Raw genomic sequence first — 64,128 nt, 5'->3', positions numbered from 1 at the left:
TGAGTGAGGCCACGGCTCCCATGAGCGCTAATGGAGTGCTCACCATCAGATTCCCAAGAAGCAATTACAGTCAACAAGCGAGGTTGGGAGACTATGAGGCTATTACCGTGAACAAGGCTGAGAGACGTGAGACGATTAGGGCTGTCAAAGTCTGAAAGAGGCATGGTGAGAGAAAACAGGGAAAAAGGAGAGAAATGAATGCATGAGAAATAAATAAATAAATAAATAGATCGATCCGATCCGGTTCCTCCCTAGGAAGTAGGGATTGGACTCAAAATCACCGGTACCGGGAACCAGACTGACACCTTCAGGAATTACCCAAAACCAGTGGTCTAATTTGATTAGAGCGATTCCTAATTTAATTGGTCCATATTGCTTCCCCTACTTTGAATTCCAATCCCAATAGCATCATGAAGGGAACTTCTTAATATGGCGCGTGCATATTACTCAATGTTCCTGGATTTAAGCCCTCGAGCGACCCACCAATTCCTTCCTCTCCAACATCGCATTGAAAGCGTTCCCGATCTTGCACTTTTTCCACGTCTCTTTTCTTCACGATCACTTCGTTCTCATTTGCAAGTTGACACTTTTTAATCATAAATTAGATATTGTATTTTTTTTTTTTTTGTCGGTAGATGTTGTTTATTTATAAGTTAGGATGGATTTGGCATGCATTTATGGCATGCCAGTCAAGATCTGGTCGATACGTGCCATGCGCTATTTATCCCCAATCCGACAAGCTCGTTGACTTACACACTGGCATGAAGATCACGTACTTGTTGATATCCAACTTCAGTTTTCTTGTTTAATAAATCATGTATTAAAAAGAAGGTCAAACCCTAAGCTAGCTTCATCATCCCATGGTTGCCAGCAACGTTTCTTGTGAAGACGGCATACCCCCATTCCATCGCAGACTTGTTCAAGCAAAAGCGAACGATTTCGGACGTGATCAGCACGTCTCCAAGATTCTTGCCCTAAAATGGAAGAGTTGACATCACTTAATTTACAGTAGATAAGACCTCGCAATTAAAAACAAAACTTGGAAAGTAAAAAGGACCCACAAGATGTTATATGATACTGCACTACACGATAAGGAGAAGTTTATTTATGCTAATGAAGAAAATAATGCAAGACTTTCCTTTTCCATTACAATTTGCACAATGACAATGCTCTCGGCTAATAAACCCAAACATTGATATAAAGACATCACAAGTATTATAACTTTTGTATAATGCTAAGTTGAATACCATTTTTTTTTACCTCTTAAAAGCCACAACTTTGAAAAAGATGATGACTTAAGTGCCATAAATTCAACTGATCACTTGAGTGCTGAAACTTTTTAAAAACATGCATCGAGTGTTGGAAATCCAATGCGATATAGCACTTGTGATGAATTTTTTAAAAAATTATAACACTTAAACGATTGATTGAAAAGTTTAATAGCATTTAAATAAGCCCAAAAAAAATTATGACGCTAAAATGAACGCCCTAGATAAATTATTGCATTCAAATCATTGTATACTTATACAACATTTATCATATCTTTTTTCCCTAAACTTTGAAGTTTGAACAAATTCAACCTCTTGGTCTAAAGAATTGAAGGGCATTGAGAACGTAGTAATCATTATGCCCTAATTATCCTCACATTATTTATATGAACAACACTTTCAAAGTTACGGTAGAACCCGTGATAGTCTGTTCATTACATTTTGTGGGGTCTTCTCAATAACACGGGCGGTGAAATGAATATTTTGAAAAGTTCATATTATGATTGTGGAGTCAGTTGCTTGAAAAAGATCTTGGTCTTATAACGTAAAACATAGAAATATCTTAATTGCATGGGTTAAGGTTCTAAACTTAATTGGTTCATAAGATTTAATAGAATAGTTTAATTTGTCTGATACTTGCACCAAAGCTGTTGCTTTATCAAAAAGAAAAATATCTTGCTTAGCCCAAACGTCACTTTCGTGCAAAACCTAAAAGGTAAGTACCTCACGTGCCGAACCTCTCCAATGCTACGGCTTTAATTGCGTGGGCAAACAAAGGGAATATATCACATCTATAAAGTCATGACTCCACTATGTTCTCAAGAATAAGCCAAATTGCGACGTTTTTGACCTAGGTAAACAAGATTATTCGACATTTTCTTTTCTTTCAATGACAATGGTTAATTTCTTAGAATGCCATGCGCGTAATCAGTGCATATCCACTTTGTGCTACAAGTTACAAATATAAGTGAGGAGATATGATGATTTGGAGTTTCATGCATCATTGACTATAAGAAAGTGTTGAGATTCATATTTGGTATCCTCTTTAATTTGTATTGTACCATGTGGCGTGTGCAATTACTTTATTGGAAATTTAAGTTGTTAACTTCAAAAAAGAAGAAAATAACCACATTGCTCTTGATTTAATTTATTTCTTTTTTAAAAAGCATATATTTCGCGTCCTTCCACGTTTGTAGAAACCAAAGTCCCAAATTACGATAGCCAATAGTCATTAAATAATGTAAAATACATCAGAACCAAGGTTAATATGTTAAAGTTTACTCACCAAGAGATACGACAAGATCATATTGAGTGCTTCAATCGGTAGACTGGGTAATAAAAAATATCTCACTTTTCTCGCATACACTCATATTTTGTTTGTGTAGTAAAAAATAAATAATTTAAAAAATACTTTTGAAAAAAAAATCACTCATATCACTTAAAAGATTAAAAATATTTTCTAAATGTGGACGATGAATATATTTTCGTTCGTTCACTATTTATAGGAGAATATCTTACAAATCACTTATTTTCTACGAAATAAATGGAGTCATGCATCCCCTAACGAATAATTCGATTAGTTAGAAATCTCAACGTTCTTAGCATTAAATTTTGGTGCTTGTTTTCTCATATGCAGCCCTTTAGAATGATGAAAATAGACAAGACAATGCAAATAGATAGAGAAAGAGAAAATACATGAAAATAGAAAATGAATAGCACTCGATCATGTGAATTAGATATGTCATTATCCTCGGATATGATGCCGTGCCTTAATCGAGTCGGCTCCTAGAATACGTTCTTCTCCTCCTTCTCCTCCTTCTCCTCTTTTCGAGGAACGGTACAAATGATGATATTGACATTTGAGATCTTATGTCATGTTGAAAGCGAAATTAATGTCGGTCCAGTCCCCTCACCAACCCAAAAGGAGCAGGAGTTAAAAACTCTAGGACCACCACTTCCCCCCAAATTCCAGGTGGCATGTAACATACCCTTCATTTTCATTTTGCCATAGATTCGCATGATTTCCTTTTCTCCTGCCCCGGCGCCCCACGTCGCTGCTCGCAAGCATCGAAATATTTCCGGGTCGAATCTAATTAAGAGAGGGAAACGTCCTAATTAAATCGACATCAGGCCCCCGTAAATTCAACATCGAATCCGTTACAAATTTTCAAATCGGACGCCGAATGCCGAATTTGGGAATACCCCCGATGCCCAAAAAAATGGACACGTGAGTGAACAGTGAGTATGTTCCTAGAGCAGCATATTACGTACGTACGCTCAGTCGAAATTACGGTTCTACCCCTCCATAAAAATAAGCTTTGGGAAGGAACGGAGTTTTTCCCCCGCTGCCCCTCCTTCGGGCGGTTGCACTTCAAAACTCCGTTCCGCGATAACCGGAGGAAACGCAGTTTTCACCGTCGTCATCGTCGTCGTCGTCGTCGTCGTGTTTCTCACTCCGACGAATCGGAGTCTGTAATGCGCAGACTTCTCCAAATTCTGTCGCTTTTCCCAGATCCCAATGCCGTAATCAGCAGCAAAGAAGCAGCATTTCCTCGTTAATCCTCTCTCTCTCTTCCTTTCTCTCTCCACACCGATTCCACTGTTCAGCTTTAACAGGACAATCATCTCTCTCTCTCTCTCTCTCTAAAGCTCCCACAGTTCCCCTCGCATTCAAATTCCCGCACCGCAAACTGATCTCCAAAACCCTAGCCTCTGCCACATTCAATTTCCCCACCTCAATTCACCTCCCACCATTAACTCCCTCCCCCCCTCTCTCTCTCTATCTCTTTCTCTCTCTGTCTTTTCCGCTGCGCTCTCGTGGTCCGTTCGGTTGCTTGAGCACGAGGGCCGCTCCTCTCGGTGCCGGGGGGAAAAGGGCAGCTCCGGGTCACCCCAATGTCGCTTGGGTCGTTGCTATCCTGAGGGCCAGCGATGGGCTCGGCGAAGCCGTGCTGGAAGTTGAGCCCCTGGTCCTTGTTACTGCAGCAACAGAGCAACGGCGTCGGCGGCGGCGGGAACGGCGGCGGGGGGAACGGCGGGAAGTGCGGCGATCCGAAGCAGGTGTTCTGGAAATCGGCGGCGAAGAGGAGGAGGGTGTCGTGGTCGATCGTGTGCGGGGTGATGCTCTTCGGGCTGGGGTTGATTTCGCTGTTCACGGGTCACGTGGCCTCTGATCTCGAGTGGTGGAACTCCCAGCGGCTGGGCAAGAGGAGCTTGTACTCCAAGCTGGTAATTGTTCCTTCTTTCTTTCTTGCTTTCTTTCTCTCTTCTTCCTGCTCTTATCTTTTGGAATCCCATTTGTTTGAAGCTTGAGCTTCTGCGTTTGTCACGCTTCTGGGGATTCTGGGAAAACTTCCCAAATTGACTGCTTCTATTTTCTCCTTTTGAATAAGCAAATTTCAGTCTTGCTGATAATGATGCCGGTGTGTTAGACGAATGCATGATATTGTTAGTGTTCATACGATGAAAGAGTCCACCTTTGTAATGTGCACATTTTACCAAAGCAAGATCGAGACACCCTTTTATATTCGTGTGCTTGCAACTGCATCATCTCTGTAGTTTGATAGCCTGATGCTGCGTATTTTCGACCTGCTTTGATCCAACAAGTGATCGCGTGAATGCACAGGACGGGGGTCACCGTGCCCCGATTGATATATGGAAGTCGAAAGATGCAAAGTTCTTCCGTGGATGCAGTCAGAGGGGTTCTCATTTCTCAGGTAAGTGGATGTGTTTACATGTTGTTCCTTTTAAAAGATGCTTTTTTCCTCCATTTTCGAATTCTGCAGTTTTCTCTCTGTTACTTCCTATCTGATTTTGTTGACATACAAAATTGATACTATCAATTACTTTGCTGAAGACTAGATGTCCATGGAATGTAGTTGCTCATTCTAAAATGTCGTCATTATCTATGCTTGATCATTTTTCTCACGTTCCTTTTAGTTCAGGGATATATAAAATTGGCCTTCTTATGGTCCTTACTTTCCTTTTAGGTCTTGCTTAAGCTTAAAGTTTTGGCATTTCTAGTTTAATGCTGCCTGCATTTGAAGTTAAGTCTCTCTTTGATGATTAATTGTCAGCCATAGTGATGCCCTTTGTCTCATAGGTACACTTTGGACATATTCTGGTAGATCAGCTGGTCCCTGAGTAGTTTTCGAGTTTTTTACATTTTTTTACATTGTGTCCATCATGCAAGATATATGGAATCACTAGAGAAATTGTGCCTTGTATAAAGAAGAAAACGATTAACAATTAGATGTCTTGCTCATTTTGGGTTGTCTCAATGTTTTGCCACTGTATAAGTTGGCAGTATTCTCAGCAGGTTGCCGATATCTAAGCTCCTTACGTCTGTCTTCTCCTTGATAAATTTGCATTGTCCCACATATCATTTTTCATGAATCTGGAGCAGTAGCTGGATACTATTTTGCCGATGAAAAATTGAAAATCATTTGGAGGGGCTGATAATCTCAACCACGCCCCTTAAAATATGAAATTATCATTTGGCAAAATGGACAATCCTTAACCTGACCCATTTGATGGGCTTGCCTTCTGCTTCAAGGATGCCATCTTTTATTCTGTCTAAGAAATCATAGAGAAAGTGTGAGGGGGTCTGAGCGATTATAACCTCCTAATATGCAATACCAAAGAGTAGTTACAGTGGTCATTTATCCCATTTTTACAATACATCCTAGAAGTTATGCAACTGTTGTGCAACTTTTACTCTCTAGCACTGATGATTGGTGATTGCAGCTGCTGTCCGTGAGCGACAATCAAATGGTTATCTGCTAATTGCAACTAGTGGGGGGCTTAATCAGCAGAGAACAGGAGTAAGTGCATGAAGAAAATTTCTCTGGCTATACTGTTCCATTTTTTGCACGATGCATTCAGTGTTTTTTTTTTCTTGTATATGTCTCAATGGTATTATAAATCTCAAAATATGACATCTCTCTCTCTCTCTCTCTCTCTCTCTCTCTCTCTCTCTGCGTTTTGGCGTCATCTGCTTAGCCATTTCTTTGTTGAGTTCTGTTGAGTGCTGTATATCTTGTTGTATGAGGGAACTTCCTTAGTGTGAAAAATGACAACTGTCTCCTAAAATAGCTACTTTCCTTCCTCAGATAACAGATGCTGTAGTTGTTGCACGAATTCTTAACGCAACGCTGGTAGTTCCTGAGCTGGATCATCATTCGTATTGGAAAGATGATAGGTCTGTTACTTAAACCTCTGTATTAGCTCTTTAAGAAATAATTTAGACCAGTTTTACTTTAAATCTCACTGAGTTCTAAAAGCTCCTCACTTTGCATGCAGTGATTTTGTCAACATCTTTGATGTAGATTGGTTTATCTCCTCCCTCTCGAAAGATGTTACTATTGTCAAAAGAGTACCTGATAAGTTTATGCGAACAATGGAGAAACCACCATATACCATGCGTGTTCCGAGGAAATCTGCCCCTGAATATTATTTAGATCAAGTTCTTCCCATTCTCTTGAGGAGACGAGTAAGGAAACTTTTTTCTGTTACAATCGTACTTTATTAAAGACTATATGGTAGAAATCTTTGGCTTTAATTTATTAGTCACAGAGCATGCACATTGAAGCCAACAGCCTCAGATTTTTTCCATTTAGATTCAACAGCTCTTATTGTGTATCAAATTGGAATGGAGTCCTTAACCTAAGTTTCTGTCTTGACTTTGAATACCTGCAGGTTGTGCAATTGACAAAATTTGATTACAGACTTGCAAGTAACCTTGACGATGAGCTGCAAAAACTGCGTTGCCGAGTGAACTATCATGCACTGAGATTTACAAATCCGATTATAGGACTTGGTCAGAGACTTGTAACAACAATGAGAAAGATGGCTAAACGTTACATTGCAATTCACCTGAGGTTCGGCCCTATTACTAAATTGTGCCATTCCATCGGTCCTTTCCTGCATATTATTTGTTTTGCATATTGCATTTGGATCCAGACCATGTGCATGGAAAGCATTGTGAGTAAAAATTGTTGGGCCTGCATTAGATGTTGCTGAAGATATGCTGCTCCCATCAAGAAATAGAACTAACTAATCCTAAGATAGCAATGACAATCTAATGAAACCACTTATCCTCTTACATCTCCTTTATAGTAAATAGTCGCCTTGCCTTCACGGCTTCCTTGACTTCAGATGCCACTGTTGTGATTGTTTATGGAGCAGAGGATGTGCACAGTGTCTAAGCTGTTGACTTTTTCAAAGTGAATTTATCCTTATTATATTGTACCAAAGATATTGAACCCCTTTGGTACAATATTATTATTCGGAAATTTTTTATATGAATTGTGGGTTCTTTCTATAGTGGAGATAGTTGCATGTAATGACTGTGGTACCTCAAAGTGACGTGAGCGTGAAAGGGATACAAGTCTCGAGCTACCTCGGAGTTTGACTCACGGAGCTCCTGATACTTCTGGTGTAGTGCAACCATACTATCGCATCCTCTTAATAACCGAGAGATAATCACTTTGTTTTCTCCCCATGTTTCTGTCCACGAGCCATTTGCTGTTTAGAAACACATCTGGATCTCCAACAACCACTGTCAGTCCCTAAATATGGAATATACAGTCATATCTTAAAGTTCTCTCTCAAATATATAAAATAAAAAATAAAGTAAAAGGAGAGGACAAAAAATGATTTGCAGAACTTAACTTTTCAAGTGTTGGGAAGTGGTGTCTTGAATTTTTTTAATGTTCTTTGGAGATCTATGCTTTACTTTCTCGGTAGCCTGCCTTATTGCGCCTTTATGCTTGTTTTAATACTAATGCCTTCTCAGAGGTCAGTGTTTTTAGTATGTCTGCCTCATTCACTTGCCGTTGGTTGTGGTGTCCACTTTGATACTTATTTATAGGATGTATCATGGCGGTGTTGCATCACACAATGGAAGGTCATAAGAAAGCTAGACTAACATTATTGTATGCTTTGAGTGTATGCAGTTTGAAGCAAAGCATTCTTACTTTGCCTGAAATTATTTCCATCACAGGTTTGAACCTGATATGCTAGCATTTTCTGGGTGCTACTATGGTGGTGGAGATAAGGAGAGATATGAGCTTGGTGAAATAAGGAAACGATGGACAACTTTACCTGTGAGACTTCAGTCGCTTAAAATTAGAAATTTTCATGTTTAGTTTGTATCTCAACTAAAAAAGCAATTCATTACTTTATTCCACATCTTATGTCATTTACTCCACATGCTGGCACAATATCCATATATTAGCTGTCCTATTTCTTATTCTCGATATTTATCTATCCCATTTTACAATTCGACATCTTTTGCATTTTTCCTGTGCAGGATTTGAGCCCTGAGGGAGAAAGAAAGCGGGGAAAGTGTCCACTTACTCCTCATGAGGTGGGATTGATGCTGCGAGCTCTTGGTTTTTCAAATGATACATACATCTATGTTGCATCTGGAGAAATATATGGCGGCGAAAAGACTCTGCAGCCTCTCAGAGAACTCTTTCCAAATTTTTATACAAAGGAGATGCTTGCAAATGATGATCTGAAACCCTTCCTACCATTTTCTTCCCGATTGGCCGCAATTGACTACATTGTCTGTGATGAGAGTGACGTCTTTGTCACAAATAATAATGGCAATATGGCCAAAATTCTTGCGGGTAGAAGGTGAGCAGTTATTGCCCAACTTTAGTAAGATGTTACTAAACTACTCTTTTTGGGGGTTTAAAGAACTAGTGACTTTGATTTAACGTCTTATGCAGCATATGAAATGTTGTATGTGAGAGTCCAATGATAGAAAAGGATAAGACAGGTGCAGAAACTTCTCTGATATGGGAACTGATGTCAAGTAATTCATTTTTTCTTACCAAATCTCCAGATGGAAGCTATTTAGGATATAGTCTCGTGTCCTTAGTCTATGTAGTCAAAGTGAAAGAAGCCTACGATATACACCCCAGTAGTGTTAGCAGCCTTTAAATGGAAGCTGTCTGCTAATACCTTTATGGCTTTATTGCCATCTTCTTTAGTCTTGTCATTAGAAACATGAGTTGGAGCTAAAATTCTTTTTGGAAGTCAGTCAGATGTTAAGTTCCCAAAAACATGAGTTTGAGTGAAGTTCTGGAAAGTCAATTAGATATTAGATAGCCAAAAAAACAGAGGATAATGAGATCATGCTAATACAAATTTGAATAGGTGAATATAATGCTTCTGCAGTAAACCACTATGAACATCCTGAAGATTCATAGTATTATGTAGTTTCTTATGGTCTCTCTTTTCCTATTCCTCTTTATCACTTTTTTGGACGCTTATTGATTTCTCAGTCTGAATTTCAGTAATATTCAAAGAAGTGGAATTTTTGTCTAGGAATATGGGCTGAAAAACTAGTCAAACTTATCAATAGCTCAAGTACTTGTTCTGGTTTTTATTTAGGCTTATCATTCCTCAGCTTACCAAATTTCTTCATAGAACTACAGGCTATGAAATCTCTCAAACTTTGTTCTTATTGGTTCATAGGAGGTACATGGGACACAAGAGGACTATCCGACCAAATGCAAAGAAGCTCAGTCCATTGTTCTTGGCAAGGAATCAGATGGATTGGGATACATTTTCAAAAAAGGTGAAGTCATATCAGAGAGGGTTCATGGGTGAGCCCGATGAACTGAGACTAGGGCGAGCTGAATTTCATGAGTACCCAACCTCTTGTATCTGTGAGAAACGGTCCAGTGAGGATGACTTTGGAAAAGATGGAGATCATAGTTCAAAGCAACAGATCTTAGAAAAGGAGCCAAATGTTCTAGCTCAGTATGCGCAAGAATCATGATGAGGTGAATTTGTGAACCAAAAGGAGTAGCAAGGCTGAATCATGGCTGTCATCTGGGATGATGAGTTCTTGCTTGACCAAATTTAAGACGGCAGCGCTTGAGGAAGCTCGAAATATGGCGCCTGCTTCGCGTTTGCTGCCTCCTGCAAGACTCGACAGAGCTGAATTATATCTGTGAATAGAGGTGAGGCAAGTTTGATGGTCAAAGTGTTCATAGTTTGGTGGTCATGGCTGGTATATACACTGCAGATTTCAGGATAGCTTCACACAGGAGTTATGGTTTGGTTGTCAGTTACATTTTCCATTTAACATGTATGAAGGCGATCTGTCGCTGCTCAGTTTATGAAGTGGAGGCAATTAAGGCAAAGTCATTCCACTTCACGGCATTCTAATGTCTGATTATGGCACTGTACCAAACCATCAACTTTAACAGTATTTTGCAGTGTGGTTTTGCCTCAGTTGTTATGCCCGATCATCGGATACATGCGATGATTTTGAGGTAGAAAGAAATGAAGTGGAAAAGTTGGCGATGTTGATTTGCATCTCATGGCATGGTCAGACATGGCACTTCATTTGTGTGTAAAATTTGCATGGCCAGGTTTGGTTTTTAACGTTTTTGGGTTTGACATGGGCGCTTGGTCATTTTATGGGGACTGTAAATCATCTAAGCTATATTCCTTACCCCCTCAAAAATGAAACATATTCCTACTTTACATGATCTAATTGTCCCATTTTGCGCAAAGAGCGTTAGAAACTAAAGTTACTTTGAGTTGCGTTTGATAACGTCTCTGTTTAAAAATTGTTTATGAGAATGGAAATAGAAAAAGTATTTACATTTCGAAATAATTTTTGAACAAAAAAATGCGTTTTGGTAAATCTTCCAAATATGGAACAGAAATATAAAAAGAATGGAAACATGTTTGATAAATTTATAATTTTTTTATTTCTTTTAATTTTTCAATATTTTTATTTTATTTTTCTATTTTCTTTCTTATTTTTCTTTTTTTTTTTTTTTTTTTTTTTTTCTTTTGGCCGGTCGCCGGCCTCGGCCATGACCGACGACCGGTCGATGAGGGCCAGCGGCCTCGCCTAGCCACAGCGAGGCCGAGCCTCGCCACGGGCCGGCGATGCTCTGGCGAGATCACCAACCCTCGATGGCCGGTCACCGACTATGGCTGAGGCCGACGACCGGCCAAAGAAAAAAGAAAGAAAAAAGAAGAAGAAAAAGAGAAAAGAAAATGGAAGAGAGAGAAAAAGTGTTCCTAAATTTTGCTTGAAAACAAAAAATAAAATTTTGTTTTTGTTTCCGTTCGATGTGTTTTTGGAAACAAAAAAATAATTTTAGAACAAAAACGCAAACAAATCCGTTTATGTTCATTTTTTGTTTCCAGGAACAAAAAAAAACAAAAATTTATATTCCTGGGAACAAAAACACATTTAAACAAACGCGTCCTTTGTGTCTCTTCTTCTCCGAGCATAATCGTAAGTTTGCAAATTACTACTTGTAATTTTACTGCTAAGAAAACATTGTCATTTTTCACATTACCATTTAAATTAGAGAGTGATTTTATTTTCCAGGAAAGATGATCGTTCGCACGTGGCGATTTGATGAGGTACTGGCAGTGGAATCTTTACCAAGACACCTAATTATGCGATATTTGCTGGTTTCTGAAGGATTTCATTGGCTTTTTTAGACGGACCATGTCATTTGCGGATAGATTATCAGCAAAAATAAAGTTAGAAGGCTGTTCTTTGGGAAAATAGTCGCCCTTACTGTATTCTGGTTATATGACAGATTTTTCCATGACAATGTACCGAATTAACAATGTGTGTTCACAGAGAGGCATGCTTGGCCAGCATCCTGAAGTTATCTCATCGAAAGGGCAGTCCGAGCAGAAGGTCTGAAAATCAGAACATAATCTATGATCTGTTGTCCAAGGTGCCCTTCTTTGTTTGCGATACAATGTTAATGTAAGTCACCTTTGTTAGAAATGGTGGTCAAAGAAAGTCACCTCGCGTTACAACATGAACTCATTTTGACATGGGCATTAAACGTACACTAGTTGCGTCTAGCATCATTGGAAAGCACGATGTGGATTCATTTCTTGCGTGAGACCGTTACAATAATGTCCCAGTCAATCACCCGAAGGGTAACTCAGAACTACTTCGAGCACAGACATTGTCCACGTGATCAGAAAAGATATACTGAGCCAAATGAAGAAAGCTAGTGCTACGAGTAATACTTGAGAAAGCCAGATGATAATGGATTTACAATGAAGAATCAGACACAAATAATGTGCATGAACTCCTCGCCAGGGGCTAATTCTGAGGAAACAATAAAAACCCACTCATTGCTTGTTCTGTCACCACGGTTTTTCAGTCAAATCCTTTGAGAATATGTACTGAAATCTTGAGCTGTAGGGTACCCACTCTATGATCTGAGATGCCTTCCTGTTGGCTTTATGATCGATGGACTTTTGTATCATGTCCTGCAGTTTCTTATCCACATTTTCGATAACCCAGCTTAGAAGATCATCCGTGCTAATAGAAGCTTCCCTCGCGAATTTCTCAAGCACCTTAGGCAGAAACGCCTTCGACTTTTTCACGCATACGTTTGCTTGAAGAAATTCTCTTCTTGCTGCTTCCAGCTCTGCCTTAAGGTTTGATCCCGTGTAGACTTTTAGCTAGATAAGATCAAATTTTTGGTTAATTGTGGTAATGCAAAGAGGCATGCTTCATTAGGAACATAAGGAGGGAAAAGCTTCAACATTCAAATTGAAATCTTCTTAGACCAAAAAAAAAATAATTTGAAATCTTAAAGATTACAGACTATCTTACACACTGAAGACAATCCCAAATAGGCAGCCAAGACCATAATTATTTGCAAGCACTAAAAGTAAAGTTAACACAGCCCAACAGACTAGGAAGTACGGACTAGATAAGTAATCAGCAAAAATTGTTGTTCCAAGGCTCCACGAAATGAAATATTTTTAGATGAAATGATTAAATTTGCAATCACACGCAAACAAAGCAGCAAGAGGCTTGATCTCAGAAGTTACCACAGGATCAGAAGCAGCTCCATTGCAGAGGGCAAAGCAGATAAGGGGTTGGGAGCTCGTGTAACCATATTTTGAGCTGATCATTTGCCTTTCCTCTCCAGATCTTTTCCTCAAGGCAGCAGACACCATGGTCTCCAGCCACTATAGTTGATACAACAGAAGATAAAACACTTATTCAGTATGTTCCCTTGATATGTATAAGTCCTCCAACATGACATGTTGATGTGATTGTGTCCTTCAGGTGTGTTTTCAAAAGAGTACATAATTTACCCGTCCTATCCTAGGAGTGCGAAAGCAAAATATTGATTGCTCCATGGCACTTGCACTTACGATAGTACCACCAATGTTGTACGCAGCCTGCTCTACAGAAAGATCCAATAAAGAATTCCTGGAATAAGTTAGATCAGAAGAATTTATGACAGCATAACATCAAAAAGACCATTTACTAGGTGCTTCAGATCCAGTTTATAGATTTTGCCTTAGCTGAAGTTTCAGGTTCTGCTTTACTTGCCTATAGAGTTTTAGATCTTGGTATGGATCTCAGTGCCCCAATTCCTACTTGTTCTGCTTCAGTACTTAATTATTCTATCTGCCATATTCTCTGCAGTTTTAGGGGTGCTTTTCATTTGTAGAGTCCACTTGCATTTATGGCTACACAAATTCACGAGATATGATTAACCTGCTAGATGATGAATTTCAATCCTTAAATTTTGGCCATCATTGATGAAAGCCACAGATGATACCAAAATGAAAGATGACATCCAACTGACATCTTATGTGAAGATTTTCCTTCCCAAATGATATCAAACTGTGCAGTAAAAAGCCAGCTTGTTGTCTGGAGACCAAAAAAGTTAGAATGCCCAATATTCCTACTTGTGAAATATACATATACCATCTCCATAGAGCTCTCCGGTGAATTTTCCCAGACTGAGGAACTTATGGAATTCATATATCTAGGCATAGGTCAGTGGAGACAAAAGAATTACCTTGTGAAACAAAGCTAATCTCCTCAGAGAGCTGCGTGGGATTCCATAGGCTAAGTAGGCCTGCAAAAGTGATTTTTATTAGAAAATGCAATCTGATTTCAAGCTTTTAAGATACAGATGGAAAGAGACATGATTTTACATGCATGACAAGAGAGTTGTACACGTTGATCCAAAATGCAGTTTGTGCATTATCCTCCATCTGGCCAACATTCACTTTTTCAAGCTGTTCAACTAAGATCCTAAAATTCAAAAGACAAACAAGAGGCATCCTGCATGAGATCAAGCATCCTATCACATATGTTACTGCACATGCACATTTATGTCAAATAATGTCTCACTCAAGTGAGTTCTCATCTACAAAGCACATTGAAAAGGATGTAATTTAAACTTAAGCACATGAAGCAAATGAAAATGCTTTTGAATTCCACATTAACTGTCAGTCAGAAGATGCGAAGCAATTATCTGCTTACATGACCAGAGTTGTGCAACCCTAATATATTTCATATATAGTTTGCACAGCTCATGATTGAACAAGGACTAGCAGGGCACCTGTTGATGGATGAATAAGGAATTTAGCATCAAGTCACGAAAATGTTGTTCAGCATGCCTCTTAGTCTAGTTTGGGAGTAGAGTGAGGTGCAAAAGAAAAAATAATTAGAATTATAAGATGATACACGCAGAGATTTACATTCACATATGAAATAAAGGTAACTCCAATATCATTGCTTGAAGAACGCCCTCTAATGCGAGTGAAAATATAATTCATTGGTTCCCTTTTCTATTCATTTTTCTGTGCTGCCAATTTATGCATGGGCATGGGCATAAGCAACCGACCGATAGTTGTTTATAGTGTAAGCTGCACGGGACAACTCCCGCTTATCAGTTGTTAGACAAGAAATCTCCACTGTGGACTTGGAAGAACAGAATTGCTGCTCTTTGCTGCCACATCGAGGAAGAGTAACGCTGGTAGATGACCCTGACAACATTGTTGATCGGATTTTCTTAGGATCCATAGACGTATTTCTGTGAAGCCAGCAGTATATGGCAGCCATGCACCTGACCATCTCTTCCGACAACTTGCTTGGGCACTCGTATAGATGATCTTTCAGCATGCGCAACACCGAATTTCTCCCTGCCAGCTGGACCTTTCATTTACAACAGTGGAATATAATTTAGGGAAACCTATAAAAAGAATTCAATGGCAAGCGACCGGCTGATAATAAAAAGAAACACGTGCTCTGCTTATCACCAAAAGAAAAGAAACCAACTTCTTTCCGTGTGTGTAGATTCTTTTTCCTTTTAAGGCTGAGAAGTTTGCTTCAGTACATACTAAAATAACCTTGAGAATATCCAAGGAAAATTAAAGAATCAATTACGAAGGCAAGAGAAGTCATCATATGAATAAAATTTCGATTCATATTCCAACATTATGCACTTGCCCTAGTTTGACAGTTGTTCACTACAACTGCTAGAATAGAAAGCGACGGTAAAGGAAACAATATGTCTTGAGATGACCTGAACACTGTCATCATGCAAAAGATTTGTTAAACAAAGCATTTGCGTCTTTGTTTTAATTCTAAACTGCCTATTATATCACTGATATCCCTTTCATTACCGTCCAACTCTGATGGACCTCTACTAGAAGCATCGGTCTGAGTTCACCACACTGTTCAAACGCAATTTTCTTTGGTTCATAACCATTTTCATATTGACAAAGAACATTATGAAACAACGGAATCCACACAGAAAGAGCAATAGATTACCTTTGTTGTGTTGGAAGTAGCCTTTCCAAAATGAGTTTCACTTTTGCCAGTCGGTGGCAGAGCATGACTTCTCCTTGAAGGTTTTTTCACACAATCATCAGTAGAGGTCAGTGGTTGCAAAGGTCGCAGCGGGAACTTTTTTGTGGAACAAAATGCACTTGATATTATGCTTGGATGCTTTCTAGGTGCCTGCTTTGTATGAGCTGGAGAAGCAACCCCTGAACTTTGCTTGGAAGGAGGTCGACTCGCACACTGGTCAAATATGCTCCTGTAGAGTGAGAGAACGTGCTCTTCCCTGCTGGCGACCTCTTGCTCCAGCAATTCAATTTCGGAAACTAGTTCATTAGTCTGAAATAGATGAATTCTATGGTCAGCTTACACTAGCCATATTTGGATTTGACCGAAAAAAACTAGAAAGTCTCAGTGCTACAAATTAGGATATATGTCGTTTCATCCATTTGGCATGGAGTAATTTGACAACTTAATCTGTCTCTTCAATGTAATTACTAATTGGTAGAGTAAATTCTGCTATCTGATCCAAGAGTTACTTGCAGGTACCTGGAAAAACCTAATGAAATATTTCACAATGTTCACATAACAAACTCATAGTGAGTTCAATCCACCTTTGAGCCACTTCAATATTGAATTATCTAAGTGGTGGAACAAAATTACTGAGCAAGTTATGAGTAAATTCCCGAAGATGGATGAACATGAAATGAGGCAGTCCAACTAGCTCACATCAAAGAAAAACTCTACCTATACCAAGAAACTATTTCCAGCTTCTAATTATTAAAGGCGCCTAATGATCAACATTATGTTTTGGTGAGATGAATATAAAAATTCTCAAGAGAAGAAATACCGCACTAGTGACATGTCAATGTCCAGAAGCATAATGATTAACATTATGTTTTGGTGAGATGAATATAAAAGTTTTCAAGGGAAGAATTACCTTAGAAGCAACATGTCTATGTCCTGGAGATAACGTACTAGATGCCCTGCCCATTGCCCTCTCAAGTGTAAGCCGCATAGATTTCTCTTGCTGCAAACGTAACTGCAGCTGCTCAATCTGCAAGAAATGCGGAACTCCATTATGCTTTATCCGATACTTATGTGCAAAACAGTATTTCTCTGTTTGAGCAGCAAATATGTGGCGATTCTCACAACCTTTAATTCTGTTGGGTACTTTTTCCTCGCAAAATAAATGCTACCATTTAGAGATATCAACTTTATGCTACACATGCAAACATTCCATTAAAGGACAGGCAGAACAATTCATGTGATTGTACCAAATCACACATTAAACTCAAGTTTCAAGACGGCTTATCATGATTATTAAGATCATATCTAGAATGCTTCTCAGGATTGTGATTCAAGTACCCGATAACTTATCCACCATACTAGATATCGTCTATAGGTTACCTAATCAGGGATTTCATTAATTTCAGAATATAAAAGGACTAGTTCTGTACCACTGGCAAAGATATATCTTTCCACTGGACATTCGAATTCTACTCATCCATCAATCTAGCTTTAAGACTGTATTTGAATCATCTGAAAAGTGCGTATCAAGAGGTGCGTTTGTACAGATGCTAGGTAACACAGCTTTGCTGCACCAGGATGCATAGTTATTGCACAGGCTAAAGTTTAAAGTGGGCTGCTTCAGGGCAGGCAGGCCAGATTGGCATCCAACTCCTGAATGGCAACGACTTTGACACCATGCTCCTAATCCAACCACGAATAGTGGGGGACGTAGCCACAAAAGGATGCATAAGGAGTTGATAGTTCGGTTGTCAGCGGTTCTTGACTTATGCATCCCATGATAAATGGTCACCAACCATTGCGGGCTTTTGGTCCCACGAAGTACTCCATTGACCAGAAGTTTGGAAACCTTGCAATGGCTAACTATTCTCGGCAATTCAAAAGAAGCCAAACTGAATTGCTCACTTGTTCTTCAGTAGATTAGGCGAAATGACTCCAGTAGGTGAATCGATGGTAAGATGAAATGATACCATCTCTGGTATAAACAGGGAAGATAATGCTGGTCGCAGATCTATAGACATTTAATCTTCAGAAATTGTTGCAAACCGAAATTCATGAGGATGTGAGACTTGACTAGAATACAAACTTCAAATAGTTACCCCTACATCTACCAAGACGTCTACTTCCAATCCTTACATCTTTCTCCAAGGACGCTCGGTGACTTGATGTGGTAATTTTGCCGCTATAAATGAAGGGTTCAAGAAGGGGACTTCGCACTTCAAGGGCCCTCGTAGAAAGAGGTGACACCTGTTATGCACATGTCAAATTATATTAAGTTGTAAAACATATGAGTAGTTAGGGAAGACTAGATAATTCTTATCCAGCATGGCCTGTAAGAAAGGCGAGAAATGAATGTACACAAGTAGTGGTTCATACCAGTGTTGCATTCTTGCCTCTTTGCGAATGCTGAATTTGACCTCTTGAAACATCTGAATTCCTATCAGAAGTACTGACAAGAAGAACGAAACCAGAATGAAACCATCAGAAGAAATGCAACTTTGGAGATCAGAAAACTATGTGATACTTGCAAAGAACCTGCATCAGCCTATCTAGAAATCTAACTGCGATCGCTAATTATAAGCCACTACTCCGAACCACACTGTTCGGTGAGTTATTGGCACAAGGGCACCTGGTTCTCCACACGGTCATGGGTCAATTCTCACAGCTCAGAGAACAATTTAACTATCTCTCATTTTATTAAAATCATGTGCAGCAGAAGCCGGTAATTGACATGAATGCAAATAATTAACCCCACCATTGTACACTGGCAACCCCAGGGTCTAAGCTCTTCCTCCTTTCACCATCTGATTTTCTCATGATGTCTTTTTCTCAACCAATCCTATAGCTTCTAGCCTTCCTCTTTCTCATCTTCACCAGCACTTACCTCGGCCCCTGAAGAATTCTCACTAGCAAGACCACATCTACCAGCCAGCAACATACACAAGAACCGAAAACAGAAAAAGAACACGCCCAAGAGAAAGAAAATTACACCTCTTAGATCGTCTATGTTGAGCATGTAAACATGTATGCGCACAGCTACTTCCACCCTCTTGTTTTCCAACACCCACTTCACTCCCCACTGCATTCAAACCATCCATTTCCCCCCCTTTTTTTCTCCTTTCGATCACTCCTCATAAACTCCAACACACCATTCAAAGCTCAGACATTCGAGCATAAATGCAGATGCATAGTGAATGACCCACTTCAGCGGAAGGAACAATAATGATTTCCGGAGGAAGAAAGCGAAGAATAACACTAGCTCCTGGCAAGTCCTGAACGAAAGGCTAGACTGTTAGGCATGCGCGAGCGAGAGAGAGAGAGGAGAGAGAGACACGGAAAGAGAGAATTAATGCAATCTCGAACTGGAAGTAGGCCAAAAATTTACCCAAGCGAATAGTAGCACCAAGAAAGAAGCTCTTACCCCGCGGGATGGGACCGGCTTCTGCTGCAGAATTCAATGGAGGTTCTCCCGAGTCGTTGAGCGCATTCAATGAGCAATTCAATTCAACTTACAGAAAACACCACCCCCCCCGACCCTTTCTCTCTCTCTGTGAAAGCTGCATGCATTGCATGTACCTTGGTCGCTCTGTTCACCAGCGCGCCATCGATCCATGTCCGTTGCTTCGAATGCATTGCCGAAGCAGCAACGTCATTACCACCGTCGTTTTTGAATTCGGATTCGCGCCCGCCCGCCCCCCTCGGGCCGTGCGGAGCCGAGCTCGGTCGGGTGAACTTTCTAGCAGGCGAAAGAGGGAAACGAGGAGATGGATGGATTTACGTGGTTCGGCCTGTGTCAGGTTGGCCGACGTTGACGCTTGAGACGTACCGGAATGATTACATGCGACGAAACGAAGACTGGACACGGTTCCCGACAGGAAGCCCGGCATTTTACTGGGCCTGAGGGCGGGCCTAAAGATTCTGCAGGCCCGATGTTGGACCCGATCCGATTCATCAGACTGCCCAACGATAATTGGGAAAATAAATCCGGTCATTTAAAGCGTCCATGAAAGTGACAAATCTTTAAATATTGTCGGAAGCGATAATGAGTAAAGACTCTTCACTGAAGAGTCATTCTGCATCAAATTTGTGATGATAGTTTTTAATTTGTATTTTATTGATTTTTCGAAGAAATTAAAGAAAAAGTATGTATAAATGATCCGATCAGATTCAATTTCTCCTTGAAATCGAGAAACGGACAATCGGTTCCATTTGTAGGAATCGATAACCAGGCCGACACTCTTGAAAATCGGATTAAATTGATTAATTCAATTTAGTTTAAGCTGTTTCTAATTCAAATGGTTCGTTTTATATATCCTTGAAAAAGCTTAACATGTAATGTAATTGTTCATGAATATTTAATTTGTTTAATGCAATTCTTGAATCTTAATACATATTCAGTTTAATCCCTCAATTATAATTCAGAGACCAAATTTGAGTCAAAGTGGATGTATCACATTCAAAAAATTATAGATTCAAAGACTATATTTTTGTATCAAGACAAAATTCGGGTATCGTTTATATAATTATTGGTCGATGGTTCCAGCCTCTAGACCAAAGGGAGCTCGTGGTCCTCGCTCGCTTCGATCCCGGAACGGAAGTCCGAATTCTCACCGGCGGAGAAGGTCTGATCCCGTCGCCGTCGCCGTCGAAGATCCAATCGGCAGTCGGCATTTCCTTCCGTCGCTCTCCGATCGAGAAACCCTATCGAACATGCCTGTATCTCTCTCTCCCTCCCTCTCTAGATTTGGATCTCCTTTTTCGAATGATTCGTAACGGGGGCTGACCTGACCTTCCCGTGTTGATTTTTTGGGGGCTGGATCGATTTCGCCGCCGGCCGCGATGCAGTTCAGAGCGATGATGGAAGTCGAGCCGCCGAGCCCGGTCAGGTACTTGATAGGAGCGGCGATCATGATGGCGGGGGTGGTGCTGCCCGTGGGATACATGATGTTCCGCAACAAGCGCGCGCCTTCCGCTTCTTCCTCCTCCTCCTCGTACTCCAAGCAGACGTAGGTGTGCCTTCTCTGATCTATTTACTGCACTCGGAAACAGCTGGCCTCTCTCGATCGCCGCGCGGCCCCGACGGCGATCCCGTGTCGATTTGATGTTGATAGTTGTCCGGGTATATAAGAAGTGGAGTTCTTCGAGAGAACACTAGTAGGAACGGGTTTTATGTTTCTTGTTAGTGCTATCGATCGGATTCTCGATTCATCAGCTGTCGCGGTCATTTTGTTCTGTGGGAATTTACATTAGCTAAGCTGGGAAATTAGAAATTTAGAGTTTTTTTTTCTTCCCCTCCTGTTTCAGCGGGGTGCAAAAATGGAAATTTGCATGTGATGGTGATTCTTTGGCTCTTCACATTGTCAATTTTCACATCATATGTGGAATTGTGGATGTTGGGATGCTTGGCGTTGTTGCTGTTGACTGCTGAGTGGATGATTTGACATTATAGATTGAGGAAGGCGGGATCTAAAAGAGTTTTAGAGAGTTTGAATCTTAGGTGGCTCTACAGAGTCGACTAGTTTGGACCGAAGCAAGTTAGAAGCCGAGTATTGCGAATTGAACAAGTCATCAGGGGTTTGATCTAGCAGCAATAACAGCCGATAGGAAGCACCGCTACTCCATAATTACGTGGTTGTACTTTACTCTTTTGTTAAGCTCAGAGTTATGTTGAGAGAAGCTTTCACAGCAAAGCTTCATAAGAAAGTTTCAAATTGAGTGAAACAATGAGGAAAATTGAGTCTGTTTGTGAGAGCAATTGATCAAAGTAGTTTGTGTTGGGTGAGGGTAATATACTTATTTTATATGCCGAGAGGGATAATTATAATATCTTTGTACTATTGTCAAATGCATTGTGTTTATTCACCTATGATAGTTCTCTTGTATCTCCACCACCACGCTTGCTCCGAGGTACCCAGCAAGTGGTCTTCAAGTTGTACTACAAACTTTACATCTTTTACATAAAGAAGGGAGATGGAGAGAAATAGATAGTCCACTACTTTCCTCCTCCCACTTCTTTAGGTTACGCACTGGAAGGATTGAAAGAGCATTGAAACTATTCAGGATGTTTGACTTGCTATACTACGGATCTTACTCTGCTTCTCCCCTTTATCCTCGTGTAATACCTAACGGTCAATGCAGATATCATCTTCTTTCTTTTTGGCTTGCTCTCAGTGTCTTTATGATTAAACACCTCATTCTATGAACAAAGTATTTAGTTGATGATGCCTCATATTGGTACATGCTGAATTTGCTTTTCTGTACTTGCAGGAGCAAAGTGTTGATTTAGAGACAGAATTTAATTCTTTGATTTGACAAGGCTTACTAAATCCAAAATAGATTAGAAGGAAGGCTTTCGGAGGCCTGCAAATTACAGTTGTAAATGCTTTGGAACTTCAGTTCATCATACTGTTCGGAGTTTCACTTCAAGCTTAAGATAGTGAGTGAAGATGGTTTCTTCTGTGTTGTTTCCCAGTTTTGATCGGTTTGCTACATTGATAAGTCCCATTTGTGCCTCGTTTCTTATGTCTTCTTGCTGTGGGGAGCTCTTGGATGTGTTATAGGTTCAGTTTCCACTGTATCTGGGTGATCCGTACTTTGCTGCATACCAGCGGCTTTGTCAGTAGAAGCTCACCTTTGCTTGGGAAGATGTACCATCGAATTGGTCTTTGCTGATGACTAATATTAAGCATTTGAAATGATCAGTTTGTTATGCCAAAATAAATAAATAAATAAATAATCAGTTTGAATGATTTTGAGTTTTCCTAGAGAAAGTGCATTGTGGTGTTTGAGAATTAGTCTAGCCAACCGGGAAGTTTTGACTGAGTCTTTCCACAGTTCCTTTTTCTTTTAAGGAAAAGATGCAGCAAGCGTCAGCAATATAATTCTTGCGTCTTAGCTGGTTATGTTGCGTCCGAACGTTGCCTTGAGTTCCTTTTCGCTTGACAGCATACCGTTGGAATGATTATGAAGTGTTGCCAGATCTGTCTCCCAAGGACAACCAGTCGATGGTCCTTGCTTTCATGATGCCCAATTTTGTCATCGCCACATTAGTGAATCGCCTAAGAAATCATAAATGGGGGAAGCCGTATTGAAGCATGTCATTATTCGAGTCTGTCTCTCCATGTACAGAAAAACCGGGAAGGCTGTGAAAGTATTGATTGAGAGTGAAGGGAGGGGAGGGAAGGGGAATGCAGTGAGACGAAGGGAGGTCCCATATGCAAACCCTTTCAACGTGGGTCATTAGTTCATTTCTTAATTCATATTTGATAAGTAAGATTGTTACATGGATTCGTTGTATTTTGTAAATGAGTCATAAATGAGTTTAGAGTGATAAAGTTTGAGACAATATGTCCATTAAATAAATTATGCCCACCTTATCTTTTGACTCCCTATCATCCTTACTCACCCTATCTCACATTACTAGATTGAGTTAAATACATGAGTATTTTAACTATGAGTCAAATCTAGCATGAGTTGCTAAATGCATTATATAGAAATGAATTAAAACAAGTTAAATTAATCAATTTGAAGTTGATGATTTTTAATCCGATCCACCTGTGTCCAACGGACCTACCTATATGTCAAATTTGAAGAGTCTCATGCTATAAATGGTGGTGTTGGCTATCGTGCATACAGAAATAACTTCACTTTATGTAAAATCACTAAATAGCGAAAGCTAATGTCGTACCAAGAATAGCTGACCACTGCAAATTGCTTTTAAACTAGCTGTAAATAAATTGCAGAGTTTGCAAAGAAATTGCTGCAATTTTCAACCACAAACTGAGGCATGGTTCGCTGTCAAGAAAGAAAAATTATCTCATGGTTCACTGGGATTAAAAAAAACCCAAAAACAAGTCAGAGCAATCTTAATAAAACATGACGAGTGCTCCCATGGTCATACTTCAGCATGCAGATCCTTCCTTCCACCTTCCTAGGGCTTGTCCTACACGAATCCTATCGCCTTGTTTGATACAAAACCTAAAACCGGAGGGGTCATCATCTTCGTGTGATTCTGTCATTGGAGCTTGAAAGATCAGAACCACTGTTGATCCCATGTTAAAGACGGCCATCTGAAAAGAGGAAATGTGTTATAGTCAATCTCGCCAAATTCACGAACTTATACCTAGGAGGATCGACATGCAAATTCATCTTTTCAATCACTAAATGGTAGCAGCAAAGATTAAATGATACAAGCAGGATGCGGTTTGAGATATTCCTAACCTCATCCCCTTTCTTGCTCATGATTCCAACACCTTCAGGTTCATAAAACCGTTCTTCTGGAGTTTCTGACTGCAGTAGTTTCTTCTTTGGCCGGTTTGTGCGAAGCTCAGGTTCAATATAAAGCTGCAATATGCAAAGTTCCGCCAATGAGACGTGGGCCAGGCAGTGCAAACAACAGAACATGCTTTTAGCCAAATGCAGCCAATCATTTTCTCAACATCCATTACTACATGAAGCATAATAATGTTCCAGATCTGCAGTTATCTAAGCGGAGACATATTCCCATAAACTTTAAATTCTCAGCACAAAACATATGCAGTAGACTTTTTCCCTGACACAATCACTGCTGCAAAGCTTTATTTTAACAGTTGAGATATTAAAAGACTAGAAGTTTTTGCATGGAATAGTTCCTTGAACTATACTTTTGTGCTTATCTAATGCCTAAATATATTCTTTCCTTTTCAAATGGAGAAGAGGAGGGATGGAAAGGTCACTATTTAGCCAACCTCAATCGATCCAATATTTGTCGCACCAATAGCAGCAAGTGCCATAAAACCTTCCTGCCAGAGACCTTCAAGAACAACCTGGAAACATGAAAATTGTGTTCATGATTTTTCTTATATCCATATCAAGGCAGAATAGATCATGGAAGCTTTTAATGATTTTTCTTATTAACAAGAGAACACAAGATAGTTCACTATCTAATGAGTTTTACCGTTTGGTACCATACCATTTAGAGCCAGGGCTTTTTCAGAAAAAAGGAAGGGAATACCAAGGAAAACCCGATGTAAGGAGACAGTGCAACTTTATATTACATTCACAGAAACACTTGAAAAAACTTCTTGATAGGTAAAAGCAATGCCTTTGAGCTGATATACGCCACCAGTATCCCTTCTCTCTTTAAGTTTAGTGAAACCCTACTGACACTTCGAATGTACCAAGGAACTTAAAAAGTACAAACAATCATAAACTATACATAACTACATTTTATAGCAATGTTGTGATATCCAGTCAGAATGTTCTGGCCTAAATTTCCTTGTTAAGTATAGTTATTACTAAACTACTTTCATGACTTTAATATGTCACGGGTAGTGAGACAAAAACCTAGTATTAAATTGGTAGAGGCTTTGGTCAATAAAAGGAAAAAAGAGCTAAAATGGCCAAATAACTCGGTCCAACTTGGGTCAGGAAAAAAACACAGCCCAAGGAGATCTTCATTCACACGCATATATGCCTACATCTCTCCTTCCTTGCCAACCACACAAGGCCAGCCCCTCCCTCCCAGGCCCCCCAAAAAGCAATGCTTATCTTTTTAAAAAGATAAGGATTGCAGAATTCATCCTAATTTCTTCAACTTGTAGCATATAACACGTAGACTTTGTAGAATCCAGAATACTCGACCAGTCTATTTATTCGACTTAACAAAGAATGCTTTCCCAAAGGTAGACCGTCATCAATAATTTCACTACAGGTTTTGCATGCTCCTGCACATCCAACACCAAAGCACAGTTAATGGAATTGTTCCTTGCATTACTATTACTTATCACATGGTTTCCTGAAAAGTTTCAGACAATACGCTATTCCCCAATTCATCTACACTCCCAATGAATCGAATATTGACATACAGACCTCACAGACATGTAGTCCTATAATAGTCTGGCCAACTCTTTTTTGATATCATTGTAACTTTGCAAATGGTAATTCTTTATAAAAAAAATTATATTAACTTCCACCATGAATATCAAGAACCAGATGAAAATTACCCTCTCATTCTCCACGTACAGGTTCCTTATTGTCCTTGTGGCACGTTCATTTAAAGGAAATAGACGGCCTGGAAGCAAAGACAGTTTAATTAACAGCGTCTGCAATAGGTAAAGAACAAGTATTACCCATCAAAAGAAACATATTAACTTAATTGATTGCAACTTATTAACAAATAGTGACAAATATGGAGCTTCAAGCAATCATTGATATGCATGTGTACATGTCATACAGAAAACTGGCCACTGTAGAAGAAAATTCCTCAAATCGCTGGAACCGACAATATCAATTCAATAACAAAGAGAATCAAGATACCTGAAAAATGTCGCCTACTTAGAACATTCCAATTAGCTGGTGAATGGACTCGATGATAGTCACCAGGTCTCAAGTAAATTACGCAGTAAAAGAGGCCTTTCATAGGACTGCAATGATTCATCACAAAGGTCAAAAAACTACTCTTCTGATAGTGAGTTAATAGAGACATACAACCAATCAAAATCATTATGACATAAGCTCGATATGTAGGTCATCTAATACTAGAATCTAAGCCCGTTCAAGAAACCAATGACCAATAACCATGTTCTATGCCATTCTCTTCAATCCTCATGCTCATTGGAAGCCATCAGATGAGCACTAGATGGAAGATGTACGTGAAGTCAATTTGAACCAGAGGAAAAAAAAATAAAAAATTCTCATCCCACTTTACTCTTCAAACTTATTCCATTAACTGAATACAAGTCAGTACCACCAACTCACTTTATTGAACTCAAATCTTCCCCCTCCCCTTCCCTCCTTGAAGGACATTAAATTCCACAGAAGTATGTGAACAACTAAAACACTCCATCAGTTCAATCATGTAATGGATTTTTTTCCAGACGCATTAACATGATTACCATGCCGACACAGGGTCCCTAATTTTTGGTGAGGCCAACGACACTCTCCACCATGATTTCTTCCTTTCCTCTTCAGTAACACTTTCCTTTTCAACTTCGTCTTCATTGGTCTTTCCTCCAGCTACCATTGGAAGGAAAGAACTCGCACCGAGAAGAGCATAGACTGAGTAGGAAAGACCTTTGACTTGCTCAATCATAGCCCCAGCAGCCTTCAACTCTCCGCATCGTAGAATAGTACCATCCACAGGACTAACCTACGATTGAAGGGAGGAAATTTAGACATGGTGAAAAGTAACAGATGCACTGAAGATGCCAACGGTTTGTATAGATAAAATGTTCAGGAAAAAGTTACCAGTTACCAGGCATTTTGGGTCAGGGTCAATTGGCCTTGAACCTTCTTTTAAGGCACGGACAAAAAATTCCTGTAAAGAAGAATATTCTTCAAGAGGCAATGCTGCTTCTTCTAAATCTGAAATAAAAATTGGTTTTAGTTTTTTCAGCACACAAAGTCAGTTTTGTCCATTTAAGGAGAATTTCAGCCAAAATTACTGCAAATAATCAAGCACCAGAGTTGCTACAGCTACAAGACTACATACTAATCCATCAACAAAACATTTAAAATGGAATGCAGATAACCATACTTGAATGGAATGCCCGAGCCCATGCTCTACAGAGATAAGGCCGCATCCATACAGGAACTTCCTGAGAAGATTTTCTTCCATTAATTCATGAGTTGGAAAAGATGTCTAAGTGGAAATTTGGAAGAACAGTTGACTGTGGAGAACGGCATATAGAGAAGACAGACTGATATGAATACATTCTGAGAAGTCAAAAGTACCAGAGGGAAAAAGGGAACAGAAAGGCAACTATTCTTCTATCACCTTCTCATGTGATTAAAATAAAAAACGGCTCGAAGTCATTCACCTTGGTTGCAGTAAAAACTGAAAGGGATTTAAGGTGTCACGGTGGCTCTTCAGAGTACCTTATCAGGCCAAAACCCAATCCAAATGACAGTAGCCAAGTGCCCCAACTCCCAAGAACATAAAGATATTCTAGGAAATAAAAGCAAAGGATATGCTTGAATTCCTTACCACGTTAGTCAGAAAACCCCAAAATCTTGAAATGGATCTGAGAGGTAGTAACCTGAGAAATGTGGCCTAGAACAGACCGGGACAGAGAAGATTGTAAAAAATTTAGTTGCTACATACGCCACCTTGATGAACGAAATGACACAAGCCACCCAAGAAGTGAAAGCCTAATACCTTTACATCTGGCTGGAATTCAATTTCAATTCCCTTTTCTCTTGCCTCTTCAACCTATAACAAAGACCACCACCACAAAGGAAAACTCGGAATGTTTATCACAACCCAAAAAAGGGCTTTTCAAAGAATCTGAATACACTGAATCCGGATGTATTCAGAATCTGTCGGGAAAACTATTCCCTTCAAACTAATTCGCATGCTGCAACCAAGACCATAAGAGCACAGCTCGAAATTTTTCCTCAACCGCTAATAAGCTAACAAAGTTCGACCTTCTTCCACTTTCAAGGCACTTGAAGAACGATGATATCGAGAAAGAAGCTCCATATAAGCACAAAACACTAAATCAAAAGCCCCAAACCTTCTTATCGTCGTAGAGGCGACGAGCATGGAGAGCACCGAGCATGAGCAGAGTAGCGACCGTAGCGCCAGGCACCAGATAAGAACTCCCTGCAGCCCAACGCGACGACGACGGCAACCACCACCACCATCACGAACAACAACGACAGCAGCAGCAGCAACAACAATAACAACAAACGGCAGCAAAAATGAGCGACGAATGCATCGCGAATATGAGTTCCGGCGCATGAAACGCGCGGGAAGCGAAGCTTCTCGGACTGACCTTCGGAGCCGGCGGCGCCGCCATCGGAGGACGCGCGGGCTTGAGCCGAGCCGCTTAGCTTCTTGGCGAAGAAGGAAGCGAGGAACCGGCGGTGCTGGTGCAGGCAGCGCAGCGGCTTCTGGTGAGGGAAGAGCGGGAGCCTGTGCGAGCTCCTGAATCGCATTGTCGCCGGAGATTCGCGGGCAGCGGCGGCGGGAAGTTCTCTCTGCTAAATCCGCTCCTCCTTTTGCGTCGGGCGGGACGGGACGGGGCGGTCGGTCGGCCGCGAGAGCGAAAGTTCTATCGTTTTATTCGGGTCGGAGCCGCCGGCTCCGGATGGGGAAAGAGATCGGTTCGTTTCTAAACCCGAACCGAACTTCGATCTGAATCGACTCCGGTCCAAATCAATTGCCAACCCAAAAGTTGGAAACCGGAATCAAACCGGATGGTATGAAATTTTTAGTTTAATATCTCGTTGATTTATTTACCAATTATTCATCTGTTTAATATTATTTATATAATATTCATCTGGAGCACACAGTAACATAAATCATCTTACTTGTATTAACGGTATCTAAGTAAAAATGGTAGAGCAAAATGTTCTTCCAAAGTTGTCTTCGAGTATTCTACCTAAAAAATTACTCTCAATTGCAAGAATGACAACTTATCTTCATTTTAATAAAAAAAAATTTATGTTTTTTCCAAAGTAGTAAATTGTATATTCTCTAATTCATCGCCACTCTCTTCATTATTCTACCATCCAAACTCAATCAATTTGTGTTTAAGAAGTTTCTTTTTTTCCATTAACATAAAAGTATAATTTAAAAAAATTTCTTATAGTAATTACTAGAGAAAAGTATTTACCGTCCATATGTATCCGAGAGATGGTATTAATTTTACGATCCAAAATAATTTTATCTGTATAGCAATTAATTATTAAGTACTTTGACAATTTAATTTTAAATGTACTGTTTATTGTATATACATTAAAATGTTTAACCCTCCATTTTAATTATATTTTGTATGATAATTCATGTACTGTGGGTGCACATTCAGTTCTAAAATTGGCCCGATAATTACTTAATTAGTACCCCGGAGCTCTTATCAAACATATTCATATACGAAATTCAATATGCCGCTGCCGCTGCTTATTACTGAAGCATCACATGAGAAAATCTATATAAATTACAGAAAACCAAAATTAAAAAAAAAAAAAATGAACCGTTTAAACAAGACGCGGAGAACGAGTTGGCGCGCATTCTGCACTTTTTCGCAGGCGAAGCTGCTGCTGCTGTTTCCTCCATCGCTTTCGTTCGATCGAGAAGCCATGGAGGACGAGGAGAGATCGAGCATGGTGATCGGTCTCATAGAGAACAGAGCCAAGGAGGTCAGTCTTCTCCTCCATTCACGCGCCTCTCTCGTTTCTCCCGTGCATGCGATGGAGGATCGACGAATCGCAGCCGCGGCTCCGTCGCATGGACTCGCCGGTGACGGCGAGGTCCGCTCGCGGTTTACTGGAAAAACGCATCATTAGTGTCCGGCGATCGTTCGAACGATGAGGTTAGATCGGAGGAGAATCGAAGCTACTGCTTCGGTACTCCACGTCGCTCTCGATGATAATCTCAAATAGAACGTGAAAGGCCTGAAATGATCGTTCGGTAGTGATGACACGAAGCTGTCACAAACGCTTTATGTCTATGTTATACGGCAGAAGGTTGGAAGTTCGTTGTTCCAAACCGAGCGATGCTTATCTAGGCTTTCGATTATTTGATCAATGGCTGGAGTCGGCGGTATGCGGTTTTGATGATCTCTATTGATGAATCCTGCGGAGACGTCATGCTTCATGGATTCGACTACATTAAAGACCTCAGATGATTGTGTCGGTGTGAGCTTGCCATCGTTTCTAATCGTAAGCACTCGCTCTCTGCACAGGTTGGAGTTGCTGCTTTCGATCTGAGATCTGCCGCGCTACATCTCTCGCAGTATATCGAGACTAGTAGTTCATACCAAAACACGAAGACTCTGATGCAGTTTTACGACCCGGTGGCGATTATCGTTTCACCGAATAAGCTTGCGCCTGACGGCATGGTTGGAGTTTCTGAACTTGTAGATAGGTTTTATCCTTCAGTCAGGAAGGTATAGTAGCAGATATGGCCTTGCTACTGTATTTCCTTTTTGACTACACTTTCTGAGAAGATATATTGTGTTGGCTTTTGCAGGTTGTGATGGCACGCGGATGCTTCGATGACACTAAGGTTAAGATCGACATCCTGTCTTGTAAAGCGATACAATAACAGAATGCGGCACTAACGCCGTACATTTGTCCGTGGGATTGTTCCCCTACACGTCGATGTTCCAGGGAGCTATGCTGGTTAAGAACTTGGCAGCAAAGGAGCCATCGGCACTTGGTCCGGATTCATACTATAAGCAATATTATCTCTGCCTGGCGGCAGCAGCAGCCACTATTAAATGGTATTCCTAAAGCGAGTGCATTACCTCTATGCTTTTCCAAGAATCTGCTGTGTGTTTGTTGCAGAAGATCTAACGAACAGATCTTTCTCACTTATGTAAGAGGTGAAATCTTGATGATCCCCTTGACCATAATCAGATGTACCATCCTGTGAAAGAATTTTTCTCTAATCGAGCCAAGCAGATGACATCACCAAGTTGCACTGATAGTTTCTTAGTTTGACTGAAGAATGTGTTCAACTGTCATGGATTTGTAAGAGAACTTTATATGTCCCCAGATTTCAGTTTATACCTTCAGAGATTGATGTTCTTGATAGCTGACTGCTTTGTTGTGATAAGATCCAGTGAGACGGTGATCGGTAGATACTTCCCTTCATTATTTAGCTAGTAGGACTTACTATTTTTTACCATTTTTTCATTTTTTTTCTCTGAAGGAAAGATCTAGATGCTACACGCATGTAGCTTTCTTTAGAACCGAATTAAAGCAGTCTCAACGTCAAAAGGCAAGACAATTTGATCCAAAAGATCAATTATTATTCTCATTGAGTTCCTTAATAGTTAGAACAGTCATGTCAGTGTAGCCTTTTAATTGCTTAATCTGACTATAATCAGCTCTTCAACTATGTTATCCTAGGACTTCAGAGTGTAAAGATTTCTACCAGGTAATTTCTTGATAACTGCATTCAAACAAGTCACTTATTCAGTGTATTGAGCAGGACTGAAGCAGAGAAAGGCGTGATAATAACCAACCACTCTCTGCCGGTATCTCTTCTCATTATATAGAAAGTTCTATATAGAGTTTGCATGATGACTAGAAACCATTCTTACAGTAACTCGTTAACCCCTAAGATATCAATTTGTCTTTCAAGTCATCTCTTATCCTCTGCTGTTTTGAGAAATCTGCTTCCATGGTTCAAACTGCTTTTCTTAGTCTGATTCTTGAGTCAAATTTCACTTGAGTATCATTTAGACAGTATCAGTCCTTTGATCATGAATGTACATTTATGAGCACATACTACTCAACCAACCTCTTTTGACATGCAAATTCCCAAATTTACTCGAGAAACTTGACTTTTTCCAGGTAACTTTTAATGGATCCTTTGATCACATGAACATTGACGCTACTAGGTATTATTCCTCCAGATGATGAATTCATGTTTAGTCTATGTGTGATTTCTTCATTTAGGAAGAATCTCATCTAAAAATTAGCTTGCCAATAAAAAGGCCAGTTTCATACCTTTTCCAACTAATACAGGAATCAAATGACTTTTGCATGGTCACATTTCATTTCTTTGAATAAGTTCTCTGCTGTGTTTATGTGATGGCAGTGTCCAAAATTTGGAAATTATCGATCCATTCCATTCTTCCCTCTTGGGCACAAGCAACAAAAAGAGAAGCTTGTTTCATATGCTAAAGACAACAAAGACTATTGGAGGGTATGTGTATGACCATATCTGATGCTGCAGATATTGCCCTTAGCAATCACAAAAATCTGAAACTTGGGTGCCTTCTGAGGCTTCATCTTCACTGTGAGAGTGAGGAAGTGATGTAGTTGCAAAGTTTGGCTGATGTTGTGAAATTTGGGAAGTGCATAATTGAAAACATGCAGGAATGTGGGCATTATAAACATGGATGTCACACATGGATTTCTTTTGTGAAGCTTATTCTAGAATAGCTCAAACTTTCCACTATTGTAACATTGCAATGAACTTCGATCCAGGACTAGACTTCTCCGGGCCAACCTGCTGCAGCCATTGAAAGATATTGATACTATGAATGCTCGTCTCGACTGCTTGGTCAGTCTTTAATTTTTATTAAAACTGGCACTGTCTGCCAGCTGGATAATTGGACAGACTGGCATCTTCAATTGTTAATCTGCATTCATTTCTCTTAAGATGATCTCCTTCTGAATGTTTTATTCTGCATTTTTTACTGTCGTCTCCATAATTTCCTTGTGAAATTTAAATCATATTACTATCTGCATAATGTGCATTGTGTCGTGATCTCTGCAGGATGAACTGATGAGCAATGAGCAGCTGTTTTTTGGACTCTCTCAGGTCCTGCGCAAGTTCCCAAAAGAGACCGGTAAGTGCAAATTTAGTAGCCACAAATTGAACCAGAAAGAAAAAAGATAGAACTCGGGGCTTGCAGATACCTTTTTTTTTTTTGGTTTGCTTACGTGTGGGTCATCTGCTGTCTTCAATCAGATAGGATACTATGTCACTTTTGTTTCAAGCTGAAGAAGGTTACAAGTGGAAGTCTGGGTTTTGATAATGCTAGAAAAAGCCAACTGTTGATATCAAGCATTATTTTGCTTAAAACTGCTTTGGATGCTTTGCCTTTACTCTCCACGGTAATATAATTTTGTTACCAAGTACTTTTCCATTTTTCAGAGTATGCAAACAATTATATTTTGTTATTGCATGAATCCAGGTTCTAAAAGAAGCCAAAAGTTCTCTCCTGGTGAACATTCACAAATCGGTATGTGAGAACCAGAAGTATGCTGCAATTAGAAAGAGGTAATCACCATCTGTTGATCATATATTTCTGGTAATGCCTGTAGCCCTCCCTTTCTCAAGAAGACATTCATATTAGCTAGATACATAGGATCCTGATTGACTGTGCTTTGCTTTCATCTTCATTTTGTGCGTTTGCCTCTGTGGACTTCTTGTATCACTGTCTTTCACATATCTCACTAAGAAGTCCTTTTCAGAATGGTGGAAGTGATCTCACGTTCTCATATCACTCTGGCTTCATATTTTTAGAAAGAAGCTTCATCCTTTTCAGGATAGGGGAAGTGATCGATGAAGAAGTGCTTCATGCAAGGGTTCCTTTTGTTGCCCGCACACAGCAGTGCTTTGCTGTCAAGACTGGAATAGATGGCTTGCTGGATATTGCAAGGAGATCATTTTGCAACACGAGTGAAGGTTCTCTGTTTTCTACCTACATTCCTCTCTGTCAGTTTCTTTTTTGATGTGCCCTACATATCTGACAAAGAAGTCCACTGTTGACAGCAATACATAACCTTGCAACTAAGTATCGTGAAGAATTTAAACTGCCAAATCTAAAACTCCCTTTCAACAATAGACAAGGCTTTTACTTCAGTATTCCACAGAAGGATATTCAAGGAAAGCTTCCTAGCAAGTTCATACAGGTTATGTTTATCTCATTATCTTTTCTTGGATACATGTCCTCCAATTTTATCTGAAATCTTTCTCCTCTTGATTTTATCAAATCAGGTCGTGAAGCATGGGAACAACATTCATTGCTCCACCCTTGAACTTGCTTCGGTGAGTAATAACCAAAAGCTTGTACTTGTATTTAACTCTGGGATGGTACTTTTGATAGTGTTTTAGGTGGGGTATTTATTAACCATGATTAACATGGAAACTTATTAATCTCCAAGGACCTAATTACGCATGACTCTAGAAGTACAACGCATTGGAAATAATAAATTCGGCTGAATTGGGTGTTTGACAAGTGCCCTGGGGCACTTGTTACCAAAGTCCTTTTATCAGTATGCTTTTTTTACTTTAGACACTGTGGTTTGCACACTGTGTGGTTTAGCCAATGACTGGCAGTCAAAGCTGTGGCGTGAACACCCTACAGGGAGTGGGGCCACATTAAATGGCAATGCAATAAGGACTGTTGTGCTCACATAAATTGCCACCACAAGTTACAGATTGACATGGAGGAGAAGACACAAAAGATTCTTTAGCGAGATTGATTTCATTACGATATAGTCATCCAATGGAAGAACCCACTGGAGAAAAAATGACATGATTATCTGATAGACCTTAAAAATAGAAGAAATAAAACATATGAAAGAAGTTTGGATATTTTCATAAGGAGTCAATGAACGAGCAGCTTTGCAAGTTGGGAGGATGGGGACATGGACAAGCTCAAACTTGGACCTGCGTAATTATACAAGCATGGCGTTGCCAAGATCTCAGCTTTAGCATTTGCATCAAGATGAAAGTATTACTAGCAGATCTAAAAAGTGACTGACGCTACATATCTAACAGAAACGAATCGCCTTAGTTTCTTTCATTGCAACACAATCAAGTCCTAATTTAAGACATACCGATAGTTTTTTCAAGAGAGATTTGTCTCAATAAATGAATGAGACATACCAGAAGTTATAAGTTGTCCTTCAGCAATCTCTCACAATCATACATCAACAGGAAATTAAGGAGAATATTTGCAAATAAATGGAGATGTCCCTTACGGGATTATCTTGCGCATCTGAAGTTTGCTAATGTTTTCTAAGAGCCCTCATAGATTGGAGTTGACAATATCCATTAATGGATTTTGTTATACTATTAATGTAAATCGATGAATCTGAGAGTCGAGATAACATGCTGCAGAGGGAGTCACTTTGAAGTTTGTTACATCATATGCTGGTAAAGATTTAAATCTTGCCTCCAGCAAACGTTCCTCAAGCCTCCAGCAAATGATCCCCAAGCTTATCCTCAAGAACTCTATGATGAGGATATTAAAGAAAAATCTTAGTGGAAGAAGTTTCTTGTTGATTTGTGACATAGTATGGAATCAATCATTGACGACAAAACCAGTATCATGTACTAAATACAAAGAAATTTTCAATTTGATCACTCTGTGGACATTGAAGGTGTTTCATAATTTGTTCTCATGTCAGCAGCAAGGTTGATGTCAGTTGCCAATTGCTTTCACTTTGTTCATTGCATTTCCGTTTACTATGCATTAAGTTGCGGAGAATAACTTATTTCTCCTAATGGCATGATCTTGCAGCTGAATGTGCGGAATAAGTCTGCTGCAGCTGAATGCTTCATACGAACGGAAATATGCCTGGAAGGTTCTTAATAGAATCAAGTTATATACTTAATTTTTGTCATAAGCTTCAGATATTTATTGTCAAGAAGCTTTGTTTTCATTGCTATTGTTTCATGTGCTTCTCTCCCTATCTCAACACCACAACAATTTGGTTTTATACCAACTAGTTCTAAATCAAAGCAAATGTGGACCATTTTGATGCTATCGACAGAAACATGATCTGCTTTATCGTCACGTTCAGTGGCAAATTTTTTTATTGATCCGTGTTTTTTCCACTATCATTTCCATAAGGAATTTGGGTTGAATTTAATAAAATGAGTTAGTTAACCTCATGATCATATGGGTTGTGTATCCAGCGCTTACCTTTCTCAAATTATTTCCGCTTGACAATCACAGTTTTAAATCTCTACTTTTTACGTTTCATATTGTGAGAATTATCTTGTATAAAGCTGCAGACTTCTGTAAGCCCCTAAGAGTATCTTTATGTTTATGCAGTGCTTTTAGATGCCATACGGGAGAATGTTTCTGTCCTTACACTACTTGCAGAAGTTTTGTGCCTTTTAGATATGATTGTTAATTCATTTGCCCATAGCATATCTACTAAACCTGTTGATCGGTACTCTAGGCCACAATTTACAGGTAACCTCACGCACTTAATGTAACAACTAGATATATTAATCCGATTGATGCAGCTGGAAAATTCTTGACTGTGGTCGTTTGACTGACAGAAAATGGTCCCCTGGCTGTAGATGCAGGAAGACACCCTATCCTGGAAAGCATACACAATGATTTTGTTGTATGTTAGTTTTCTTGGGAGGCATGACACTTAGTTATTTTTCTTATTTTTACCGTTCTACTCAGGGAATATATGCAAGGTTTTGGTTCCATTATCCTTGTCAAGCTATGCAGAGTTAATTAAACATTATCCGTCTTATCTCTGGGCAGCCTAACAGTATCTTCCTTTCAGAGGCATCAAATATGGTGATTGTCACGGGTCCTAACATGTAAGAAACTCTCAACACAGTACTTCTTCTCTTTCATTCTAAAGGTTTTCCGACCTTTAATTCATAAGAGAATGTATTCTCCTACTGTATTTTCTGATCTAGAAGCTGCAGTCATGTCTCTGATAGGGCAAAACTTTGTAGATCACGTCCCCTAGAAATGTGTAAATGCAGATTCACATTTGCTCTGAGGCATTAGACGGAATTCTAGCCATCTAGGTGCAAAAATCAAAGTAGGTTGGTTCATAAGATCAGATCACTAGTCTTGAATGCCTATAGTCATTGACACTGACAGTTTGCGTTTGTTATTTTTTAGGAGATATCCCTCTTAGAAGTTGCACTATGCATATAAGTTACAAGCCTAGCTCTGTAACTCACACGGTCTTGAGTACCCTTACATGTATCAGTCTGAGGGCTATTCATCCATTTTTGGAAGATGTAGCCCTAACTTGAAGTGCTTTAAGTAACCTCCAAGTATTCTTTCTAAAAGAAAAGGTAAGGGGAATTAATGAGGACTTCAGTCAAGGGAGGATGTCGTATCCTAGAGGAGATGGTTTGACAGGCAATTCTACCAACTCTAGGCATGAAAGGAAATGCCAGCATGAAAGAATGGCCAATTTCTATGCGAACTGACATAAGGATATAAGCATATTGTCGTGATATTTAAGCAACCTTAAAGGAACACGTATAGACCACAAGCCTGTAAACTACAGTTGTGAGTACAAATGTAGCCATGGGCATCTCTTGCTATCTTCACGTGATTTTGATTTCCTTGGATCCGATTGCTACTCATTTCCTGCTTTAAGATATACAGGGGTCAACCAGGCAAGGTGACTGGATAAAATGTTCAAGATATAATATATCCTTACTTGGAACTTGTTCCGGCACTTGATTTTTCAGGAGTGGGAAGAGTACTTATCTTCAGCAAGTGTGCCTGATTATAATTCTTGCTCAGATTGGTTGCTATGTTCCTGCTCGTTTCTCAACTATAAAAGTCGTTGACCGTATATTCACAAGAATGGGTTCAATGGATAATTTGGAATCAAACTCTAGTACGGTATGTTTCAGCTCATTCAGATGATGTCTCTACAATGACAAGAAAATATCAGGCGCTGAGTAAAAAAACCTTCTCTGTAAATGGCTGCTTGTATCCGAAGTAGGTCATATTTCAATCTAGTTTGATCATTTTGCAAGACATGAAAAACTGTCATGCGTGGCTCTAGGGATGGAAATTTTGGATACGACATGATAAACTAAGAGAAACCCAACTTTGACGTGATATGAACAAGATTATGAAAGTGAAACAACAGGGCATGTTGACTGGTCTATTAAAAATATGCCTACTGCCATTCTGGACATAATTGAAGTTATTTCTATGATGACATGATATGATAAGAAGTGCTAACACAATCACAATCCCAATTGGTTTGAGAAGTGGAATAGAATATATTATTTGATTTACTCATAGAGTATGCAACAGAAAACGTTCTACTAGAACTTGTTTTCAATATTAGTAGAATGGCTCCATTTTCAGCAAAACGTGAACTGCTACCCATGTTTGACTAAACTTGTTTTATCCCTGAATTGATTGATGTGGTCTTCAAAAGTTAATTCACGTCCGTGCCTGCCTGAGAAAGGGGCCGTTGGAACCATTGTCTGGTTATTCTGGATGTACTAGATTATCCCATGATATGGCCGTGGGAAGGAAGGATGAATAGACATTTAATGCACGCCACTAGTACCTCACAAAAGGATGCAAAGGGAAATGTTACGAGTAGCCTATCTGGTTGGCTTTAGTTTCTTATATCCATGTTGCCGGCATATGTTTTCCAGTAAATTAATTTAACATTATAGCTTTCAAAACAACCTCATTTGAATGATCCATGTAAAAGGGAAAGCTAATATTCCATGGAGAAAGGCTGGCTCCTTTACAAATTGTTGCTCGGTCCCCTCATCATGTTAATGATTTCAAAGGCATTTTCAAAAGATAGAGTAGGCATTTACAAAAGATAGAGTAAGCATTTTTACTTTGTTATATGCTCTGCTGGAAGAGAAACCAGGACAGAAGGATTGTGCTTTAAAACTTGCTGCAAAAGGAGAAGTGAGATAATATTTTACTCTGTATAATTGTTTGTTATGAAAAATTGCACTAAAGCCCCAAAAGCCGCTCATTTTACCATCTTAGAATAGAAATCTTTCTTACTTGGAGTGTAAAGCATCATATTCTCAGTAAGTTCTGTTCTTGCAGTTTATGACAGAGATGAAGGAGACTGCTTTTATTATGCAGAATCTCTCTCCAAGGTGATCTCACATTACTGTCAAGATGTGCATTTTGCTGCTCTTTTTTCCCTGATCCATATGATAGGTTCAGATGGGATTGTTGATAGGAGTCTTATCATCATGGATGAACTTGGGAGGGCGACATCTTCATCTGATGGATTGGCCATCGCATGGAGCTGCTGTGAGTTTCTCTTATCAGTAAAAGCGTAAGCATCGGAACTTTTCCTCATAGCTTTTAGGCTAGCAAAGAAGATTTTTCACGGATGTCTACACAGAGTATTCACTTTCTGGGAGCTATTTTCATACCGCAGACTTTTCTTATGCTGTCTCTTCCACCTTTCATGCACATGGCTAGCATGCGTAAGCATCATTTTATGGCAAAAGCACATGGAGATGGGTGACTAGACCTTAATCAGTTGAAACCAGTAATTTTTTAATTTACTGTAGAGTTCATGAAAATACTTGTTCAATTTTTTGGCATACAACTAAGAAGCATAAGAGAACCAACTAGTAGGAACTGTGCATCATAGGATGCCAATGGCCTAGTAACTGTTTCCGGATAGTTCCATATAAAATGTCTTAGTTGGGTTGTCTGGAATTAATGAGCCTATAATGCATGCTTTCTCTGAAATTAGACAGATTATAATTTTTCAGTGATACTTTCTATGTTCTCCTGACACACACACACCAAAAAAGTGGAAAAAAAAAAGGAATGACCACAGCTTTTCCGCTGAAACATGTCCTTCATATTTCAGGTATACAATATTTGCGACTCACATGGAGAGCCTGTCGGAATTAGCAACCATCTATCCAAATGTGAAAGTTCTGCATTTTCATGTTGACATAAATTGTAATCGCTTAGATTTCAAGGTGATATTTCAATCGCCTCGAGGCTTGTTTGTTAAGTTTACACTAGATTAACCAACCCCTTCACCTTTTTCCTGGGCTAGTTTCAACTCAAGGATGGTCCGCGACGTGTACCGCACTATGGCCTTCTGTTAGCAGAGGTGGCAGGGCTACCAAGATCCGTAATTGATACAGCCAGAGGCATCATATCAAGGATCACACAGAAGGTTCTTCAACTGATCTTCTTATTCATCATTGGAGCTGATTAGTCTTAATAAAATCTAGCCATTAGGTTTTATCTGCAGGGGCTCGCCAGATCCCCGTGGTTCAGTTTCACTGAATCTTTTCCTTGAATAAATAAAGGTTGCTCTATGCTTTGCCTTATATGTGGTTTGTACTGAATTTTACCTTTGTTTTTTATATCATACTGGGACCGAAGTAATTATATATAAACAAATTCTTCAGGAACTGAAGAGAATGGAAGTGAACTATGAGCAGTATAATGCTCTCCAGGTGGTGTACCATGTAGCTCAGCGTTTGATATGCCTGAAGTACTCCAGTCAGGATGAGGATTCAATCAAGCAAGCATTGCAAAATCTCAAGGAAAGTTATCTACAGGGAAGAGTATAGATTCTTGGTAAGTCCGGAGACACAGGAATTTCCAGTCGGGCTTGTTCAATTCATAGCATTGCCACAGTTATGGAAGTTTGCCACTGTAAGCCCTTGTTCTGCCTCATCCGGATGTGCTCCCTCACTCCACATGAGTTGCTTTCTGGTTTACTTCATCGCAAGCATCTCTCTGTTCATGTTCCTTTGAGGTACTAAAGTTGGATATGGTTTGACGCCACAAGAGTTGGGTTGGATTGGTAATCTTAGATGGGTTTCGGAGGAGGACAACTGACCTTGCCCGAACCTTGTCTCAGTATATCTTGATTACGATATCACACATAATCTTGTCGAATAAATTCATTTTCCTAAACATAACAAATTATGAACCATGCCGAGTACCTAAAAGCAAGCTTCACAGCATTTTATTGTTGCACATGACATTACCGAAACACCAAGCTCGGCAGGTGATACTCCATATATAGCCCTGATGCATAGAGCAGCGTCAGCTTCTTAAAGACCTACTGAAAAACTGAAAACTTCTGCCAATCTTGTGCGAGGAATTTTATTCACGCCTATACACGCTGGATCGATCGAGGATCGCTCCACTCAAAGATGATGTGACAACCTTAGTCGGTCGTCTTTCAACTTACTATATCAACTAACTTGTTAGATCGCGTGTAAAATGTTGGACAAAACACGAGCATGATGCTAGTTGTTTTTCACAAGATCTTACCTAACTATAGTCTATAAGTCGTCGCAACTTGCCTACGACAGATGTTGAGGTCAAGTAAACGTGATTCCCATGAAGTTTTAACCCAGCATCAGTGGTCTTTGTATTCAAGACTTCACCATACTCCATTTATTCGGCGACTTGCTCGTGCGAGTCGAGCAAAGACTGCTCAAAAAACAAGTTTCCGACCCACAAGAGGAGGAAAAAATGAAGCTCAGCTCCCGTTTGGGAGACTCATTTCTATTAGGATGAAAGACAATTCTATGGGATGTGAAGCAACCAATTGGTTCGGCTTTGGGGAAATGTCTTTGGCCAAAATGCAAATACCTTTGGGATAATGAAGTTTTCAGGAATGCTTGAACATTTGGCAAATTATAATTTAAAGGGCATTGGAAAGTGACTTCGGTGTAAATACTGTTTGGTAAACCCAACATTTGCAAAGGCTTTTATTATTTTTAAAAAAAATAAAAATAAAATCCAATGAAGCTTCATCGCTGATCAACGGCGGGCCAACCATCGACGACCAAATTTGGCCGCCAGGAAGGCTGGCCGAGGTTGCATGAACCAAGATCTTGCCGTCGGCAAGGCTACATGAGGTCGTGTGACCTCAGGTAGCTTGGCCAACGGCCAAATCTAGGTTCTCTAGACCTCAGCCTTGCCGGTGTCCAAATCTAGTTGTCGACGGTTGGGATATGGGGAAGATGTTCACTTAAAAAAAACAAAAAAACAAAAAACAAAGAGAAGTCAACAAATGAACGGTAGAGGTGGACTCGCATTTCCAAAATGCTAAAAACCCAAAGCAGATCACCACCTACTTTGGGCTTTCAGCATTTCAAAGGCAAGTATTTGGCCAAGGAGATCTCCAAATGCTAAATCAAACACTTAGTATCTTTCCCAATGGGCTTTGGAGGCTCAAAGCCCCTTGGGAATGCTGAACCAAACTGGGCATAAGACAATCACCAATAGCTACAACTCCACAATGCAAATAATAATAAAGGATCGAATCGAGCACATCGACATTTACGAGAAAAATCATTTCTATTTAAAAGGTGAAATACCACGAAACAACGGGTTCGTCAGTCAACTATCGCTCAAGAGTATAATGAGGTCTAGTCACACTTTGAGCTACAAAGACACGAGTTTTCCCTTCTATAAGCCGAATTATAAAGGAGCCATGTTATCTCTCGACATGTAGAGTTTTCTCTCTCAAAATTTAGAGTTTATTTCTGTTCTGGGTATTTCCATTTTCAACCAAACCCTCGATTCCCTTTCTAAGCCCTCGATTTCTTTCTTTCATCTCATTACCCAGTTTCATTCCCATTTCGGTAGATGATGATTCCCCTCTCACCATTGAAGTAGCTGTCTTTCTCTGCCCGCCATCCTTGCTCATTTTGCTCATGTAGTTGCCCATTTCCCTTAGTGTTGACGACCATGGTGTAGTTTCCACTGTAATTGACGATTATCCTCTTCGAGTTCCCAATTTCTTCCTTAGGTCTCCTTGGTGGCCCAGCGACTGGGATCTCTTATGGGTAACATCTTCGGAGCTGTGCATGTCGCATCTATTGCTCTGACTCGGCAATTTTAGATATGACTCAATCCCAGCAACAGAAAGATGCCCATCTCGCCGCGCTTTGTAACAAACTTGGCCGACTCTGGTCCGAAGAAGAAGTGGATGTCTGGGATGACAAAGTACCGCCGGAGAAGTTGCAAGAATGCAACTTAATATTAGTGGGTAAAATTCTGTCCGAACCATCCATTAACTTTCAAGCATTTCAGACTACGTTAAAGCGCGTCTGGCGCAATGATCATGTACAAATTTCGCAACGTGAAGACGGTCTTTATGTTTTCAAATTCAATTAAGAAGCAGAAAGGCAAAGAATCATAGATAATGGCCATTGGCTGTTTGGCAACCATTTCGTGATTGTAAAACCTTGGATGCCAAATACGCCTCTCCATTGCTATGACTTCACGACTAGTGAGTTCTGGGTGCAAGTCCCGGGGCTTCCTTTGGAAAGATGCATCGAGAGTATGATAGCCAGAGCTGTTCGGCACCTTGGCCAGGTACAGCAGGTGAACCTCGAGCATAAAGAAGGTTCCAATTTCAAAATAGGGAGGGCACGAGTGGAAATAAGCCTCAAAGAACCGCTGAAATCTGGTAAACTAATCAGATTGGAGGGAAAGAATATCTGGATCGACTTTAAATATGAGCGTCTATCTCACTATTGTTATTCATGCGGCATATTGGGCCATTATGCAACATTTTGTCAGACTATTCCTTTTGATGACGCTAAATTAGAAGGAAAAGATAAGCTATCCTATGGTCCCTAGCTAAGGGCAGAGGTCAGAGAACATAGTCCATTCTGAACAGCATTCTATGAACTGCAACCAGACAAAGCAGAGGGGGAAGAAATCATACCAAAAACTCAACAACAGACGCCTTTATTACTCCTTGCAACACCTCCGAGCACCATGAATCAACCAACAGCTGTGGAGACTAGTACAGCACATAATTTTCAGAGTTTTCCAAAGCCTGCCCTGCAGCTCTCTTCAATGGCAGAACCTACACAACAAGAAAAAGGGCTGAACAAATTAACTTTAGTTGGTAACATATCTGAGGGTTCCACAGCCAGCAAGAAGCTAAAAGATCCACGAATGATTACAAAGGCGAGTCCCCTCAAGAAGGCTAAGTGATATAACCCTTATGGGACATGCTCTCATGTCAATGTACAACTTGATAAATCACTCCTTATGGATACCCTTATCTTTGCAGCCAAAGGGGTAGCAAAATGGGTTGTGGTGGCTTGCCCAAAATAGCCACCGCCAGACAAATGAAAATTATCAACTGGAATTGCCGGGGGCTGGGCAACCCATTGACAATTCGAGCTTTAAAGGCCCTAGTGGCCCAAGAAAGACCCGATATTATCTTTTTGATGGAAACAAAGAACCAGGAACCTGTTATCAAGCACGTACAGCGAAGGCTGAAGTATACGATAGTTTTGTGGTGAATCCCCAAGGCTTGGCTGGAGGGATGGTTTTTTTTTTTTTTGGAATGAGCCGATCACACTTACTGTCCATATTCATGACTCACATTTTATTGACACTATCTATTTTGCTTATATGAGTATGACACCTATGGGCATCACTTATCTTCACGCACCGGCGGTTTATCAACAGCGACAACATCTATGGGCAAAGATGCGGCACCTCAGCCAACTACATACTCTACCCTGGGTGTGTATTGGTGATTTTAATGAAATTTTACATCACTGGGAGAAGGTGGGAAAAGGATCACCTAAGCAATATCGGCTACATTCCTTTAGAGAATTATTACACGACTATGCTTTGATAGATCTCGAGGCTAAGGGATATGCCTACACTTGGGTGAATAATAGGAGTGGTGAGGAAATTGTTAAGGAGAGGATTGATCGAGCATTGTGCACTATGGAATGGCGTTTAACCTATCCGGATACTGAAGTTCATGCTTTACCTGCCTTAGGGTCGGATCATTGTCCACTAATCTTAAATACACAACTCAGATCAGTAAGGGGGAGGAAGAAGTTTACCTTTGAATCTTATTGGCTTCAAGATGCTAAATGCCACATGGTGGTTTTGAATGCTTGGTCATCTAACTCGAACAACCCCTCCACCATCTCTCAAAAGCTTCGAGGACAACTACTGCGCTGGCCCAATGGAGCAAACTAAAATTTACCGCTGGTCATCATCAACTCAATACTTTAAAGCAACAACTTCAACATCATATCAATCAACCTGTTTGCAATTACAACAGAGATTAGGTTAATTTGCTGAAGGCACAAATTTAGAATATATGGTTACAAGAGGAACACTACTGGGTGATGCGTTCTAGGATCAACTGAATGCGGTGGGGGGACAAAAATACCAAATTCTTTCATGCAACTACAATACAAAGGCGGAAAAGAAATACAATCAGCATGTTGAAAGATGGAAATGAGCAGTGGATACGAGAGCCAGCTCAGGTGAGGAACATGACAACTACTTTCTTTCAAAACTTTATACTTCAATAGGACAATGAGACTATGGACCTACTTTATCACAATGTCCTCGAGTTGTGACAGCCACAATGAATACCCAATTAACTGCTGAAGTTACAAGAGAGAAAGTAAAGACAGCGACATTTCAACTAGGAGCCACCAAAGCGCTAGGACCTGATGGCCTAAATGGTCTTTTTTATCATGGTCATTGGGATATTATACAGGATGATGTGTTTCAATCTGTGCAACATTTTTTCACTACTGGGGTGATGCCTGCAGAGGTTAACCGAACAGAAATCTGTCCGATCCCTAAAGTACCCAACCCGGAGAGGTTAGATCAATTTCGACCCATCAGCTTATGCAATTTTATCTATAAGATTATCTCAAAGGTTTTGGCGAACCAATTGAAATCTTGCCTCCCTGAGTTAATTTCCATAGAGCAGAGTGCTTTTGTAAATACAAGACAATATATTGATAGTTCAAGAGGTACTACATCAGTTCAGAATTCATACTAGAAAGAAGAAATTTCAGGTGATCCTAAAGTTGGATATGAAGAAAGTTTATGACAGGATCAAATGGGATTTTTTGGAAGCCTATCTTCACCAAATTGGTTTTCAAGATCATTGGGTGCTTTGGCTAATGCAATGTGTAACGACAACTTCTCTCAGTGTTTAGCTAAATGGTGAAGCCCTACCTTATTTTAAACCTTCACGGGACTCAGATAGGACGACCCTCTCTCACCTTACTTATTCATCCTTGTGGCAAATATGCTATCCACCCTCATCCAACAAGCTATCGACATGGACCATTTACAGGGCATAAAACTAAATAGGTGATGTCCTACCCTATCGCACTTATTTTTTGCTGATGATGCTATATTTTTCCTCGATGGTAGAACCCGGGAATGTCAAAATTTAGCAAACATCCTTAATCAGTATTGTCTAGCCACAGGACAAGAAATTAACAGGAATAAATTAGGTCTGTTCCTCAATAAATACTGCCCTGACGCTCTTAAGATAAACATGGCTAGCGAATTGAGGGTGCCAGTTCTAGACAAAACAAGTAAGTATCTAGGCATTCATTCTGATTGGGGATCATCTAAGAAAAACATGTTTGCTTGGATCCTAGGACGTGTAAATGCTAAAATGGAGGGGTGAAAAGAAAGTCTGATTTCCAAAGGTGGGAAGGAGATTCTATTGAAATCGGTGGTTCAGGCTTTACTGCAGTATGTCATGTCGATCTTTAAAGTTCTGATATCTATATGTAAGGCTGTTGAACAAAAAATAGTTAGGTTCTGGTGGCAAAACAATAGCAACAAACATGGGATTCATTGGAAGAGCTGGGATATTCTGAAAGAGAGGAAAGATAGTGGAGGACTAGGTTTCAGAGACTTACAAACTTTTAATAAAGCTCTTCTGGGAAAGCAAGCTTGGCGACTCTTCCAAAATTCATTATCTTTGTGGAGTAGAGTTTTTAAAGCTTTATATTTCCAAGATACAAACTTCTGGCATGCTGATAAAGGGTCTAGACTGTCATTGGGTTGGCAGAGTATTCTGTTAGGCAGAGATTCTATTCTCAAGAAGCTTCGTTGGTTAGTAGGTAATGGCCAAAAGATCAAAGTCAGAGAGGACAACTGGTTACCTATGGGAATTCTAGGCGGCCTAGCTCCTAGGGAGGAATCTTACACAGTAGCAGGGTTTATTATCCCAAATCAGAACGAGTGGAACGTTCAGCTCCTAAGCCTTTCGTTCAAGGAGCACACTTTTAAAGAAATATTGAATATTAAGCTGTGGCCAACATCTACCGAGGACAAAATTATATGGACAGGGACAGAAGACGGCCAGTATACCGTCAAAAGCGCCTATAATATCATCAAGTAGACAAAATTAGCACAAGCAATTTCTCGCGCATCCTCTTCCTATTAGACACCAAGGAAATTATGGCAGCAGATATGGAAAACCGAAACAGCCCCTAAGATACACACTTTCCTCTGGTCCATTTGTCAAAACGCATTACCTACCAAAGCAAATCTATACCAACGAAGTATTACCCCTGACCCACTATGTACACTCTGCTCTACGCACTTACCTGAAACCACAGAGCATCTGTTTTTGTTTTGCCCCTGGACCCACCACATCTGGAACCACCCCAAAGTGCAGGTTAACATCAAAGATTACAGCACAAACCGCATCGACGCTTGACTGGCTGATCTGCTTGCACAGAAGGCGAAAGTACCTGATTTTGAGACAATTACAGCACTCTTATGGCAGCTTTGGAAAGCTCGGAATGATCTCGTCTTTTGCCGTCAACAGACCCAACAAACCACTTGTTTGAAACGGCTCTCGCTTCTGCTCAACTCCATCTTCAAACTCAGCAACAGTAATCAAGCCAACGTCCTTTGTTGAACCCTAATCGCACCTGGATCCCGCCATAGAAAGGCACCAACAAGATAAATATTGACGGAGCTTTTCCTATCGCCAATCAAATGGGTGCGATCGCTAGCATTGCTTGTGATCATACGGGCTGACTAATCGAAGGCTTTACCCGGAGTGTTCCCGCAACATTTGCACTTCAGACCGAAATTCAAGCCATGCTACTCACCCTAAAGAACCTCTCAACACAAGGAAATACATGCTCTCACCTTTTGTTGGAGACCGACAGCCTCATCCTCGCTAAAGTCATAAACCGCGAATGTCTGCCGCCGTGGGAATGCCGCTCCCTTTTTGCCGAACTTGAAGCTGTTCTGTCCTGTTTCCGCAACCTCAAGCTACAAGATTGTAGAAGAGAAGCAAATGCCTTAGCCGACTAGGCCACGAAGGCCCACGGATGTGGCTCACTTTCACCGAATTGGGCTACTAGTCCACCTCAAGTTATGCTAGATTTGCTTTGTAATGAAGCCCTTCTAATGGGCTCTTCCTTTTTCCCAACTTGAATAAATATATATCCTCTTTTCCGACCAAAAATAAAGGAGCCATGTTTTCCTACGTCTCTAGTTGGAGTGGAATTTTTATTCAACAACGCCTCTGATTGGTGGACTGCAAACATCACTATTCTCACTTTTGATTCTAGTTATTTTTGCATGTGGGAAACATCTATGACACTCACGTCCAAGCTGTACCTAGCATTTGTTCTTTATTGTCTTTTTAGCAAATCTCTAATTTTTAATTCATATTTTGGTAATCCATGTTTTCATGTATTCTTATGCATTTTTGGTAATAAGTGTTTGAGAATGATTGTTACGTATGTATACAATCCTACCTTTATATAATATCTTCAAAAATAATACGGCAATATCACAAAAAAATTCTAAACTGATATACATTTGACAAATTTACATCAAACTAATTTTTTTACCACTAAAAAACTCAAACTAGTATATATTTGACAAATTTACCCCAAACTAATATATTTGTGACAAATTTATCCTCTATTAGTTTTGTTTAAATTTATTATTAAATTACTGAGATGGATGACATATGATAATTAACTAGCATACCAATTTAGGATTTTATTTTCCATCAATCACAATTGTACTAATTTTATGATTTTTTGTGGTATTAATTCAATTTAATGGATGATATATTTGTCACAAATGTATCGGCTTGGGATTTTTTGTAATTAAAAAATTAGTTTGGGATAAATTTGTTACAAGTGTGTCAATTTGAAATTTTTATGGTCATTTGAAGTAAACTTGTCACAAATGTACTAGTTTGGGATTTTTTATAGTCAAAAAATTAGTTTTACGTAAATTTGTCACAGGTGTACTAATTTAGGGTAGTATTAATCTAAAATAATATTATTTATAATGAGATTTTCAAAGAGTTCAACAGTATGGGGTTACATATCTCATATTCGACAAAAATAAATGAAAAGATCAATATCATTATGGGCTCATATTTGACAAACAAATAATTCTAAAATCAGTCTTGAGAAATAATGATATGAAATGATCAAATACTGGACTCATATTGACAAATAGATAATATAGCAAGATGTGTAAAAACTCTATCATCAAAAATTGCTATCACTAACATAATGGAGAAATAACTTTTGTATTGTTGAACAAGTTTATCTTGCTATACAATCTAAATTCTTCTCTTTTATTTTTTCGATATGAACCATTAGATTCTACAGGTGTCATATAATGAGGAATGTGAAAAAGATATTGCAGTAGTCTCCCTTGGTACAATACATTACAACTTAGTTTCTATAGTTGGCATAGATCATTTTTACTCCGATGAAAGTTGAAACTACTCTAGATTGAGTATATTTAAAACGGATGTCTAAAAGAGCCATTCGAGCAAACCATGGATAACCCCTTCCTTCCACAAAAGGATAAACCAAGTCTAATGGCACCAAAGCGAAGGTGCATAAATTTCAAATAAGAGTCCAAAATAGAACCGTTTTCTCAAAAAGATAACCTAGAGTAAACATTGTCTCAAATAACACCTCAAGCTCCCTCGATCAACTAAATCTGCACCGATCGGCAAATCTATACACCGTGTGCATCTCACATTGAAAGCACGAAAGATGTACGTGCAATGCGTCATGCATGACGATACTAAAGAACTGAGGAACTGACGAATCTAAAATTGTTAAATCTAAGCTTTACATAATTGAGCTCCATGTATTAAAAGGCTTAATCAACTTGAAAGAGTTGCATAGAAAGGGAAGCTTTCATCAAAGGATAGGGGATGATGCATTTGTCAAAATCGTGTATTGCTAGGCTTGCCCAATTGAAGAGTATAATAAAGTTAACCAATCTGAAAATATCAATATGTGATCCCACCACACTCTTGAATGATGATGACTTGTCATTTGGGATAGATTTTGGATCACGATAGCAAATGTTTACGAGAAGGAATTTAATGGTTTGAGAATCATGAAACCCAAAATGGAAGTGTCCAATAACATTCTTTCAAGATAATGTGTTGGGGAAAACTCTACAAAAGACTTAATACTTGCATTTGGATGGGTTCAAAGGTTTCAAGAAGAACATTCACAAAGTTGTGCACCCAAAGATTTCAAGAACTAAAGTATCTTGACATTCATAGTAGCTTTTCGAACAAGTACATTGCCAATTCAGCCAATGACCTCCCTCTTGCTGCTTTATGATTTTAGAGTCTTTATTCCTTGCAAATCTTACTAATTTGGAGAAAATATGACGTGGCCCTGTTGCACCAAAGTGCTTTAGCAAATTTGTCAAAAAGTGTGACCGATTGAAAAACACATAGTTTCTTTTAGAGATGCAAGGACTTATTTAGTTTGAAGAGATTTAAGTATGGAATGTGACTCAATGCAAACCATCGTAAGAGAAGATAAAGCTGTCGCCAATAACATAGTTGAGTTGCCTAATGTACATTGTCTCCGAAGCTGAAATCACATCAAAGGTTCTCCAATTCAATTAACTTTTTTTATAAACTCCCATAGCTAGTCTGTCTTATTGATATGACATAAGTTTTCTTAATTCTTAATCTTGCAAACCCTACCTAGATCATACTATTACATGGAAATTTAAATTGAGATAATATTGGTGCTGGCTGAACATTAATGTATATTGCATTAAACCTTGATTGCCTGTGAATGACGCACCGACAGTAATATAAAAAATAGTAAACACAAAAAAAAGGAGGTTAAAGCACTGTCCAACCCCATTAATATACCCGTGCATCTCACGTGCATCTTTCGTGCATTTTACGTGAGATGCACGAGCTCATTGGTTGGTGAATTAGGCCAACCTATAAGCTCAATGCCTTATTTGAGACTAAATTAGGTATTTAATGGTCTTATTTGAGACAATCACTTAATTATACCTTGAGGGTAAAACTTACCACACTTTCAATCGGATAAATTTGTCACCCTATTTTTTTTCCAAAGCTATGAATTTATGCCTCATTTCTCTTCTTCTTCTTTTTTTAGCACTCAAACAAACAGTTATCTACAAATGAAATCGCTCTCTTCTTGGGTTGACACGAAAGAAAATGTAAGTCTTCTTATCTCACCTTAAATAACAAAACATCCATGCATGTGCAATGCATCTTATGCATAAAATAGTACAAAAGAAATTGGAAAACTAACAAATCTAATATTATTAAATCTAAGCAACTACCACAAGCTTCTCATAATTGATTCTAGTGTCCTAAAATGCTTAATCAACTTGGAAAAGTTACATATAAAGGGAAGCTTTGATTGATAGATGGGGAAGGATGGAATACCATCAAAATTGTGTGGTACTAGGTTTGTTGAGTTGAGAGTATGACTCAGCTAATCACTCTAAAAATATCAATATGTGATCTCACCATTGGCACCAGAGTGCTTCAGCAAATTGAAAGTTGTGAGAGTCACAAATTGCGACCGGTTGAAAAGCCTTTGGTTTCTCTCGGACATGCATAGACTTGTACACTTGGAAGAGCTTCATGTGTGGGAATGTGAGTCAATGCGAGGCATTGTCACAGACGATGTAGGAGCTGCCAATGACATAATTGAATTGCCCAAGGTACGTCTTTTAAGGATGATAACTTGTCATTTGAGAACTTGATCAAATTTTGGATCATGACAGGATGTATACGGCAAGGATTTTAAAGGTTTGAGAACCATGGAGCCCAAAATGGAAGTGTACAATACATTCTTTCAAGAGAATGTGTTGAGAAATCTCTGCAAAAAATTCAGTACTTTTATTTGGATGGTTTAAGAAATTTCAAACAACAGTCACGAGTTGTGCACCCAAAAATTTCAAGAACTAAAGTATTTCGACATTCACAACAACCCCTCAATCAAATATATTGCTAATTCATCCAATGGCCTTTCTCTCATAGCTTTTATGATTTTAAGGTCTTTGGTCCTCAAAAATCTTATTAATTTGAAAAATATATGCCATGGCCTTGTCGCACTAGGGTGCTTCAACAAATTGAAAGTCAAGAATGTCAAAAAGTGCAACCGATTGAAAACTTATGGTTTCTTTCAAAGATGCAAGGACTTGTACAACTTGAATAGATTTAAGTATGGGATGCGACTCAATACGAGCCACTGTCACTAATAAAGCAAGAGAAGATAAAGTTGTTGTTGATAACATAGTTGAGTTGCCTAATGTACATAGTGTAAAATTAAGTAAGTTATCAAATATGACAAGCTTTTGCACAAAAGCTGAAATCACATCAAGGAGTTTTCTAATTCAGGTAACTTTTTCATTTTCTCTCGATATCAATCTATCTTATTGACATTTTGTAAGTTTTCTTAAGTCTTAATCTTGCGAACGCTATCTAAACCATACTATTATAGGGAAATTTAAGATAAGATGATATTGGTGTTGGAAGAACATCAGTGCATATGGCATTAATCCTTGGTTATCTATAAATGATGCACTTTGATCGGAATCCAAATAAATTTTTAGAGGAATGCTGATGATGTAGAGTCAAATCATAGCAAGTAAAAGGTGAAAAATACAAAGAAATGGCTAGAGATGGATGCTATAGCACCATCGAACCTCATCAGCAAAACTATAAGCACAAGAGCTTATTTACGACTAGGTTGGCCACTTCATGTCATTATTTCAAACAACATTCACTCTGAACCATCTTTTGAGAAAATGATTTCACTTCAAACCTGTATTTGAAATTTTCCGTTCATTAAATATACCTTAAGAGATAAACTTATCATACTTTCAATCAAACAAATTTGTAACCCCATTTTCTTCCCCAAAAATAAAATATGAATTGACGCTTCCTTTCTCTTTTTTTAGCAATCAAACTAATAGTGATTTGCACAACGAATAGCTCTTTTATTGTGTTGACATGAAAAAAAAAATGTAAGCTTTCTTATCTCACATTAGATGCACGTAAGATGCACGTGCAATGCATCTCATGCGAAATAATACTAAAGAAATCGAGCAACCAACAAATCTAAGCAACTCCCACAAACTTAACATAATCAAGGCTAATGTCTTAAAAGGCTTAATCAACTTGGAAGCATTACAAATAAAGGGAAGCCATGGAGGAGAATGAGATACGGCAAAAATTGTGTAATGTTGGGTGTGCTGAGTTGAAGACTATGACAAAATTAACCATTCTAAAAATATCAATATGTGATCCCACCATACTTTTTGGAGGATGATGACTTGTCATTTGGGTACTTAATCAAATTTTGAATCACAATTGGAAATGTATAAAAAGGGGGATTTAAAGGTTTGAGAACACGGAACTCAAATTGGAAGTGTGCAATAATATGCATTAGAAGTGTGCAATAATATGCTTTCAAGATAATGGGTTAAGAGAACTTTGCATAAAACTCAATACATTTGGATAGGTTGAGAGATTTCAAGAAAAACACTCATAAGTTACGCACCCGAGAATTTCAAGAATTGATGCATCAAATGGCCTCCCTCTGACTACTTTTATTATTTTTACAATTTTTGTTGCTAAAAAATCTTATTAATTTGGATAAGATATGTCGTGACCCTATCACACTAGAGTGCTTCAATAAATTGAAAGTCGTGAGTATGAAAATATGCGATCAATTAAAAACCTATGATTTCTTTCATAAATGCAAGGATTTGTATAGCTTGAAGAGACTTAAGGAAATGTCGCTCAATGGGAACCATTGTTCACAAATAAAATAGGAGAAGATAAACTTGTGCCAATGACGTTGCTAATCTATTTAATGTGGGGAAAATAATACTTAAAGTATCAAAACTTGGCACAAAATGACACTTAAAGTATCAAAAGTTATGAAAGCGACATTTAAGTGCCAAAATCGGAGCAAAATAGATCAGTTAAATGTGAACGGCGAAAAAATCCAACCAAAATACTGATGTAGCGATTTTTCGGCAAGACAAGTGCAAAACAATGTCCTTTTGTTGTTAGCATGAGTTGCTAATTAATATCAATATTAATTAAATTAAATTTAAAAATGTATTTATATTTATATTTAAAACATAAAAGTGTGATGGAGATCGCAAGAGGCAAGGACTCCCCGCCATCGTCGAGAAGGGCTGATAAAGATGGGGGGAGGTCAGCCGGGGTTGCCGAGCCCTAGCCAAGGGCCAGCAACCCTTGCCAATCGGCAGCAAGGCCCTGTGGGCCCTCGCCCAGATCTAGGGCAAGGATCTTGACCTTCCACTAGATCTAGTGAGAGTTGTTGGCCCTCCCTCGGCCTAGCCAAGGGCCGTCGCTCTCTATCGCCCTAGCCATTAATGGCCCTTGGCCTGATCAGGCGAGGGTGGGTCGGTGACCCTCACCCGATCTAGGCGAGGCCTCGCCAACCCTCACCGCCGCTTGGTAGGAGTTGTTGGTTTATAAAATTTATAAATATAAATATTTTAATTTAATTAATATTTATATTAAAATTCAAAAAAAAACTAAAAGGACGTCGTTTTGGTTCTTCGTCACTGACTTAGCTCTCTTACATGTCACGTAGGCGAGTTATGTTATTAAAAAATTGCCACGTCAGATTTTCAGCCACATTCGCCAAACTTGGCATTCAAGTGTCCCATTTTTCAAAAAAAGTAGTATTTAAATGTTACTTTTGTAATTTTTGACACTTAATGTCTCTCGTACCAAATTTTGGCACTTCAGTCATCCGGCACTTGTTTAATATATGTAGCCTGAAATTGAATAGATTACCAAATATGCCAGAGCTAAAATCACATCAGAGAGTTCTCCAATTCAAATAACATTTTTATTTTCTCTCAATGTCAATTATCTTATTGACATGGTATTTTTTTTTTTCCTTTTCTTAATATTGCAAAGGCTAAGTAGATCATATTATTGCAAGGAAAACTAGGGTAAGATGATATTGTTGTTGGGTGAAGATTTCTACATATTGCATTAAATCTTTTAATTTGTAAATGACAAACTTTGATCGGAATCCAATTATCAGTGAAATGCTGATGATGTAGAGCTACACCACTAGTAATGTAAAAGATAAAAAAATACAATGAAATGGAGAGATGTGGAGGTTGAAGCACCGCCGAACCTCTTCAGCAAACCCGTGCATCTTCCATGTAGGGACGTGCACAAGAGAAATGCTATCCCCACTTGGACCCATGATATCTTTTGAATTATCACTAGTTAGCTTTCAACTGGCCTTTCAATTTGGGATAGATTGGTGTGATACCTATGTCTAGGACACCAAAGTCTCAAACTCTTTTAAATATGGAAGTATCTAGCCTTGCAAGTTAATCCCTCAAGCCAAGTGGAGGATGCATGAGGAGTCTGATGATTTTTCTATTCTCCAAATCGTACATATGAAAAAAAAATCGTACATATGACTTTCATTGACTACGGCTTTCTATAGAATTCAATATATATCCATGAGATTTGAGGGAAGCAACTACGGGAGCAAGGCATTTTCCAATGGATGATAGGTGTATGTATAATTGAGACAAATCTCTAATTCATGCTTGGTAATCTTTAAGGACAGGTTGACTAGCAAAATGAAGGCCAAGTAAGAGGTTTTCTAAGCAGCTGATCAAGACTCGTGCTATTTTTTTCTTCTTTTTGCCAAAAGTGCAGCTTCCTTTTAACGACAGACGTGAATATTTTAAGGCATGCTGGTGGTTTGTTCCTAAGTCGGATTTCTATATATATTTATAAAACATAATTAGTGGGTTTCCCCGTATAACTTTATGTGCCTTGTTCCTGTCTTAAGTGAACTTCTAAATATTGCAGAAAGTACAGCTTGTCCGTTTCATATGAAGATGATGACTTCAAATTAATGTGAATTTGATAAATGGGTCGCGGCTTCTGCTTTAGAACTGCAAGTTGCCATCTGAATGGAACGGAATTGAACTTGGAACCAAATTAAGGGACGCACCATGTCAATGCTTAAAATAATCCGAAACGCCTACCTCGACATTTACTAAATCGTTAAGTCTTGTGCCATGCTAAAATCGGATCAGACGCTTGAAGCTTAACATAACCAAGTGTTGCTTTGGAGAGATGGGTATTTCCTAATTGGTGACATTTAACTAGCTTATGAGAGTTACAGAATAGACCATGCATCCTGGGAATTCGATTTGAAATTGCTAAGTAAGTCGCACTTTCTTTTTTTCCTTTCTTCGTTTAGCCAACCATGGCAAGTTTCGGACAAAAACAATCCGGAGATGGTTGATGTGACGTCTGCATCCTCTTACCTTCTGGCATCTAATTATACCAATCACTGAGATGCAACTTATTTAATTGTCTGCAATCCTGGAAACGATTGATTGAAGTCATACATCAGAAGGTAAGGGATGATGAATATTGTAAGTAGCTTAAAACGCACTAATTAATCGATCAACGATAGTTGCAGCGGAAAGAGATTTTCTCACATGCAAATTGTGAGAACGAGAAGCAACCCTTATCCATAAATTTGACAACGGAATATGGAGAACTCGGAAGAGTACAATTTGTCACGATTCTTATTGTTATAGAATCGAGAATTAAGAAATACATATCAAATATCCACAAGCTCATCAAAACACGAATTGGGCATTGAAACAGGATTCAATCCACAAAACTGTTGTCAATATAACATAGCCGCAACATCTCCCAATTTGGAGCATTTCCGCGCTCTCGCTCGCTTGAAGATCAACATTTTCCACTGCACTGGTTGTGTCTCTCCCTCAACCCCTGCAAAGAACCAACCCACGCCGCCTCTGCCACAGATGGATTCCATGTCGCCCTGAAGTCAACTTCTTCCACTGCGGTGGTGGTCTCTATCTCTTGACCCCCGGGAGTGCCGACCCTCGTCCTCCCTCTCAGCCATCGGCGGCGGAGGAGGCGAGGGCTCGTACCTCGAAGGCTTCCTCTTAAAGTGCCTCTCGTCATCACTCGACTCATAGTCCACAGTACTGCTGCTCTTCCTCGCTCCAGCAGTAGAAACAGAAGTGGCCTTTACAGTGGAAGATGACCTCTGATCATCATAATACCCATTAGAGGAAGAAGAGACCTTGTGATGAGCCGTTGGAGGCTCAGACGATGATGAGAGTTTTCTCTTCTTGGAGAGTTCTAACTCAGGGAAGCTGATGCGAGAGAAGACACTTGCTTTTTGTTTCCGGTCTGCGGCTGCCGCCGCCGCCGCCGCCGCCGCCGCCGCTGCTGCTGCAGCTGTTGAAATTGAGGATGATGGTGTGGGCTTGGTTGTGGTGTTGGCCTCTGAGGAGGGTCTCTTGGAGGAGCGCTGGTGGTAGCGATGGTCCTGGGAGTCCTGGGTATGGTCATGTTCAAAGTCACGGTCTCTGTGGTGCTCCGAAGACTTTCTCTTGGCTGGACGTGGTGGTGGCGGTGGCGGTGCTCCAATGTCATCGGGGGACCGTTCAGATGAAGATCGACGTCGGCGATGGTGATGCTCAGCAGCCGATGTCTGCGGGTGAATGGATGCTTTCTGCAACGGTAGAGACATAGAAAACTCTGATTAAACAACATTCCACCATTCTTGAGGACTAAGAGATGAATATACTCAGGCTCAAAAAGACGTATTCCTTTCTTTCCTTTCTCAGCAAGCTTGTTCTCATTTCAGATTTCTAATTGTTGACTAGGTTAAAACTAACGCCATGCACAGGGTTCATCTTTTCAAGAAGATAAAACAAACAAGTAGGACTAATTTTCCAATGTGAAGGTTACAAAAACAAGCCAGCACGACCAATTCTCAGCTGTTGTTTCCACTCTCATTCCTTTCAAGATGGAAAACAAAAGTAAGGGAGAAAATATTATCCAATCAGTATTATGCGACATTACTGGTCATAGATGTCCTAAATGAAATTCAAATGCAGATTAACCGAGTCCAACATGATTTTTCTTTTTGCCAAATTTAAAAGTGGGCGTTGCAGGTTGCAGCCACTTCCCCCTAAATAACAGAGAAGGGATAGAATAAGATGATGCCAAATAGCCAAAGCAAGGCCCACCAAACTTGAGCCAAACCATCCAATGAATTAGAAACAATAGATACAATTTTAGCACAACAAACTTCAAACAGCCGTGGATCAACAAATCCAGTTAAAAAGCAATCGATTACCGACTCATATCTGTGTTTTCCCCCCTCAAACACTTGTTCTATTCTGAGGTGCCTTGTGAAATTAGGAACACAAAGTGAAGAAGCACATCACACATCAGTCTAACCAGTCATTGAAATGTGCACCATTTAATTTTAGGTACATAAAAAGGTCCCTTGATCCTCATAGAGGCAAGAAGAAACCCACAAAGTGCCAAGAAGACAGCAAATAGTAAAGTACAAGCTGGTTAATGCACATGATAAAGAAATAGGACAAGAAAAGAAACATACAGGTCTCGATTTCATCGAAGAAACATCGCCAGCACTACTGCTCATGGCTCTACTATATTCCCTGTCTCTGGACATCTCCCGGCTGTGGCAAGATTATGAAACACGTCAAATTCCAATCATGTGACAGATAACCACAATTTTCTTTTTCAACATAAATGGCTAGATAGATAAATATGCAACTATATAATGTTGGTAGCTCAAAGGAAACTTAATAACTGTTAAAACGGAATATGAACTTTTGTATCCATTACTTCATTAGCTTTCATCAAACGATGTTGAACTTTCTTCAAAATACGCTCTGATGTTAACAATAACCAAAGCTAACATTAAGTACAGGAAGAAAAGAGAAAGCAATTCAAGTAATTCTATCTATTTACTCGAAATTCAGTTAAAAATTTGAAGCCCCCATTCTATGTTTTTACTAAGAATTGCTTCACACCATACAGATTTCATCTAATCATGTGACAAGCAACATCTGGGAATGGAGGAGAGTGAAAAGATCCAGGAATGGATAAACGATTCGAATTTTTTTATAGAAAGATGATCGTTATCAAAAAATGAGCAAATCATTCTCAATAACGAGAACTTGAGCACTGCATCAAAAGAAGAAGATGCATTACCTTTCTCCTCGCCTCTCGTTCTCACGTTTCCTCCTTAAGTCAGCTTTTCGAGCCTCAAACTCTTCCCTGCTCATGATAGGAGGGGGAGCATTCATACCAACACCAAAAGCGAGATCCCTAAAGCAAAAGAATCATCAGATATATAGGCTCAACTTTATCAAGAAGAGGGGGAGCATGCATGCAAAAAGGATCCGGCGGCACAACCGAATCCTTGAGAGAGATAGAGAGAGAGATATATATATATACCTGTGTGGTGGCACAACAGGCATCATGTAGCCAGGCGCACCAAAAGGATCCTGAGGCATGACTCCTGCAAATGGCATGTCTAAAGGCCCCATTCCATATCCCATATACGGCATCCCACCACCATAAGGGGCCATGAATGCATCCATTCCAGGCTGCATCCCATTCCAATATGGGGGATAAGTAGAAGCATTCAGAGACATCATGTAGTTTTCAGCAGCCATGTCTTGGGCAGTTCTCCACTGCATGTCTGCAACTGAAAAATGAAAATGTGTGAGCCTTAAGATTACGTCCAAGTAATAAGGCATAACCCCTTCAATTAAAGAAATAGTTTAATCAGCAATGCGAACAGCTTATGACAGACCATTGGCAGGCATGCGAACTTTCTTCTTCTTTTTCTTTTTCCCTGCAAAAGGAGAATAAAAGAATCATGAGAGCAGTGTTATGAAACGCTTAGCTTCACACACAGGAAGAAAGACTTTTCACAGAAAAGCCTTTTCTTGAAGCAAAAATTCATCCATTTAATCTCCAAAGGAATAGCACATATTGGGGGCAAAAAAAAAAATCTAAGTGGTTTCAAGTTCAATCTCCACAAATATTGCAAGCTAAGCTGAAAAATCAATCTTTTCCAGAGCCAAGTTCAACTCCAATTAGTTGAGGGCGTTGGCAACCAAGCAAGTGCAAATATCAAGTTGTTATCCAGAAAAATAGCATAAAATGAAATTGCAGATTCATTTGAAGCAAAAAGAGCCTCAAATAGTCTCCATATAATCAAAACATTAGTTGCACCAATCACCTGCTTCACTAGAGGCCACCTTCTGCTGCACCTCTTCCTCAGCTTGAGGAGCACTACTCTGTGAAGGAGGCTCCCTCACGCTAAATGAATCATGAGTAGCTTCAGATATATCAGCTACTTTGACAGCCTTTGCTCTCTCTGAGGTTTCCTGGGGAGCAGTAACAGTTTGAACCTGCTGTGTGTTGTCCATCTTTGGAGATACTTCAATCTGTGGCTGATTCTGCTCTCCCTTCGATGCTGAAGACATGGTAGGCGATGGCATTTTAGGCTGGGGATCTCGAGCGGACTCCATGTCTAGCAAAGAAGCTCATAATTTGGTCTCAGACAGATCATCAAATCAAGCACAATACTATCTGTACTAATCACAATAGTGTTACAAACCTTGAACCTGAAAAGTGCTTCCAGCATTCTCAGCACTACTGTTACCAGACTCCATAATACGGTTTATTGTATCACGGAGAGTCTTATTTGGTAAAAGATCGTCCGCTAATATGTTAGAGGCTCCACAAACACACATTGACCTTGAAATTATGTAATCCCTAATACCTGCATTGAATTAGAAAGGTGAGTTTGCAATTAGGTTTTGAATGAAAAGGCAAAAACTCAAACTCATCTGGAAACAAGACACTAGACCCTAAAAGACCCCCAAAAGAAATGGAAAGCATCAATGAAACTCAAGCCAAATTAGTGAAACAGCAGGAACATCACACCCCAAAGATCTAAGTCCTACTCATATATAACACCTAGAGACTAAGAAAGCTTGGAAAAGCCACAAAAAGGATTGATACTTACATTTATCGCAAAAGCTCTTAAAGCAACATTTGCTCGTCAATACAGCATCCTTCATCACTTCCTTGCACAATGGACAGTGAAGTTCAGGTGGGAGATCACCAATAGAACGTGTGGATGGTAATCCCTCGATTTCTTTCTCAAATGCAGCCCTGCTTAGAAAGATTATCATATTATTTTGTTACAAGTATGCTCCAAACAATTAAAATGACAACTGCGATTAATGATATCTCACTCGTTTGGCTTCAGAATAGCAACAGCCCCACTCGGTAACGCATACGAGCCATCTGGGTTCGCCATCAACATTGACTTAGGGATGCCAGTTGGTGGCTTAACTCTTTTGATGTCATAATTTGGATCGCCATTTGTAGGGCAGTGCTGAATATAGTGACCTTTTGCCCACAAAAAGAACAAACATATTCAGGGCAAGTTAATGACCAATCTTCTTGATTCCATGCGCACAAAGACCAATGCACCAGTCATACACAAACATGGGAAATCAACATACCAGGAACATTGCATCGATGGCACACGTAGCCCTGTGGAGGTGTTTTACGCTCCAAACCTACATTATTCAAGACGTACACAATCCTGATAAGCCACCATGTCCACATGACAAGCAGAGAGGGCTACACACAGTCATGAACATCTTCTCCATTTATATAAAGCCAAAAATTCAAGACCAAATGGAAAGAAAATTACCAAAACCACGTCCACCCATTCGTCCACCCATTCCCCTTCCAAAACCTCTTCCAGGGCCAAAACCATCGGCACCTTGACTGCACATCACATTCAATGCCACAACTAAGATTAACTTGAAATAACTTTGCCCATTAGCCAAGAACCCAATTGCTTAAAGCCCATAAAAATTAATAAAATAATAAAAATAAAAATAAAAACAGAAGGTATCTCACCGCTGCCAGTCTAGGGCTGGAGTATTTATCAAGGCCTTAATCTTGTTCTCTTCGTCAGCTCTGTTTGTTGGTGTAATTTCTGGAATCGGATTGCTAGATTGGACTGGAAGCACTTCAGGAATTGCATACAGATCATTTCCAAACTCATCCCATTCAGAATCTTCCAGATGCTGTTAAGTTGTACAACAGAAATGATAATGGGAACATGCGATGGTTATCCATGCAAGCTAAGAAATGACTGAGGCCATAGCCACAACGAAAAGAGCTTACACTTTTTACAGCAGATGAATCAGCACCTATAAAGCTACTGTTCTGAGCCTGAACATCCTCTGCATTATATTCCACTTTTGGCCTGCATAATGAAACTCCAACCAACCTCAGAACTTGTCCCCGAATTCGAATGCAATATCTTGATATTACAGTTATTGATTTAGGAAAAAGTAACAGGAGCCTCCAAAACACTAAGCTAAATTATCTTATTGCTTTTCTCTTACTTTTTTTTCTTTTAAACTGAGAGGGATGGATGTAGCATGTGCTGTGTGTGCATTGAAAAAAAAAAGAACGACATTATTCGAGAGTTTAAGAGTTCGAAGCAGTACTCTTGTTCAGTGACAATGGGCATTCGAGGCCGTCCAGGAACCCGACGAATTAATACAGATGTATTTTTTGGAATCAACATAGCTTCATCTTGATACTCTGAAATTTGAAAACGGTGACAAATGGCTATAAAAATTGCAGATGCCATAATCCATACAATGAAGATAAACTGCCAAATAAAAATCCCAAGACAAACACCCTCACAGAGCACCCTCACATATGACCTAACCACCCCGCAGCCAGCCTCAACCAGTAATCAGGTCAGCCACTAAAAGCTACTCCACAGAGCTCTTTTCCACTCAAATATCAAATTAGGCGATATTGACCATGGAGAAAGCACCCTCCTCCTCCCACAGCCAGCCTTAACTAATCATCAGGTCAGCCAATAAAAGCTCCTCCACAGAGCTCTTTCCCCCTCAACTATCAAATTAGGTGATGTTAATCATGAAGAATGTACCCTCCTCCTCCCCTCCTCCCCCTCCCCTTCTCCCCTCAAATATCAAATTATACCACTGCACTTGCTAGCACTCGCTACAGAAACACTACCAATCGGTTCATTTGATAAAAAGCCTCAGGATCAGCAGGTATTGCTACTCAGGCCAAGATCCAGGACCCATAAGGTCATGAAAACCTCACTCACAATCGTCTCAACATCAACAAGTTCAGCATAAACAACACCAATGCTAGACTCAAAAGGCCACACAAACAGCAACCCCACCAAACAGCTCTCCAAACTTAATAGCCTTAATTGTTAAAAATTGTTAATTGATTCATGAAGCAAGAAACCAACCTTCATTAGTTTGAGCGTTAGTTACCACAAGGTCGAAATCAGTGCCCCTGCCCAAGTGCTTTGATTCGAAAATTTTTTCTTTCAAAACACCAACGGATATAAATGGACCGTCCATAGGAATTGAATCGAAATCTCTTGCACTCTTAAATTTATAATACACCGCCATAGAAGTATCTTTTTTGTTCTTTCCTTCCTTCTGAATGAATCAAAATATGCACAAGAACGAAAAATCGCCCCGCAAGAACGATGATAAAAGGCCTCCAAAAAAGCAGGGCCAAATAATTCAACTATAGATTCAAACGACAGTACAGAATTCGAACAACACTCAATGATTTTTCTTCCTCCTCTCTCCTCTTCAAGGGGAAACAAACAAAGACCGAACCAATCGGGTGCTCCTACAGCTTCTCCTGCGCGCCAATCCTCGAGAATCCGGCCTCGAGCTCGACAGACATCGAAACTCCGATCTCCGCTACGACGATCGGGGGCGATTTATCAAGCGCCCCAGCTTCCTCCGAATCTCAGCCCGATCCGATCAATACTCCATAGATCCCCGCTGAATCCGCCAAAGCCCCCCTCCTTCCGGCCACGATCGAGAAATCGAAGATCTTCACGCGCACGGATAGGGCCTCGATTCCCTTGGCACGAGCCACGCGAGGCGGCGAGATCCGAGAGCCTCCGATCGGCGGCGGCGTCGCTGCTCTTCGACGGCGTCCGGGCGCGAT

The 64,128-nt window shown here is 39.7% G+C and overlaps 6 protein-coding genes across 8 annotated transcripts in view; 3 read left to right on the top strand and 3 right to left on the bottom strand.

Annotated features, from left to right (window-relative positions):
- The first annotated feature begins 3,641 nt into the window (after window positions 1-3,641).
- Window positions 3,642-10,670, top strand: LOC104443675 (O-fucosyltransferase 29). The gene is made up of 9 exons (XM_010057182.3): window positions 3,642-4,496; window positions 4,894-4,984; window positions 6,015-6,091; window positions 6,380-6,468; window positions 6,570-6,759; window positions 6,966-7,147; window positions 8,272-8,374; window positions 8,581-8,909; window positions 9,756-10,670. Exons 1-9 carry the CDS (start codon window positions 4,200-4,202, stop codon window positions 10,060-10,062), a joined length of 1,665 nt encoding a protein of 554 aa, XP_010055484.1. The 5' UTR covers window positions 3,642-4,199; the 3' UTR covers window positions 10,063-10,670.
- Window positions 10,671-12,160: 1,490 nt separating this feature from the next.
- On the bottom strand, window positions 12,161-19,228 carry LOC104445965. The gene is made up of 11 exons (XM_018874541.2): window positions 18,901-19,228; window positions 18,286-18,358; window positions 18,046-18,156; window positions 16,820-16,936; window positions 15,871-16,218; window positions 14,942-15,252; window positions 14,247-14,346; window positions 14,108-14,167; window positions 13,392-13,478; window positions 13,122-13,262; window positions 12,161-12,746 (listed from the first exon to the last, which is right to left on the bottom strand). Exons 1-11 carry the CDS (start codon window positions 19,005-19,007, stop codon window positions 12,426-12,428), a joined length of 1,776 nt encoding a protein of 591 aa, XP_018730086.2. The 5' UTR covers window positions 19,008-19,228; the 3' UTR covers window positions 12,161-12,425.
- A 1,199-nt stretch (window positions 19,229-20,427) lies between these two features.
- Window positions 20,428-22,658, top strand: LOC104443674. 3 transcript variants are annotated; one of them, XM_039311808.1, is made up of 3 exons: window positions 20,428-20,625; window positions 20,755-20,915; window positions 22,177-22,658. In XM_039311808.1, exons 1-3 carry the CDS (start codon window positions 20,443-20,445, stop codon window positions 22,193-22,195), a joined length of 363 nt encoding a protein of 120 aa, XP_039167742.1. In that variant the 5' UTR covers window positions 20,428-20,442; the 3' UTR covers window positions 22,196-22,658. The 3 variants fall into 3 exon arrangements, with proteins under 3 accessions (XP_039167742.1, XP_039167743.1, XP_039167744.1); XM_039311809.1 differs by lacking the exon at window positions 20,428-20,625 and having other exon boundaries at window positions 20,749-20,915; XM_039311810.1 differs by lacking the exon at window positions 20,428-20,625 and having other exon boundaries at window positions 20,749-20,919.
- A 932-nt stretch (window positions 22,659-23,590) lies between these two features.
- On the bottom strand, window positions 23,591-28,930 carry LOC104443673 (phosphatidylserine decarboxylase proenzyme 1, mitochondrial). Its single transcript, XM_010057179.3, has 12 exons — window positions 28,665-28,930; window positions 28,404-28,492; window positions 28,046-28,099; window positions 27,875-27,940; window positions 27,425-27,485; window positions 27,143-27,252; window positions 26,784-27,037; window positions 26,206-26,312; window positions 25,893-25,960; window positions 24,636-24,713; window positions 24,130-24,252; window positions 23,591-23,978 (listed from the first exon to the last, which is right to left on the bottom strand). Exons 1-12 carry the CDS (start codon window positions 28,825-28,827, stop codon window positions 23,811-23,813), a joined length of 1,341 nt encoding a protein of 446 aa, XP_010055481.1. The 5' UTR covers window positions 28,828-28,930; the 3' UTR covers window positions 23,591-23,810.
- Window positions 28,931-29,970: 1,040 nt separating this feature from the next.
- LOC104443672 (DNA mismatch repair protein MSH4) lies at window positions 29,971-40,932 on the top strand. Its single transcript, XM_010057178.3, has 24 exons — window positions 29,971-30,030; window positions 30,576-30,779; window positions 30,863-30,898; window positions 31,003-31,115; window positions 31,829-31,874; window positions 32,194-32,240; window positions 32,441-32,548; window positions 32,833-32,908; window positions 33,125-33,197; window positions 33,320-33,465; window positions 33,546-33,631; window positions 33,900-34,039; window positions 34,127-34,266; window positions 34,352-34,402; window positions 35,883-35,946; window positions 36,420-36,563; window positions 36,653-36,720; window positions 36,870-36,928; window positions 37,826-37,982; window positions 39,174-39,226; window positions 39,313-39,411; window positions 39,961-40,075; window positions 40,156-40,278; window positions 40,517-40,932. Exons 1-24 carry the CDS (start codon window positions 29,971-29,973, stop codon window positions 40,679-40,681), a joined length of 2,373 nt encoding a protein of 790 aa, XP_010055480.2. The 3' UTR covers window positions 40,682-40,932.
- Window positions 40,933-56,712: 15,780 nt separating this feature from the next.
- The window catches only part of LOC104443671 (E3 ubiquitin ligase PQT3-like), a 7,557-nt gene continuing 141 nt past the window's right edge, over window positions 56,713-64,128 (bottom strand). The window contains exons 1-15 of the mRNA XM_010057176.3: window positions 63,407-64,128; window positions 62,619-62,715; window positions 62,290-62,371; window positions 62,020-62,189; window positions 61,808-61,884; window positions 61,614-61,670; window positions 61,341-61,497; window positions 61,109-61,257; window positions 60,698-60,862; window positions 60,317-60,610; window positions 59,885-59,926; window positions 59,524-59,776; window positions 59,278-59,394; window positions 58,658-58,739; window positions 56,713-57,760 (exon numbers count right to left, since the gene is read on the bottom strand). The exon at window positions 63,407-64,128 is cut by the window's right edge and continues 141 nt beyond it. Of these exons, the coding sequence (XP_010055478.2) occupies window positions 57,065-57,760; window positions 58,658-58,739; window positions 59,278-59,394; window positions 59,524-59,776; window positions 59,885-59,926; window positions 60,317-60,610; window positions 60,698-60,862; window positions 61,109-61,257; window positions 61,341-61,497; window positions 61,614-61,670; window positions 61,808-61,884; window positions 62,020-62,189; window positions 62,290-62,371; window positions 62,619-62,715; window positions 63,407-63,572 (2,604 nt within the window). The 5' untranslated portion in view covers window positions 63,573-64,128 and the 3' untranslated portion in view covers window positions 56,713-57,064. The remainder of the gene's footprint in view (window positions 57,761-58,657; window positions 58,740-59,277; window positions 59,395-59,523; window positions 59,777-59,884; window positions 59,927-60,316; window positions 60,611-60,697; window positions 60,863-61,108; window positions 61,258-61,340; window positions 61,498-61,613; window positions 61,671-61,807; window positions 61,885-62,019; window positions 62,190-62,289; window positions 62,372-62,618; window positions 62,716-63,406) is intronic.

Source organism: Eucalyptus grandis, chromosome 5, assembly GCF_016545825.1.
Source record: "Eucalyptus grandis isolate ANBG69807.140 chromosome 5, ASM1654582v1, whole genome shotgun sequence".
Taxonomy (NCBI): Eukaryota; Viridiplantae; Streptophyta; class Magnoliopsida; order Myrtales; family Myrtaceae; genus Eucalyptus; species Eucalyptus grandis.
The sequence above is the reverse complement of the archived record's forward strand: the minus strand, read 5'-3'. Positions and strand labels throughout refer to the sequence as shown.

Bases quoted from the DNA above. Each gene is read 5' to 3' on its own strand.
- LOC104443673 (XM_010057179.3), bottom strand. From the start codon at position 28,827: ATGCGATTCAGGAGCTCGCACAGGCTCCCGCTCTTCCCTCACCAGAAG. The intron at 27,253-27,424 runs GTATGGTTATCT...TTTTTATTTCAG, and splicing joins GGCTCGGGCATTCCATTCAA to ATTTAGAAGAAGCAGCATTG. The intron at 25,961-26,205 runs GTATCTTGATTC...CTTTGCTTCCAG, and splicing joins AAGTAGGCGACATTTTTCAG to GCCGTCTATTTCCTTTAAAT.
- LOC104443672 (XM_010057178.3), top strand. From the start codon at position 29,971: ATGGAGGACGAGGAGAGATCGAGCATGGTGATCGGTCTCATAGAGAAC. The intron at 30,780-30,862 runs GTATAGTAGCAG...TGGCTTTTGCAG, and splicing joins TTTATCCTTCAGTCAGGAAG to GTTGTGATGGCACGCGGATG. The intron at 30,899-31,002 runs GTTAAGATCGAC...TCGATGTTCCAG, and splicing joins GATGCTTCGATGACACTAAG to GGAGCTATGCTGGTTAAGAA.
- LOC104445965 (XM_018874541.2), bottom strand. From the start codon at position 19,007: ATGGATGGTTTGAATGCAGTGGGGAGTGAAGTGGGTGTTGGAAAACAA. The intron at 13,263-13,391 runs GTAAATTATGTA...TATCAACTATAG, and splicing joins GCACTCCTAGGATAGGACGG to TGGCTGGAGACCATGGTGTC. The intron at 12,747-13,121 runs GTAACTTCTGAG...GATCTTATCTAG, and splicing joins GAGCTGCTTCTGATCCTGTG to CTAAAAGTCTACACGGGATC.
- LOC104443675 (XM_010057182.3), top strand. From the start codon at position 4,200: ATGGGCTCGGCGAAGCCGTGCTGGAAGTTGAGCCCCTGGTCCTTGTTA. The intron at 6,469-6,569 runs GTCTGTTACTTA...CTTTGCATGCAG, and splicing joins TCGTATTGGAAAGATGATAG to TGATTTTGTCAACATCTTTG. The intron at 6,760-6,965 runs GTAAGGAAACTT...GAATACCTGCAG, and splicing joins CCATTCTCTTGAGGAGACGA to GTTGTGCAATTGACAAAATT.
- LOC104443674 (XM_039311808.1), top strand. From the start codon at position 20,443: ATGGTTCCAGCCTCTAGACCAAAGGGAGCTCGTGGTCCTCGCTCGCTT. The intron at 20,626-20,754 runs GTATCTCTCTCT...GCCGCGATGCAG, and splicing joins AAACCCTATCGAACATGCCT to TTCAGAGCGATGATGGAAGT.